The sequence below is a fragment of the Sus scrofa genome, chromosome 17, assembly GCF_054392235.1.
Source record: "Sus scrofa isolate SSC_HxYL_T2T_F1_AM1 chromosome 17, Sscrofa_HxYL_maternal_Yorkshire_Landrace_v2.0, whole genome shotgun sequence".
Taxonomy (NCBI): Eukaryota; Metazoa; Chordata; class Mammalia; order Artiodactyla; family Suidae; genus Sus; species Sus scrofa.
Window position 1 is genome coordinate 2,226,497 of NC_139399.1, and position 72,089 is coordinate 2,298,585.

Genomic DNA, 72,089 nt, shown 5'->3' on the forward strand with positions numbered 1-72,089 from the left:
ATAGAATAGAATAGAATAGAAGAGAATAGAATAGAATAGAATAGAATAGAACAGAATAGAATAGAACAGAACAGAATAGAATAGAATGGAATAGAACAGAACAGAATAAAATAGAATAGAATAGAATAGAAAAGAACAGAAGAGAATAGAATAGAACAGAATAGAATAGAATAAAACAGAACAGAATAGAATAGAATAAAACAGAACAGAATAGAATAGAAAAGAACAGAACAGAATAGAACAAACAGAATAGAATAGAACAGAACAGAACAGAACAGAATATAATAGAATAGAATAGAACAGAAGAGAACAGAACAGAACAGAACAGAACAGAGTAAAATAGAATAGAATAGAACAAAACAGAACAGAACAGAATAGAATAGAATAGAACAGAAAAGAGAATAGAACAGAATAGAACAGAACAGAACAAAATAGAATAGAAGAGAATAGAATAGAACAGAACAGAAGAGAATAGAATAGAATAGAACAGAACAGAATAGAATAGAATAGAATAGAACAGAAAAAATAGAACAGAATAGAATAGAATAGAATAGAATAGAATAGAATAGATTAGAACAGAATAGAACAGAACAGAACAGAAGAGAATAGAATAGAATGGAACAGAACAGAATAGAATACAATAGAATAGAACAGAATAGAATAGAACAGAATAGAATAGAATAGAATAGAATAGAATAGAACAGAACAGAATACAATAGAATAGAATAGATTAGAATAGAATAGAATAGAACAGAATAGAATAGAATAAAACAGAACACAATAGAATAGAATAAACAAAACAGAATAGAATAGAATAGAACAGAACATAATAGAATAAAAAAGAATAGAATAGAACAGAGCAGAACAGAACAGAACAGAACAGAACAGAACAGAATAGAATAAAATAGAATAGAATAGAACAGAATAGAACAGAACAGAATAGAATAGAATAGAACAGGATAGAATAGAACAGAATATAACAGAGTAGAACACAATAGTAAAGAACAGAATAGAATAGAATACAATAGAACATTATAGATTTGAATAGAACAGAATAGAATAGAATTGAATAGAATAGAATAGAATAGAACAGAATAGAACAGAACAGAACAAAATAGAGTAGAATAGAATAGAATAGAATAGAATAGAATAGAACAGAACAGAACAGAACAGAACATAACAGAACATAACAGAACAGAACAGAATAGATTAGAATAGAATAGAATTGAATAGAATAGAATAGAATAGAATAGAATAGAACAGAACAGAATAGAATAGACTAGAATAAAATAGAACAGAACAGAAGAGAATAGAATAGAATAGAACAGAACAGAAGAGAATAGATTAGAATAGAACAGAACAGAATAGAATACAATAGAATAGAACAGAATAGAAAAGAACAGAATAGAATAGAATAGAATAGAATAGAACAGAACAGAACAGAAGAGAATAGAATAGAATAGAACAGAACAGAATAGAATAGAATAGAATAGAACAGAATAGAATAGAACAGAACAGAAGAGAATAGAATGGAATAGAACAGAACAGAATAAAATAGAATAGAATAGAATAGAATAGAAAAGTACAGAAGAGAATAGAATAGAGCAGAATAGAATAGAATAAAATGGAACAGAATAGAATAGAATAAAACAGAACAGAATAGAATAGAAAAGAACAGAACAGAATAGAACAAACAGAATAGAATAGAATAGAACAGAACAGAATAGAACAAAACAGAAGAGAAGAGAACAGAACAGAATAAAATAGAATAGAATAGAACAAAACAGAACAGAACAGAATAGAATAGAATAGAACAGACCAGAATAGAATAGAATAGAATAGAACAGAATAGAATAGAACAGAATAGAATATAATAGAATAGAATAGAACAGAATAGAACAGAACAGAACAAAATAGAGTAGAATAGAATAGAATAGAATAGAAAAGAACAGAAGAGAATAGAATAGAACAGAATAGAATAGAACAGAATAGAATAGAATAGAATAGAATAGAATAGATTAGAACAGAATAGAACAGAACAGAACAGAAGAGAATAGAATAGAATGGAACAGAACAGAATAGAATACAATAGAATAGAATAGAATAGAATAGAACAGAATAGAATAGAATAGAATAGAATAGAACAGAACAGAATACAATAGAATAGAATAGATTAGAATAGAATAGAATAGAACAGAACATAATAGAATAAAAAAGAATAGAATAGAACAGAGCAGAACAGAACAGAACAGAACAGAACAGAACAGAATAGAATAAAATAGAATAGAATAGAACAGAACAGAACAGAACAGAATAGAATAGAATAGAACAGGATAGAATAGAACAGAATATAACAGAGTAGAACACAATAGTAAAGAACAGAATAGAATAGAATACAATAGAACATTATAGATTTGAATAGAACAGAATAGAATAGAATAGAATAGAATAGAATAGAATAGAATAGAACAGAATAGAACAGAACAGAACAAAATAGAGTAGAATAGAATAGAATAGAATAGAATAGAATAGAATAGAATAGAATAGAATAGAACAGAATAGAACAGAACAGAACAAAATAGAGTAGAATAGAATAGAATAGAATAGAAGAGAATAGAATAGAATAGAATAGAATAGAATAGAATAGAATAGAACAGAACAGAACAGAACAGAACAGAACAGAACAGAACAGAATAGAACAGAATAGATTAGAATAGAATAGAATAGAATAGAATAGAATAGAATAGAATAGAATAGAATAGAACAGAACAGAATAGAATAGACTAGAATAAAATAGAACAGAACAGAAGAGAATAGAATAGAATAGAACAGAACAGAAGAGAATAGACTAGAATAGAACAGAACAGAATAGAATAGAATAGAATAGAACAGAATAGAATAGAACAGAATAGAATAGAATAGAATAGAATAGAATAGAACAGAATAGAACAGAAGAGAATAGAATAGAATAGAACAGAACAGAATAGAATAGAATAGAATAGAACAGAATAGAATAGAACAGAACAGAAGAGAATAGAATGGAATAGAACAGAACAGAATAAAATAGAATAGAATAGAATAGAATACAAAAGTACAGAAGAGAATAGAATAGAGCAGAATAGAATAGAATAAAATGGAACAGAATAGAATAGAATAAAACAGAACAGAATAGAACAGAACAGAACAAAATAGAGTAGAATAGAATAGAATAGAATAGAATAGAACAGAACAGAATAGAACAAAACAGAAGAGAAGAGAACAGAACAGAACAGAACAGAACTGAATAAAATAGAATAGAATAGAATAGAACAGAACAGAACAGAATAGAATAGAATAGAACAGACCAGAATAGAATAGAATAGAATAGAACAGAATAGAATAGAACAGAATAGAATAGAATAGAATAGAATAGAACAGAATAGAACAGAACAGAACAAAATAGAGTAGAATAGAATAGAATAGAAAAGAACAGAAGAGAATAGAATAGAACAGAATAGAATAGAATAAAACAGAACAGAATAGAATAGAATAAACAAAACAGAATAGAATAGAATAGAACAGAACAGAATAGAACAGAACAGAATAGAATAGTATAGAACAGAAAAGAATAGAGTAGAACAGAATTGAATAGAATAGAACAGAACAGAATAGAATAGAATAGAATAGAATAGAACAGGATAGAATTGAACAGAATACAACAGAGTAGAACAGAATAGAAAAGAACAGAATAGAATAGAATACAATAGAACAGTATAGATTAAAATAGAACAGAATAGAATAGAATAGAATAGAATAGAATAGAACAGAATAGAACAGAACAGAACAAAATAGAGTAGAATAGAAAAGAATAGAATAGAATAGAATAGAACAGAACAGAATAGAATAGAAAAGAACAGAACAGAATAGAATAGAATAGAATAAAGTAGAGTAGAATGGAATAGAGCAGAATAGAATAGAATGAAACAGAACAGAATAGAATAGAATGAAACAAAAGGAATAGAATAGAATAGAACAGAACAGAATAGAACAGAACAGGATAGAATAGAAAAGAACAGAACAGAATAGAACAAACAGAATAGAATAGAATACAACAGAACAGATAGAACAAAACATAATAGAACAGAACAGAACAGAATAGAATAAAATAGAATAGAATAGAACAGAGCAGAACAGAACAGAACAGAACAGAACAGAACAGAATAGAATAAAATAGAATAGAATAGAACAGAACAGAACAGAACAGAATAAAATAGAATAGAACAGGATAGAATAGAACAGAATATAACAGAGTAGAACAGAATAGAATAGAATACAATAGAACATTATAGATTTGAATAGAACAGAATAGAGTAGAATAGAATAGAATAGAATAGAACAGAATAGAACATAACAGAACAAAATAGAGTAGAACAGAATAGAATAGAATAGAATAGAATAGCATAGAATAGAATAGAACAGAACAGAACAGAACAGAACAGAACAGAACAGAATAGAACAGAATAGATTAGAATAGAATAGAACAGAACAGAATAGAATAGAATAGAATAGAATAGAGTAGAATAGAATAGAACAGAATAGAATAGAATAAAACAGAAGAGAATAATATAGAATAGAATAGAACAGAATAGAATAGAACAGAATAGAATAGAATAGAACAGAATAGATCAGAACAGAACAAAATAGAATAGAATTGAATAGAACAGAACAGAAGGAATAGTATAGAATAGAATACAACAGAATAGAACAGAATAGAAAAGAACAGAATAGAATAGAATAGAATAGAATAGAATAGAATAGAACAGAACAGAATGTAACGGAATAGAATACAATAGAATAGAATAGAATAGAACAGAAGAGAATAGATTAGAATAGAATAGAACAGAATAGAACAGAACAGAATAGAATAGAACAGAACAGAACAGAACAGAACAGAACAGAATAGAATAGAATAGAACTGAGCAGAATAGAATAGAACAGAACAGAATAGAAATTAATGGAATAGAACCAAACAGAATAAAATAGAATAGAATAGAATAGAATAGAATAGAATAGAATAGAATAGAATAGAATAGAACAGAATAGAATAGAATAGAATAAAATAGAATAGAATAGAATAGAACAGAACAGAATACGATAGAATAGAATAGAACAAAATAGAATAGAATACAACAGAAGAGAATAGAATAGAACAGAACAGAACCGAATAGAATAGAATAGAATAGAATAGAATAGAACAGAATAGTATAGAAGAGAATAGAATAGAATAGAATGGAATAGAATAAAACAGAACAGAATAGAGCAGAATAGAATAGAATAGAACAGAATAGAACAGAATAGAATAGAATAAAACAGAACAGAATAGAATAGAATAAACAAAACAGAATAGAATAGAATAGAACAGAACAGAATAGAACAGAACAGAATAGAATAGTATAGAACAGAAAAGAATAGAGTAGAACAGAATTGAATAGAATAGAACAGAACAGAATAGAACAGAATAGAATAGAATAGAACAGAACAGAATAGAACAAAACAGAATAGAAGAGAACAGAAAAGAACAGAACAGAACAGAACAGAATAAAAGAGAATAGAATAGAACAGAACAGAACAGAACAGAATAGAATAGAATAGAACAGAAGAGGACAGAATAGAAGAGAATAGAATAGAACACAATAGATAGAACAGAATAGAATATAATAGAATAGAATAGAACAGAATAGAACATAACAGAACAAAATAGAGTAGAATAGAATAGAATATAATAGAATAGAATAGAATAGAATAGAATAGAATAGAACAGAACAGAACAGAAGAGAATAGAATAGAATAGAACAGAACAGAACAGAATAGAAAAGAATAGAACAGAATAGAATAGAACTGAATAGAATAGAATAGAATAGAATAGAATAGAATAGAATAGAATAGAATAGAATAGAATAGAACAGAAGAGAATAGAATAAAATAGAATAGAATAGAATAGAATAGAATAGAATAGAATAGAATAGAACAGAATAGAATAGAACAGAACAGAATAGAATAGAATGGAATAGAACAGAACAGAATAAAATAGAATAGAATAGAATAGAATAGAAAAGAACAGAAGAGAATAGAATAGAACAGAATAGAATAGAATAAAACAGAACAGAATAGAATAGAAAAGAACAGAACAGAATAGAACAAACAGAATAGAATAGAACAGAACAGAACAGAACAGAATATAATAGAATAGAATAGAACAGAACAGAACAGAACAGAACAGAGTAAAATAGAATAGAATAAAACAGAACAGAACAGAACAGAATAGAATAGAATAGAACAGAACAGAAGAGAATAGAACAGAATAGAACAGAACAGAACAAAATAGAATAGAATAGAATAGAATAGAATAGAATAGAACAGAACAGAAGAGATTAGAATAGAATAGAACAGAACAGAATAGAATAGAATAGAATAGAACAGAATAGAATAGAACAGAATAGAATAGAATAGAATAGAATAGAACAGAACAGAATAGAATAGAATAGAATAGATTAGAACAGAATATAACAGAACAGAACAGAAGAGAATAGAATAGAATGGAACAGAACAGAATAGAATACAATAGAATAGAACAGAATAGAATAGAACAGAATAGAATAGAATAGAACAGAACAGAATACAATAGAATAGAATAGATTAGAATAGAATAGAATAGAACAGAATAGAATAGAATAAAACAGAACACAATAGAATAGAATAAACAAAACAGAATAGAATAGAATAGAACAGAACATAATAGAATAAAAAAGAATAGAATAGAACAGAGCAGAACAGAACAGAACAGAACAGAACAGAATAGAATAAAATAGAATAGAATAGAACAGAACAGAACAGAACAGAATAGAATAGAATAGAACAGGATAGAATAGAACAGAATATAACAGAGTAGAACACAATAGTAAAGAACAGAATAGAATAGAATACAATAGAACATTATAGATTTGAATAGAACAGAATAGAATAGAATAGAATAGAATAGAATAGAATAGAATAGAATAGAATAGAATAGAACAGAATAGAACAGAACAGAACAAAATAGTGTAGAATAGAATAGAATAGAATAGAATAGAATAGAACAGAACAGAACAGAACAGAACAGAACAGAATAGAATAGAATAGAACAGACCAGAATAGAATAGAATAGAATAGAACAGAATAGAATAGAATAGAATAGAATAGAATAGAATAGAACAGAATAGAACAGAACAGAACAAAATAGAGTAGAATAGAAAAGAATAGAATAGAATAGAATAGAACAGAACAGAATAGAACAGAACAGAATAGAATAGAAAAGAACAGAACAGAATAGAATAGAATAGAATAAAGTAGAGTAGAATGGAATAGAGCAGAATAGAATAGAATGAAACAGAACAGAATAGAATAGAATGAAAAAAAAGAGAATGGAATAGAATAGAACAGAACAGAATAGAGTAGAACAGAATTGAATAGAATAGAACAGAACAGAATAGAATAGAATAGAATAGAACAGTATAGAATAGAATAGAACAGAATAGAATAGAATAGAACAGAACAGAACATAATAGAATAGAATAGAATAGAACAGATCAGAATAAAATAGAATAGAATAGAACAGAATAGAATAGATGGGAATAGAATAGAACAGAATAGAACAGAACAGAACAAAATAGAGTAGAATAGAATAGAATAAAATAGAACAGAACAGAACAGAATAGAACAGAATAGAATAGAATAGAATAGAATAGAATAGAATAGAATAGAATAGAATAGAATAGAAAAGAACAGAATAGAATAGAATAGAACAGAATAGAATAGAATAGAACAGAATATAATTGAATAGAGCAGAACAGAACAGAATAGAATAGAATAGAACCGAATAGAATAGAATAGAATAGAATAGAATAGAATAGAACAGAATATAATAGAATAAAACAGATCAGAAGAGAATAGAATGAAACAAATCAGAATAGAATAGAATAGAACAGAAGAGAATAGAACAGAACGGAATAGAATAGAATAGAACAGAACAGAATGGAGTAGAACAGAATTGAATAGAATAGAACAGAACTAAATAGAATAGAATAGAATAGAATAGAAAAGAATAGAATAGAACAGAATACAACAGAGTAGAACAGAATAGAAAACCACAGAATAGAATAGAATATATAGAACAGTATAGAATAGAATAGAACAGAATAGAATAGAATAGAACAGAACAGAACATAATAGAATTGAATAGAATAGAACAGAACAGAATAGAAAAGTATAGAATAGAACAGAATAGAATAAAACAGAATAGAGTAGAAGAGAATAGAATAGAATAAAATAGAATAGAATAGAATGGAACAGAACAGAATAGAATAGAATAGAATAGAATAGAATAGAACAGAACAGAACAGAACAGAACAGAACAGAACAGAACAGAATAGAACAGAATAGATTAGAATAGAATAGAATAGAATAGAATAGAATAGAATAGAATAGAATAGAACAGAACAGAATAGAATAGACTAGAATAAAATAGAACAGAACAGAAGAGAATAGAATAGAATAGAACAGAACAGAAGAGAATAGACTAGAATAGAACAGAACAGAATAGAATAGAATAGAATAGAACAGAATAGAATAGAACAGAATAGAATAGAATAGAATAGAATAGAATAGAATAGAATAGAACAGAACAGAACAGAAGAGAATAGAATAGAATAGAACAGAAGAGAATAGAATATAATAGAATAGAACAGAATAGAATAGAACAGAACAGAAGAGAATAGAATGGAATAGAACAGAACAGAATAAAATAGAATAGAATAGAATAGAAAAGTACAGAAGAGAATAGAATAGAGCAGAATAGAATAGAATAAAATGGAACAGAATAGAATAGAATAAAACAGAACAGAATAGAATAGAAAAGAACAGAACAGAATAGAACAAACAGAATAGAATAGAATAGAACAGAACAGAATAGAACAAAACAGAAGAGAAGAGAACAGAACAGAACAGAACAGAACAGAATGAAATAGAATAGAATAGAACAGAACAGAATAGAATAGAATAGAACAGACCAGAATAGAATAGAATAGAATAGAACAGAATAGAATAGAATAGAATAGAATAGAATAGAATAGAATAGAACAGAATAGAACAGAACAGAACAAAATAGAGTAGAATAGAAAAGAATAGAATAGAATAGAATAGAACAGAACAGAATAGAATAGAAAAGAACAGAACAGAATAGAATAGAATAGAATAAAGTAGAGTAGAATGGAATAGAGCAGAATAGAATAGAATGAAACAGAACAGAATAGAATAGAATGAAACAAAAGAGAATAGAATAGAATAGAACAGAACAGAATAGAGTAGAACAGAATTGAATAGAATAGAACAGAACAGAATAGAATAGAATAGAATAGAACAGTATAGAATAGAATAGAACAGAATAGAATAGAATAGAACAGAACAGAACATAATAGAATAGAATAGAATAGAACAGATCAGAATAAAATAGAATAGAATAGAACAGAATAGAAGAGATGGGAATAGAATAGAACAGAATAGAACAGAACAGAACAAAATAGAGTAGAATAGAATAGAATAAAATAGAACAGAACAGAACAGAATAGAACAGAATAGAATAGAATAGAATAGAATAGAATAGAATAGAATAGAATAGAATAGAATAGAATAGAATAGAATAGAAAAGAACAGAATAGAATAGAAGAGAATAGAACAGAATAGAATAGAATAGAACAGAATATAATTGAATAGAGCAGAACAGAACAGAATAGAATAGAATAGAACCGAATAGAATAGAATAGAATAGAATAGAATAGAATAGAATAGAATAGAATAGAACAGAATATAATAGAATAAAACAGATCAGAAGAGAATAGAATGAAACAAATCAGAATAGAATAGAATAGAACAGATGAGAATAGAACAGAACGGAAGAGAATAGAATAGAACAGAACAGAATAGAGTAGAACAGAATTGAATAGAATAGAACAGAACTAAATAGAATAGAATAGAATAGAATAGAACAGAATAGAATAGAACAGAATACAACAGAGTAGAACAGAATAGAAAACCACAGAATAGAATAGAATATATAGAACAGTATAGAATAGAATAGAACAGAATAGAATAGAATAGAACAGAACAGAACATAATAGAATTGAATAGAATAGAACAGAACAGAATAGAAAAGTATAGAATAGAACAGAATAGAATAAAACAGAATAGAGTAGAAGAGAATAGAATAGAATAAAATAGAATAGAATAGAACAGAACAGAATAGAATAGAATAGAATAGAATAGAATAGAATAGAATAGAAAAGAAAAGAACAGAAGAGAATAGAATAGAACAGAATAGAGTAGAATAAAACAGAACAGAATAGAATAGAATAAAACAGAACAGAATAGAATAGAAAATAACAGAACAGAATAGAAAAAACAGAATAGAATAGAATAGAACAGAACAGAACAGAAGAGAATAGAATAGAATAGAACAGAACAGAACAGAATAGAAAAGAATAGAACAGAATAGAATAGAACAGAATAGAATAGAATAGAATAGAATAGAATAGAATAGAATAGAATAGAATAGAATAGAACAGAAGAGAATAGAATAAAATAGAATAGAATAGAATAGAATAGAATAGAATAGAATAGAATAGAACAGAATAGAATAGAACAGAACAGAATAGAATAGAATGGAATAGAACAGAACAGAATAAAATAGAATAGAATAGAGTAGAATAGAAAAGAACAGAAGAGAATAGAATAGAACAGAATAGAATAGAATAAAACAGAACAGAATAGAATAGAATAAAACAGAACAGAATAGAATAGAAAAGAACAGAACAGAATAGAACAAACAGAATAGAATAGAACAGAACAGAACAGAACAGAATATAATAGAATAGAATAGAACAGAACAGAACAGAACAGAACAGAGTAAAATAGAATAGAATAAAACAGAACAGAACAGAACAGAATAGAATAGAATAGAACAGAACAGAAGAGAATAGAACAGAATAGAACAGAACAGAACAAAATAGAATAGAATAGAATAGAATAGAATAGAATAGAATAGAACAGAACAGAAGAGAATAGAATAGAATAGAACAGAACAGAATAGAATAGAATAGAATAGAACAGAATAGAATAGAACAGAATAGAATAGAATAGAATAGAATAGAACAGAACAGAATAGAATAGAATAGAATAGATTAGAACAGAATATAACAGAACAGAACAGAAGAGAATAGAATAGAATGGAACAGAACAGAATAGAATACAATAGAATAGAACAGAATAGAATAGAACAGAATAGAATAGAATAGAACAGAACAGAATACAATAGAATAGAATAGATTAGAATAGAATAGAATAGAACAGAATAGAATAGAATAAAACAGAACACAATAGAATAGAATAAACAAAACAGAATAGAATAGAATAGAACAGAACATAATAGAATAAAAAAGAATAGAATAGAACAGAGCAGAACAGAACAGAACAGAACAGAACAGAATAGAATAAAATAGAATAGAATAGAACAGAACAGAACAGAACAGAATAGAATAGAATAGAACAGGATAGAATAGAACAGAATATAACAGAGTAGAACACAATAGTAAAGAACAGAATAGAATAGAATACAATAGAACATTATAGATTTGAATAGAACAGAATAGAATAGAATAGAATAGAATAGAATAGAATAGAATAGAATAGAATAGAATAGAACAGAATAGAACAGAACAGAACAAAATAGTGTAGAATAGAATAGAATAGAATAGAATAGAATAGAACAGAACAGAACAGAACAGAACAGAACAGAATAGAATAGAATAGAACAGACCAGAATAGAATAGAATAGAATAGAACAGAATAGAATAGAATAGAATAGAATAGAATAGAATAGAATAGAACAGAATAGAACAGAACAGAACAAAATAGAGTAGAATAGAAAAGAATAGAATAGAATAGAATAGAACAGAACAGAATAGAACAGAACAGAATAGAATAGAAAAGAACAGAACAGAATAGAATAGAATAGAATAAAGTAGAGTAGAATGGAATAGAACAGAATAGAATAGAATGAAACAGAACAGAATAGAATAGAATGAAAAAAAAGAGAATGGAATAGAATAGAACAGAACAGAATAGAGTAGAACAGAATTGAATAGAATAGAACAGAACAGAATAGAATAGAATAGAATAGAACAGTATAGAATAGAATAGAACAGAATAGAATAGAATAGAACAGAACAGAACATAATAGAATAGAATAGAATAGAACAGATCAGAATAAAATAGAATAGAATAGAACAGAATAGAATAGATGGGAATAGAATAGAACAGAATAGAACAGAACAGAACAAAATAGAGTAGAATAGAATAGAATAAAATAGAACAGAACAGAACAGAATAGAACAGAATAGAATAGAATAGAATAGAATAGAATAGAATAGAATAGAATAGAATAGAATAGAATAGAAAAGAACAGAATAGAATAGAATAGAACAGAATAGAATAGAATAGAACAGAATATAATTGAATAGAGCAGAACAGAACAGAATAGAATAGAATAGAACCGAATAGAATAGAATAGAATAGAATAGAATAGAATAGAATAGAACAGAATATAATAGAATAAAACAGATCAGAAGAGAATAGAATGAAACAAATCAGAATAGAATAGAATAGAACAGAAGAGAATAGAACAGAACGGAATAGAATAGAATAGAACAGAACAGAATGGAGTAGAACAGAATTGAATAGAATAGAACAGAACTAAATAGAATAGAATAGAATAGAATAGAAAAGAATAGAATAGAACAGAATACAACAGAGTAGAACAGAATAGAAAACCACAGAATAGAATAGAATATATAGAACAGTATAGAATAGAATAGAACAGAATAGAATAGAATAGAACAGAACAGAACATAATAGAATTGAATAGAATAGAACAGAACAGAATAGAAAAGTATAGAATAGAACAGAATAGAATAAAACAGAATAGAGTAGAAGAGAATAGAATAGAATAAAATAGAATAGAATAGAATAGAACAGAACAGAATAGAATAGAATAGAATAGAATAGAATAGAACAGAACAGAACAGAATAGAACAGAACAGTACAGAACAGAATAGAACAGAATAGATTAGAATAGAATAGAATAGAATAGAATAGAATAGAATAGAATAGAACAGAACAGAATAGAATAGACTAGAATAAAATAGAACAGAACAGAAGAGAATAGAATAGAATAGAACAGAACAGAAGAGAATAGACTAGAATAGAACAGAACAGAATAGAATAGAATAGAATAGAACAGAATAGAATAGAACAGAATAGAATAGAATAGAATAGAATAGAATAGAATAGAATAGAACAGAACAGAACAGAAGAGAATAGAATAGAATAGAACAGAAGAGAATAGAATATAATAGAATAGAACAGAATAGAATAGAACAGAACAGAAGAGAATAGAATGGAATAGAACAGAACAGAATAAAATAGAATAGAATAGAATAGAAAAGTACAGAAGAGAATAGAATAGAGCAGAATAGAATAGAATAAAATGGAACAGAATAGAATAGAATAAAACAGAACAGAATAGAATAGAAAAGAACAGAACAGAATAGAACAAACAGAATAGAATAGAATAGAACAGAACAGAATAGAACAAAACAGAAGAGAAGAGAACAGAACAGAACAGAACAGAACAGAATGAAATAGAATAGAATAGAACAGAACAGAATAGAATAGAATAGAACAGACCAGAATAGAATAGAATAGAATAGAACAGAATAGAATAGAATAGAATAGAATAGAATAGAATAGAATAGAATAGAATAGAATAGAACAGAATAGAACAGAACAGAACAAAATAGAGTAGAATAGAAAAGAATAGAATAGAATAGAATAGAACAGAACAGAATAGAACAGAACAGAATAGAATAGAAAAGAACAGAACAGAATAGAATAGAATAGAATAAAGTAGAGTAGAATGGAATAGAGCAGAATAGAATAGAATGAAACAGAACAGAATAGAATAGAATGAAACAAAAGAGAATAGAATAGAATAGAACAGAACAGAATAGAGTAGAACAGAATTGAATAGAATAGAACAGAACAGAATAGAATAGAATAGAATAGAACAGTATAGAATAGAATAGAACAGAATAGAATAGAATAGAACAGAACAGAACATAATAGAATAGAATAGAATAGAACAGATCAGAATAAAATAGAATAGAATAGAACAGAATAGAATAGATGGGAATAGAATAGAACAGAATAGAACAGAACAGAACAAAATAGAGTAGAATAGAATAGAATAAAATAGAACAGAACAGAACAGAATAGAACAGAATAGAATAGAATAGAATAGAATAGAATAGAATAGAATAGAATAGAATAGAATAGAATAGAATAGAAAAGAACAGAATAGAATAGAAGAGAATAGAACAGAATAGAATAGAATAGAACAGAATATAATTGAATAGAGCAGAACAGAACAGAATAGAATAGAATAGAACCGAATAGAATAGAATAGAATAGAATAGAATAGAATAGAATAGAACAGAATATAATAGAATAAAACAGATCAGAAGAGAATAGAATGAAACAAATCAGAATAGAATAGAATAGAACAGATGAGAATAGAACAGAACGGAAGAGAATAGAATAGAACAGAACAGAATAGAGTAGAACAGAATTGAATAGAATAGAACAGAACTAAATAGAATAGAATAGAACAGAATAGAATAGAACAGAATACAACAGAGTAGAACAGAATAGAAAACCACAGAATAGAATAGAATATATAGAACAGTATAGAATAGAATAGAACAGAATAGAATAGAATAGAACAGAACAGAACATAATAGAATTGAATAGAATAGAACAGAACAGAATAGAAAAGTATAGAATAGAACAGAATAGAATAAAACAGAATAGAGTAGAAGAGAATAGAATAGAATAAAATAGAATAGAATAGAATAGAACAGAACAGAATAGAATAGAATAGAATAGAATAGAATAGAAAAGAACAGAAGAGAATAGAATAGAACAGAATAGAGTAGAATAAAACAGAACAGAATAGAATAGAATAAAACAGAACAGAATAGAATAGAAAATAACAGAACAGAATAGAAAAAACAGAATAGAATAGAATAGAACAGAATAGAATAGAAAAGAACAGAACAGAATAGAATAGAATAGAATAAAGTAGAGTAGAATGGAATAGAGCAGAATAGAATAGAATGAAACAGAACAGAATAGAATAGAATGAAACAAAAGAGAATAGAATAGAATAGAACAGAACAGAATAGAGTAGAACAGAATTGAATAGAATAGAACAGAACAGAATAGAATAGAATAGAATAGAACAGTATAGAATAGAATAGAACAGAATAGAATAGAATAGAACAGAACAGAACATAATAGAATAGAATAGAATAGAACAGATCAGAATAAAATAGAATAGAATAGAACAGAATAGAATAGATGGGAATAGAATAGAACAGAATAGAACAGAATAGAACAAAATAGAGTAGAATAGAATAGAATAAAATAGAACAGAACAGAACAGAATAGAACAGAATAGAATAGAATAGAATAGAATAGAATAGAATAGAATAGAATAGAATAGAATAGAATAGAATAGAAAAGAACAGAATAGAATAGAAGAGAATAGAACAGAATAGAATAGAATAGAACAGAATATAATTGAATAGAGCAGAACAGAACAGAATAGAATAGAATAGAACCGAATAGAATAGAATAGAATAGAATAGAATAGAATAGAATAGAACAGAATATAATAGAATAAAACAGATCAGAAGAGAATAGAATGAAACAAATCAGAATAGAATAGAATAGAACAGATGAGAATAGAACAGAACGGAAGAGAATAGAATAGAACAGAACAGAATAGAGTAGAACAGAATTGAATAGAATAGAACAGAACTAAATAGAATAGAATAGAACAGAATAGAATAGAACAGAATACAACAGAGTAGAACAGAATAGAAAACCACAGAATAGAATAGAATATATAGAACAGTATAGAATAGAATAGAACAGAATAGAATAGAATAGAACAGAACAGAACATAATAGAATTGAATAGAATAGAACAGAACAGAATAGAAAAGTATAGAATAGAACAGAATAGAATAAAACAGAATAGAGTAGAAGAGAATAGAATAGAATAAAATAGAATAGAATAGAATAGAACAGAACAGAATAGAATAGAATAGAATAGAATAGAATAGAAAAGAACAGAAGAGAATAGAATAGAACAGAATAGAGTAGAATAAAACAGAACAGAATAGAATAGAATAAAACAGAACAGAATAGAATAGAAAATAACAGAACAGAATAGAAAAAACAGAATAGAATAGAATAGAACAGAACAGAACAGAAGAGAATAGAATAGAATAGAACAGAACAGAACAGAATAGAAAAGAATAGAACAGAATAGAATAGAACAGAATAGAATAGAATAGAATAGAATAGAATAGAATAGAATAGAACAGAAGAGAATAGAATAAAATAGAATAGAATAGAATAGAATAGAATAGAATAGAATAGAATAGAACAGAATAGAATAGAACAGAACAGAATAGAATAGAATGGAATAGAACAGAACAGAATAAAATAGAATAGAATAGAATAGAATAGAAAAGAACAGAAGAGAATAGAATAGAACAGAATAGAATAGAATAAAACAGAACAGAATAGAATAGAATAAAACAGAACAGAATAGAATAGAAAAGAACAGAACAGAATAGAACAAACAGAATAGAATAGAACAGAACAGAACAGAACAGAATATAATAGAATAGAATAGAACAGAACAGAACAGAACAGAACAGAGTAAAACAGAATAGAATAAAACAGAACAGAACAGAACAGAATAGAATAGAATAGAACAGAACAGAAGAGAATAGAACAGAATAGAACAGAACAGAACAAAATAGAATAGAATAGAATAGAATAGAATAGAATAGAACAGAACAGAAGAGAATAGAATAGAATAGAACAGAACAGAATAGAATAGAATAGAATAGAACAGAATAGAATAGAACAGAATAGAATAGAATAGAATAGAATAGAACAGAACAGAATAGAATAGAATAGAATAGATTAGAACAGAATATAACAGAACAGAACAGAAGAGAATAGAATAGAATGGAACAGAACAGAATAGAATACAATAGAATAGAACAGAATAGAATAGAACAGAATAGAATAGAATAGAACAGAACAGAATACAATAGAATAGAATAGATTAGAATAGAATAGAATAGAACAGAATAGAATAGAATAAAACAGAACACAATAGAATAGAATAAACAAAACAGAATAGAATAGAATAGAACAGAACATAATAGAATAAAAAAGAATAGAATAGAACAGAGCAGAACAGAACAGAACAGAACAGAACAGAATAGAATAAAATAGAATAGAATAGAACAGAACAGAACAGAACAGAATAGAATAGAATAGAACAGGATAGAATAGAACAGAATATAACAGAGTAGAACACAATAGTAAAGAACAGAATAGAATAGAATACAATAGAACATTATAGATTTGAATAGAACAGAATAGAATAGAATAGAATAGAATAGAATAGAACAGAACAGAACAGAACAGAACAGAACAGAACAGAACAGAACAGAACAGAACAGAATAGAACAGAATAGATTAGAATAGAATAGAATAGAATAGAATAGAATAGAATAGAACAGAACAGAATAGAATAGACTAGAATAAAATAGAACAGAACAGAAGAGAATAGAATAGAATAGAACAGAACAGAAGAGAATAGACTAGAATAGAACAGAACAGAATAGAATAGAATAGAATAGAACAGAATAGAATAGAACAGAATAGAATAGAATAGAATAGAATAGAATGGAACAGAACAGAACAGAAGAGAATAGAATAGAATAGAACAGAAGAGAATAGAATATAATAGAATAGAACAGAATAGAATAGAACAGAACAGAAGAGAATAGAATGGAATAGAACAGAACAGAATAAAATAGAATAGAATAGAATAGAAAAGTACAGAAGAGTATAGAATAGAGCAGAATAGAATAGAATAAAATGGAACAGAATAGAATAGAATAAAACAGAACAGAATAGAATAGAAAAGAACAGAACAGAATAGAACAAACAGAATAGAATAGAATAGAACAGAACAGAATAGAATAGAATAGAATAGAACAGAATAGAATAGAACAGAATAGAATAGAATAGAATAGAATAGAACAGAACAGAATAGAATAGAATAGAATAGATTAGAACAGAATATAACAGAACAGAACAGAAGAGAATAGAATAGAATGGAACAGAACAGAATAGAATACAATAGAATAGAACAGAATAGAATAGAACAGAATAGAATAGAATAGAACAGAACAGAATACAATAGAATAGAATAGATTAGAATAGAATAGAATAGAACAGAATAGAATAGAATAAAACAGAACACAATAGAATAGAATAAACAAAACAGAATAGAATAGAATAGAACAGAACATAATAGAATAAAAAAGAATAGAATAGAACAGAGCAGAACAGAACAGAACAGAACAGAACAGAATAGAATAAAATAGAATAGAATAGAACAGAACAGAACAGAACAGAATAGAATAGAATAGAACAGGATAGAATAGAACAGAATATAACAGAGTAGAACACAATAGTAAAGAACAGAATAGAATAGAATACAATAGAACATTATAGATTTGAATAGAACAGAATAGAATAGAATAGAATAGAATAGAATAGAACAGAACAGAACAGAACAGAACAGAACAGAACAGAACAGAACAGAACAGAATAGAACAGAATAGATTAGAATAGAATAGAATAGAATAGAATAGAATAGAATAGAACAGAACAGAATAGAATAGACTAGAATAAAATAGAACAGAACAGAAGAGAATAGAATAGAATAGAACAGAACAGAAGAGAATAGACTAGAATAGAACAGAACAGAATAGAATAGAATAGAATAGAACAGAATAGAATAGAACAGAATAGAATAGAATAGAATAGAATAGAATGGAACAGAACAGAACAGAAGAGAATAGAATAGAATAGAACAGAAGAGAATAGAATATAATAGAATAGAACAGAATAGAATAGAACAGAACAGAAGAGAATAGAATGGAATAGAACAGAACAGAATAAAATAGAATAGAATAGAATAGAAAAGTACAGAAGAGTATAGAATAGAGCAGAATAGAATAGAATAAAATGGAACAGAATAGAATAGAATAAAACAGAACAGAATAGAATAGAAAAGAACAGAACAGAATAGAACAAACAGAATAGAATAGAATAGAACAGAACAGAATAGAACAGAACAGAAGAGAAGAGAACAGAACAGAACAGAACAGAACAGAATAAAATAGAATAGAATAGAACAGAACAGAACAGAACAGAATAGAATAGAATAGAACAGACCAGAATAGAATAGAATAGAATAGAACAGAATAGAATAGAATAGAATAGAATAGAATAGAATAGAATAGAATAGAATAGAATAGAATAGAATAGAACAGAATAGAACAGAACAGAACAAAATAGAGTAGAATAGAAAAGAATAGAATAGAATAGAATAGAATAGAACAGAACAGAATAGAACAGAACAGAATAGAATAGAAAAGAACAGAACAGAATAGAATAGAATAGAATAGAGTAGAATGGAATAGAGCAGAATAGAATAGAATGAAACAGAACAGAATAGAATAGAATGAAACAAAAGAGAATAGGATAGAATAGAACAGAACAGAATAGAGTAGAACAGAATTGAATAGAATAGAACAGAACAGAATAGAATAGAATAGAATAGAACAGCATAGAATAGAATAGAACAGAATAGAATAGAATAGAACAGAACAGAACATAATAGAATAGAATAGAATAGAACAGATCAGAATAAAATAGAATAGAATAGAACAGAATAGAATAGATGGGAATAGAATAGAACAGAATAGAACAGAACAGAACAAAATATAGTAGAATAGAATAGAATAAAATAGAACAGAACAGAACAGAATAGAACAGAATAGAATAGAATAGAATAGAATAGAATAGAATAGAATAGAATAGAATAGAATAGAATAGAATAGAAAAGAACAGAATAGAATAGAAGAGAATAGAACAGAATAGAATAGAATAGGACAGAATATAATTGAATAGAGCAGAACAGAACAGAATAGAATAGAATAGAACCGAATAGAATAGAATAGAATAGAATAGAATAGAATAGAATAGAATAGAATAGAATAGAATAGAATAGAACAGAATATAATAGAATAAAACAGATCAGAAGAGAATAGAATGAAACAAATCAGAATAGAATAGAATAGAACAGAAGAGAATAGAACAGAACGGAATAGAATAGAATAGAACAGAACAGAATAGAGTAGAACAGAATTGAATAGAATAGAACAGAACTAAATAGAATAGAATAGAATAGAATAGAACAGAATAGAATAGAACAGAATACAACAGAGTAGAACAGAATAGAAAACCACAGAATAGAATAGAATATATAGAACAGTATAGAATAGAATAGAACAGAATAGAATAGAATAGAACAGAACAGAACATAATAGAATTGAATAGAATAGAACAGAACAGAATAGAAAAGTATAGAATAGAACAGAATAGAATAAAACAGAATAGAGTAGAAGAGAATAGAATAGAATAAAATAGAATAGAATAGAATAGAACAGAACAGAATAGAATAGAATAGAATAGAATAGAATAGAAAAGAAAAGAACAGAAGAGAATAGAATAGAACAGAATAGAGTAGAATAAAACAGAACAGAATAGAATAGAATAAAACAGAACAGAATAGAATAGAAAATAACAGAACAGAATAGAAAAAACAGAATAGAATAGAATAGAACAGAACAGAATAGAACAAAACAGAATAGAAGAGAACAGAAAAGAACAGAACAGAACAGAACAGAATAAAAGAGAATAGAATAGAACAGAACAGAACAGAACAGAATAGAATAGAATAGAACAGAAGAGGACAGAATAGAAGAGAATAGAATAGAACACAATAGAATAGAACAGAATAGAATACAATAGAATAGAATAGAACAGAATAGAACATAACAGAACAAAATAGAGTAGAATAGAATAGAATATAATAGAATAGAATAGAATAGAATAGAATAGAATAGAACAGAACAGAACAGAAGAGAATAGAATAGAATAGAACAGAACAGAACAGAATAGAAAAGAATAGAACAGAATAGAATAGAACAGAATAGAATAGAATAGAATAGAATAGAATAGAATAGAACAGAAGAGAATAGAATAGAATAGAATAGAATAGAATAGAATAGAATAGAATAGAATAGAACAGAATAGAATAGAACAGAACAGAATAGAATAGAATGGAATAGAACAGAACAGAATAAAATAGAATAGAATAGAATAGAATAGAGAAGAACAGAAGAGAATAGAATAGAACAGAATAGAATAGAATAAAACAGAACAGAATAGAATAGAATAAAACAGAACAGAATAGAATAGAAAAGAACAGAACAGAATAGAATAGAATAGAATAAAGTAGAGTAGAATGGAATAGAGCAGAATAGAATAGAATGAAACAGAACAGAATAGAATAGAATGAAACAAAAGAGAATAGAATAGAATAGAACAGAACAGAATAGAGTAGAACAGAATTGAATAGAATAGAACAGAACAGAATAGAATAGAATAGAATAGAACAGTATAGAATAGAATAGAACAGAATAGAATAGAATAGAACAGAACAGAACATAATAGAATAGAATAGAATAGAACAGATCAGAATAAAATAGAATAGAATAGAACAGAATAGAATAGATGGGAATAGAATAGAACAGAATAGAACAGAACAGAACAAAATAGAGTAGAATAGAATAGAATAGAATAGAATAGAACAGAACAGAACAGAATAGAACAGAATAGAATAGAATAGAATAGAATAGAATAGAATAGAATAGAATAGAACAGAATAGAATAGAACAGAACAGAATAGAATAGAATGGAATAGAACAGAACAGAATAAAATAGAATAGAATAGAATAGAATAGAAAAGAACAGAAGAGAATAGAATAGAACAGAATAGAATAGAATAAAACAGAACAGAATAGAATAGAATAAAACAGAACAGAATAGAATAGAAAAGAACAGAACAGAATAGAACAAACAGAATAGAATAGAACAGAACAGAACAGAACAGAATATAATAGAATAGAATAGAACAGAACAGAACAGAACAGAACAGAGTAAAATAGAATAGAATAAAACAGAACAGAACAGAACAGAATAGAATAGAATAGAACAGAACAGAAGAGAATAGAACAGAATAGAACAGAACAGAACAAAATAGAATAGAATAGAATAGAATAGAATAGAACAGAACAGAATAGAATAGAATAGAATAGAACAGAATAGAATAGAACAGAATAGAATAGAATAGAATAGAATAGAACAGAACAGAATAGAATAGAATAGAATAGATTAGAACAGAATATAACAGAACAGAACAGAAGAGAATAGAATAGAATGGAACAGAACAGAATAGAATACAATAGAATAGAACAGAATAGAATAGAACAGAATAGAATAGAATAGAACAGAACAGAATACAATAGAATAGAATAGATTAGAATAGAATAGAATAGAACAGAATAGAATAGAATAAAACAGAACACAATAGAATAGAATAAACAAAACAGAATAGAATAGAATAGAACAGAACATAATAGAATAAAAAAGAATAGAATAGAACAGAGCAGAACAGAACAGAACAGAACAGAACAGAATAGAATAAAATAGAATAGAATAGAACAGAACAGAACAGAACAGAATAGAATAGAATAGAACAGGATAGAATAGAACAGAATATAACAGAGTAGAACACAATAGTAAAGAACAGAATAGAATAGAATACAATAGAACATTATAGATTTGAATAGAACAGAATAGAATAGAATAGAATAGAATAGAACAGAATAGAACATAACAGAACAAAATAGAGTAGAATAGAATAGAATATAATAAAATAGAATAGAATAGAATAGAATAGAATAGAACAGAACAGAACAGAAGAGAATAGAATAGAATAGAACAGAACAGAACAGAATAGAAAAGAATAGAACAGAATAGAATAGAACAGAATAGAATAGAATAGAACAGAAGAGAATAGAATAGAATAGAATAGAATAGAATAGAATAGAATAGAATAGAATAGAATAGAATAGAACAGAATAGAATAGAACAGAACAGAATAGAATAGAATGGAATAGAACAGAACAGAATAAAATAGAATAGAATAGAATAGAATAGAAAAGAACAGAAGAGAATAGAATAGAACAGAATAGAATAGAATAAAACAGAACAGAATAGAATAGAATAAAACAGAACAGAATAGAATAGAAAAGAACAGAAAAGAATAGAACAAACAGAATAGAATAGAACAGAACAGAACAGAACAGAACAGAATATAATAAAATAGAATAGAACAGAAAAGAACAGAACAGAACAGAGTAAAATAGAATAGAATAAAACAGAACAGAACAGAACAGAATAGAATAGAATAGAACAGAACAGAAGAGAATAGAACAGAATAGAACAGAACAGAACAAAATAGAATAGAATAGAATAGAATAGAATAGAATAGAATAGAATAGAATAGAATAGAATAGAATAGAATAGAACAGAACAGAATAGAATAGAATAGAATAGATTAGAACAGAATATAAAAGAACAGAACAAGAGAATAGAATAGAATGGAACAGAACAGAATAGAATACAATAGAATAGAACAGAATAGAATAGAACAGAATAGAATAGAATAGAACAGAACAGAATACAATAGAATAGAATAGATTAGAATAGAATAGAATAGAACAGAATAGAATAGAATAAAACAGAACACAATAGAATAGAATAAACAAAACAGAATAGAATAGAATAGAACAGAACATAATAGAATAAAAAAGAATAGAATAGAACAGAGCAGAACAGAACAGAACAGAACAGAACAGAATAGAATAAAATAGAATAGAATAGAACAGAACAGAACAGAACAGAACAGAGTAAAATAGAATAGAATAAAACAGAACAGAACAGAACAGAATAGAATAGAATAGAACAGAACAGAAGAGAATAGAACAGAATAGAACAGAACAGAACAAAATAGAATAGAATAGAATAGAATAGAATAGAACAGAACAGAAGAGAATAGAATAGAATAGAACAGAACAGAATAGAATAGAATAGAATAGAATAGAACAGAATAGAATAGAACAGAATAGAATAGAATAGAATAGAATAGAACAGAATAGAATAGAATAGAATAGAATAGAACAGAACATAATAGAATAGAATAGAATAGATTAGAACAGAATATAACAGAACAGAACAAGAGAATAGAATAGAATGGAACAGAACAGAATAGAATACAATAGAATAGAACAGAATAGAATAGAACAGAATAGAATAGAATAGAACAGAACAGAATACAATACAATAGAACAGAGCAGAACAGAACAGAACAGAACAGAACAGAATAGAATAAAATAGAATAGAATAGAACAGAACAGAACAGAACAGAATAGAATAGAATAGAACAGGATAGAATAGAACAGAATATAACAGAGTAGAACACAATAGTAAAGAACAGAATAGAATAGAATACAATAGAACATTATAGATTTGAATAGAACAGAATAGAATAGAATAGAATAGAATAGAACAGAATAGAACATAACAGAACAAAATAGAGTAGAATAGAATAGAACAGAACAGAATAGAATAGAATGGAATAGAACAGAACAGAATAAAATAGAATAGAATAGAATAGAATAGAAAAGAACAGAAGAGAATAGAATAGAACAGAATAGAATAGAATAAAACAGAACAGAATAGAATAGAATAAAACAGAACAGAATAGAATAGAAAAGAACAGAACAGAATAGAACAAACAGAATAGAATAGAACAGAACAGAACAGAACAGAATATAATAGAATAGAATAGAACAGAACAGAACAGAACAGAACAGAGTAAAATAGAATAGAATAAAACAGAACAGAACAGAACAGAATAGAATAGAATAGAACAGAACAGAAGAGAATAGAACAGAATAGAACAGAACAGAACAAAATAGAATAGAATAGAATAGAATAGAATAGAATAGAATAGAATAGAATAGAATAGAATAGAATAGAACAGAATAGAATAGAATAGAATAGAACAGAATAGAATAGAACAGAATAGAATAGAATAGAATAGAATAGAACAGAACAGAATAGAATAGAATAGAATAGATTAGAACAGAATATAACAGAACAGAACAAGAGAATAGAATAGAATGGAACAGAACAGAATAGAATACAATAGAATAGAACAGAATAGAATAGAACAGAATAGAATAGAATAGAACAGAACAGAATACAATAGAATAGAATAGATTAGAATAGAATAGAATAGAACAGAATAGAATAGAATAAAACAGAACACAATAGAATAGAATAAACAAAACAGAATAGAATAGAATAGAACAGAACATAATAGAATAAAAAAGAATAGAATAGAACAGAGCAGAACAGAACAGAACAGAACAGAACAGAATAGAATAAAATAGAATAGAATAGAACAGAACAGAACAGAACAGAATAGAATAGAATAGAACAGGATAGAATAGAACAGAATATAACAGAGTAGAACACAATAGTAAAGAACAGAATAGAATAGAATACAATAGAACATTATAGATTTGAATAGAACAGAATAGAATAGAATAGAATAGAATAGAATAGAATAGAATAGAATAGAATAGAACAGAATAGAACAGAACAGAACAAAATAGTGTAGAATAGAATAGAATAGAATAGAATAGAATAGAATAAAACAGAACAGAACAGAACAGAACAGAACAGAACAGAACAGAACAGAATAGAACAGAATAGATTAGAATAGAATAGAATAGAATAGAATAGAATAGAATAGAACAGAACAGAATAGAATAGACTAGAATAAAATAGAACAGAACAGAAGAGAATAGAATAGAATAGAACAGAACAGAAGAGAATAGACTAGAATAGAACAGAACAGAATAGAATAGAATAGAATAGAACAGAATAGAATAGAACAGAACAGAATAGAATAGAATAGAATAGAATAGAATAGAATAGAACAGAACAGAACAGAAGACAATAGAATAGAATAGAACAGAAGAGAATAGAATATAATAGAATAGAACAGAATAGAATAGAACAGAACAGAAGAGAATAGAATGGAATAGAACAGAACAGAATAAAATAGAATAGAATAGAATAGAAAAGTACAGAAGAGAATAGAATAGAGCAGAATAGAATAGAATAAAATGGAACATAATAGAATAGAATAAAACAGAACAGAATAGAATAGAAAAGAACAGAACAGAATAGAACAAACAGAATAGAATAGAATAGAACAGAACAGAATAGAACAAAACAGAAGAGAAGAGAACAGAACAGAACAGAACAGAACAGAATAAAATAGAATAGAATAGAACAGAACAGAACAGAACAGAATAGAATAGAATAGAACAGACCAGAATAGAATAGAATAGAATAGAACAGAATAGAATAGAATAGAATAGAATAGAATAGAATAGAATAGAATAGTATAGAACAGAATAGAACAGAACAGAACAAAATAGAGTAGAATAGAAAAGAATAGAATAGAATAGAATAGAACAGAACAGAATAGAACAGAACAGAATAGAATAGAAAAGAACAGAACAGAATAGAATAGAATAGAATAAAGTAGAGTAGAATGGAATAGAGCAGAATAGAATAGAATGAAACAGAACAGAATAGAATAGAATGAAACAAAAGAGAATAGAATAGAATAGAACAGAACAGAATAGAGTAGAACAGAATTGAATAGAATAGAACAGAACAGAATAGAATAGAATAGAATAGAACAGTATAGAATAGAATAGAACAGAATAGAATAGAATAGAACAGAACAGAACATAATAAAATAGAATAGAATAGAACAGATCAGAATAAAATAGAATAGAATAGAACAGAATAGAATAGATGGGAATAGAATAGAACAGAATAGAACAGAACAGAACAAAATAGAGTAGAATAGAATAGAATAAAATAGAACAGAACAGAACAGAATAGAATAGAATAGAATAGAATAGAATAGAATAGAATAGAATAGAATAGAATAGAAGAGAAAAGAACAGAATAGAATAGAAGAGAATAGAACAGAATAGAATAGAATAGAACAGAATATAATTGAATAGAGCAGAACAGAACAGAATAGAATAGAATAGAACCGAATAGAATAGAATAGAACAGAATATAATAGAATAAAACAGATCAGAAGAGAATAGAATGAAACAAATCAGAATAGAATAGAATAGAACAGAAGAGAATAGAACAGAACGGAATAGAATAGAATAGAACAGAACAGAATAGAGTAGAACAGATTTGAATAGAATAGAACAGAACTAAATAGAATAGAATAGAATAGAATAGAACAGAATAGAATAGAACAGAATACAACAGAGTAGAACAGAATAGAAAACCACAGAATAGAATAGAATATATAGAACAGTATAGAATAGAATAGAACAGAATAGAATAGAATAGAACAGAACAGAACATAATAGAATTGAATAGAATAGAACAGAACAGAATAGAAAAGTATAGAATAGAACAGAATAGAATAAAACAGAATAGAGTAGAAGAGAATAGAATAGAATAAAATAGAATAGAATAGAATAGAACAGAACAGAATAGAATAGAATAGAATAGAATAGAATAGAATAGAATAGAATAGAAAAGAAAAGAACAGAAGAGAATAGAATAGAACAGAATAGAGTAGAATAAAACAGAACAGAATAGAATAGAATAAAACAGAACAGAATAGAATAGAAAATAACAGAACAGAATAGAAAAAATAGAATAGAATAGAATAGAACAGAACAGAATAGAACAAAACAGAATAGAAGAGAACAGAAAAGAACAGAACAGAACAGAACAGAATAAAAGAGAATAGAATAGAACAGAACAGAACAGAACAGAACAGAATAGAATAGAATAGAACAGAAGAGGACAGAATACAAGAGAATAGAATAGAACACAATAGAATAGAACAGAATAGAATATAATAGAATAGAATAGAACAGAATAGAACATAACAGAACAAAATAGAGTAGAATAGAATAGAATATAATAGAATAGAATAGAATAGAATAGAACAGAACAGAACAGAAGAGAATAGAAGAGAATAGAACAGAACAGAACAGAATAGAAAAGAATAGAACAGAATAGAATAGAACAGAATAGAATAGAACAGAATAGAATAGAATAGAATAGAATAGAATAGAACAGAACAGAACAGAAGAGAATAGAATAGAATAGAACAGAACAGAATAGAATATAATAGAATAGAACAGAATAGAATAGAACAGAACAGAAGAGAATAGAATGGTATAGAACAGAACAGAATAAAATAGAATAGAATAGAATAGAAAAGTACAGAAGAGAATAGAATAGAGCAGAATAGAATAGAATAAAATGGAACAGAATAGAATAGAATATAACAGGACAGAATAGAATAGAAAAGAACAGAACAGAATAGAACAAACAGAATAGAATAGAATAGAACAGAACAGAATAGAACAAAACAGAAGAGAAGAGAACAGAACAGAACAGAACAGAACAGAATAAAATAGAATAGAATAGAACAGAACAGAACAGAACAGAATAGAATAGAATAGAACAGACCAGAATAGAATAGAATAGAATAGAACAGAATAGAATAGAACAGAATAGAATATAATAGAATGGAATAGAACAGAATAGAACAGAACAGAACAAAATAGAGTAGAATAGAATAGAATAGAAAAAAACAGAAGAGAATAGAATAGAACAGAATAGAATAGAATAAAACAGAACAGAATAGAATAGAATAAACAAAACAGAATAGAATAGAATAGAACAGAACAGAATAGAACAGAACAGAATAGTATAGTATAGAACAGAAAAGAATAGAGTAGAACAGAATTGAATAGAATAGAACAGAACAGAATAGAATAGAATAGAATAGAATAGAACAGGATAGAATAGAACAGAATACAACAGAGTAGAACAGAATAGAAAAGAACAGAATAGAATAGAATACAATAGAACAGTATAGATTAGAATAGAACAGAATAGAATAGAATAGAATAGAATAGAATAGAATAGAACAGAATAGAACAGAACAGAACAAAATAGAGTAGAATAGAAAAGAATAGAATAGAATAGAATAGAACAGAACAGAATAGAACAGAACAGAATAGAATAGAAAAGAACAGAACAGAATAGAATAGAATAGAATAAAGTAGAGTAGAATGGAATAGAGCAGAATAGAATAGAATGAAACAGAACAGAATAGAATAGAATGAAACAAAAGAGAATAGAATAGAATAGAACAGAACAGAATAGAGTAGAACAGAATTGAATAGAATAGAACAGAACAGAATAGAATAGAATAGAATAGAACAGTATAGAATAGAATAGAACAGAATAGAATAGAATAGAACAGAACAGAACATAATAGAATAGAATAGAATAGAACAGATCAGAATAAAATAGAATAGAATAGAACAGAATAGAATAGATGGGAATAGAATAGAACAGAATAGAACAGAACAGAACAAAATAGAGTAGAATAGAATAGAATAGAATAGAACAGAACAGAACAGAACAGAACAGAACAGAACAGAATAGAATAGAATAGAATAGAATAGAATAGAATAGAATAGAATAGAATAGAATAGAAAAGAACAGAACAGAATAGAACAAACAGAATAGAATAGAATAGAACTGAACAGAATAGATCAAAACAGAATCGAAGAGAACAGAACAGAACAGCACAGAACAGAACAGAATAAAATAGAACAGAATAGAACGGAACAGAACAGAACGGAATAGAATAGAATAGAACAGAACAGAATAGAATAGAATAAAATAGAACAGAATAGAATAGAACAGAATAGAATAGAATAGAATAGAATAGAACAGAAAAGAACAGAACAGAACAAAATAGAATAGAATAGAATAGAACAGAACAGAAGAGAATAGAATAGAATAGAATACAACAGAATAGAACAGAATAGAAAAGAACAGAATAGAATAGAATAGAATAGAACAGAACAGAATGTAACGGAATAGAATACAATAGAATAGAATAGAATAGAACAGAAGAGAATAGATTAGAATAGAATAGAACAGAATAGAACAGAACAGAATAGAATAGAATAGAACAGAATAGAATAGAACAGAACAGAATAGAATAGAATGGAATAGAACAGAACAGAATAAAATAGAATAGAATAGAATAGAATAGAAAAGAACAGAAGAGAATAGAACAGAATAGAATAGAATAAAACAGAACAGAATAGAATAGAATAAAACAGAACAGAATAGAATAGAAAAGAACAGAACAGAATAGAACAAACAGAATAGAATAGAACAGAACAGAACAGAACAGAATATAATAGAATAGAATAGAACAGAACAGAACAGAACAGAACAGAGTAAAATAGAATAGAATAAAACAGAACAGAACAGAACAGAATAGAATAGAATAGAACAGAACAGAAGAGAATAGAACAGAATAGAACAGAACAGAACAAAATAGAATAGAATAGAATAGAATAGAATAGAATAGAACAGAACAGAAGAGAATAGAATAGAATAGAACAGAACAGAATAGAATAGAATAGAATAGAACAGAATAGAATAGAACAGAATAGAATAGAATAGAATAGAATAGAACAGAACAGAATAGAATAGAATAGAATAGATTAGAACAGAATATAACAGAACAGAACAGAAGAGAATAGAATAGAATGGAACAGAACAGAATAGAATACAATAGAATAGAACAGAATAGAATAGAACAGAATAGAATAGAATAGAACAGAACAGAATACAATAGAATAGAATAGATTAGAATAGAATAGAATAGAACAGAATAGAATAGAATAAAACAGAACACAATAGAATAGAATAAACAAAACAGAATAGAATACAATAGAACAGAACATAATAGAATAAAAAAGAATAGAATAGAACAGAGCAGAACAGAACAGAACAGAACAGAACAGAATAGAATAAAATAGAATAGAATAGAACAGAACAGAACAGAACAGAATAGAATAGAATAGAACAGGATAGAATAGAACAGAATATAACAGAGTAGAACACAATAGTAAAGAACAGAATAGAATAGAATACAATAGAACATTATAGATTTGAATAGAACAGAATAGAATAGAATAGAATAGAATAGAATAGAACAGAATAGAACAGAACAGAACAAAATAGTGTAGAATAGAATAGAATAGAATAGAATAGAACAGAACAGAACAGAACAGAACAGAACAGAACAGAACAGAATAGAACAGAATAGATTAGAATAGAATAGAATAGAATAGAATAGAATAGAACAGAACAGAATAGAATAGACTAGAATAAAATAGAACAGAACAGAAGAGAATAGAATAGAATAGAACAGAACAGAAGAGAATAGACTAGAATAGAACAGAACAGAATAGAATAGAATAGAATAGAACAGAATAGAATAGAACAGAATAGAATAGAATAGAATAGAATAGAATAGAATAGAATAGAATAGAACAGAACAGAACAGAAGAGAATAGAATAGAATAGAACAGAACAGAATAGAATATAATAGAATAGAACAGAATAGAATAGAACAGAACAGAAGAGAATAGAATGGAATAGAACAGAACAGAATAAAATAGAATAGAATAGAATAGAAAAGTACAGAAGAGAATAGAATAGAGCAGAATAGAATAGAATAAAATGGAACAGAATAGAATAGAATAAAACAGAACAGAATAGAATAGAAAAGAACAGAACAGAATAGAACAAACAGAATAGAATAGAATAGAACAGAACAGAATAGAACAAAACAGAAGAGAAGAGAACAGAACAGAACAGAACAGAACGGAATAAAATAGAATAGAATAGAACAGAACAGAACAGAACAGAATAGAATAGAATAGAACAGACCAGAATAGAATAGAATAGAATAGAACAGAATAGAATTGAACAGAATAGAATATAATAGAATAGAATAGAACAGAATAGAACAGAACAGAACAAAATAGAGTAGAATAGAATAGAATAGAAAAGAACAGAAGAGAATAGAATAGAACAGAATAGAATAGAATAAAACAGAACAGAATAGAATAGAATAAACAAAACAGAATAGAATAGAATAGAACAGAACAGAATAGAACAGAACAGAATATTATAGTATAGAACAGAAAAGAATAGAGTAGAACAGAATTGAATAGAATAGAACAGAACAGAATAGAATAGAATAGAATAGAATAGAACAGGATAGAATAGAACAGAATACAACAGAGTAGAACAGAATAGAAAAGAACAGAATAGAATAGAATACAATAGAACAGTATAGATTAGAATAGAACAGAATAGAATAGAATAGAATAGAATAGAATAGAATAGAATAGAACAGAATAGAACAGAACAGAACAAAATAGAGTAGAATAGAAAAGAATAGAATAGAATAGAATAGAACAGAACAGAATAGAACAGAACAGAATAGAATAGAAAAGAACAGAACAGAATAGAATAGAATAGAATAAAGTAGAGTAGAATGGAATAGAGCAGAATAGAATAGAATGAAACAGAACAGAATAGAATAGAATGAAACAAAAGAGAATAGAATAGAATAGAACAGAACAGAATAGAGTAGAACAGAATTGAATAGAATAGAACAGAACAGAATAGAATAGAATAGAATAGAACAGTATAGAATAGAACAGAACAGAATAGAATAGAATAGAACAGAACAGAACATAATAGAATAGAATAGAATAGAACAGATCAGAATAAAATAGAATAGAATAGAACAGAATAGAATAGATGGGAATAGAATAGAACAGAATAGAACAGAACAGAACAAAATAGAGTAGAATAGAATAGAATAGAATAGAACAGAACAGAACAGAACAGAACAGAACAGAACAGAACAGAATAGAATAGAATAGAATAGAATAGAATAGAATAGAATAGAATAGAATAGAAAAGAACAGAACAGAATAGAACAAACAGAATAGAATAGAATAGAACTGAACAGAATAGATCAAAACAGAATAGAAGAGAACAGAACAGAACAGCACAGAACAGAACAGAATAAAATAGAACAGAATAGAACGGAACAGAACAGAACGGAATAGAATAGAATAGAACAGAACAGAATAGAATAGAATAAAATAGAACAGAATAGAATAGAACAGAATAGAATAGAATAGAATAGAATAGAATAGAACAGAAAAGAACAGAACAGAACAAAATAGAATAGAATAGAATAGAACAGAACAGAAGCGAATAGAATAGAATAGAATACAACAGAATAGAACAGAATAGAAAAGAACAGAATAGAATAGAATAGAATAGAACAGAACAGAATGTAACGGAATAGAATACAATAGAATAGAATAGAATAGAACAGAAGAGAATAGATTAGAATAGAATAGAACAGAATAGAACAGAACAGAATAGAATAGAACAGAACAGAATAGTAATGAATGGAGTAGAACCAAACAGAATAAAATAGAATAGAATAGAATAGAATAGAATAGAATAGAATAGAATAGAATAGAATAGAATAGAATAGAATAGAACAGAACAGAGTAGAACAGAATAGAATAGAATAGAACAGAATAGAATAGAACAGAACAGAATTGAACAGAATGGAATAGAGTAAAATAGAATAGAATACAACAGAAGAGAATAGAATAGAACAGAACAGAACCGAATAGAATAGAATAGAATAGAACAGAATAGAACAGAACAAAACAATTCAGAATAGAATAGAATACAACAGAACAGAACAGAATTGAAAAAATATAACAGAATAGAACAGAATAGAATGGAAGAGAATAAAATAGAAAGAATAGATTGGAATAGAATAGAAAAAAACAGAACAAAATAGAATAGAACAGAATAGAATAGAATAAAACAGAACAGAATAGAATAGAATAATACAAAACAGAATAGAATAGAATAGAACAGAACAGAATAGAACAGAACAGAATAGAGTAGAACAGAATTGAATAGAATAGAACAGAACAGAATAGAATAGAATAGAATAGAATAGAACAGAATAGAATAGAACAGAATACAACACATTAGAACAGAATAGAAAGAACAGAATAGAATAGAATGTAATAGAAGGGTATAGAATAGAATAGAACAGAATGGAATAGAACAGAACAGAACATAATAGAATAGACTAGAATAGAATAGAACAGATCAGAATAAAATAGAATAGATAGAACAGAATAGAATAGATGGGAATAGAATAGAACAGAATAGAACAGAACAGAATAGAACAGAATAGAATAGAATAGAACAGAATAGAATAGAACAGAACAGAATAGAACAGAATAGAATAGAATAGAACAGAATAGAATAGAACAGAACAGAATAGAACAGAATGGAATAGAACAGAACAGAAAAATAGAATAGAATATAAATGAATAGAATAGAATAGAATAGAATAGAAGAGAATAGAATAGAACAGAATAGAATAGAATAGAATAAAATAGAATAGAATAGAATAGAACAGAACAGAATACGATAGAATAGAATAGAACAAAATAGAATAGAATACAACAGAGGAGAATAGAATAGAACAGAACAGAACCGAATAGAATAGAATAGAATAGAACAGACTAGAACAGAACAAAACAAATCTGAATAGAATAGAATACAACAGAACAGAACAGAATTGAAAAAATATAACAGAATAGAACAGACTAGAATGGAAGAGAATAAAATAGAAAGAATAGATTGGAATAGAATAGAAAAGAACAGAACAGAATAGAATAGAACAGAATAGAATAGAATAAAACAGAACAGAATAGAATAGAATAAAACAAAACAGAATAGAATAGAATAGAACAGAACAGAATAGAACAGAACAGAATAGAATAGAATAGAACAGAACAGAATAGAGTAGAACAGAATTGAATAGAATAGAACAGAACAGAATAGAACAGAACAAAATAGAATAGTATAGAACAGAAAAGAATAGAGTAGAACAGAATTGAATAGAATAGAACAGAACAGAATAGAATAGAATAGAATAGAATAGAATAGAACAGGATAGAATAGAACAGAATACAACAGAGTAGAACAGAATAGAAAAGAACAAAATAGAATAGAATACAATAGAACAGTATAGATTAGAATAGAACAGAATAGAATAGAATAGAATAGAACAGAATAGAACAGAACAGAACAAAATAGAGTAGAATAGAAAAGAATAGAATAGAATAGAATAGAACAGAACAGAATAGAACAGAACAGAATAGAATAGAAAAGAACAGAACAGAATAGAATAGAATAGAATAAAGTAGAGTAGAATGGAATAGAGCAGAATAGAATAGAATGAAACAGAACAGAATAGAATAGAATGAAACAAAAGAGAATAGAATAGAATTGAACAGAACAGAATAGAGTAGAACAGAATTGAATAGAATAGAACAGAACAGAATAGAATAGAATAGAATAGAACAGTATAGAATAGAATAGAACAGAATAGAATAGAATAGAATAGAACAGACCAGAATAGAATAGAATAGAATAGAACAGAATAGAATAGAACAGAATAGAATATAATAGAATAGAATAGAACAGAATAGAACAGAACAGAACAAAATAGAGTAGAATAGAATAGAATAGAAAAGAACAGAAGAGAATAGAATAGAACAGAATAGAATAGAATAAAACAGAACAGAATAGAATAGAATAAACAAAACAGAATAGAATAGAATAGAACAGAACAGAGTAGTGCAGAACAGAATAGAATAGTATAGAACAGAAAAGAATAGAGTAGAACAGAATTGAATAGAATAGAACAGAACAGAACAGAACAGAATAGAATAGAATAGAACAGACCAGAATAGAATAGAATAGAATAGAACAGAATAGAATAGAACAGAATAGAATACAATAGAATAGAATAGAACAGAATAGAATAGAATAAAACAGAACAGAATAGAATAGAAAAAACAAAACGGAATAGAATAGAATAGAACAGAACAGAATAGAACAGAACAGAATAGAATAGTATAGAACAGGAAAGAATAGAGTAGAACAGAATTGAATAGAATAGAACAGAACAGAATAGAATAGAATAGAATAGAATAGAACAGGATAGAATAGAACAGAATACAACAGAGTAGAACAGAATAGAAAAGAACAGAATAGAATAGAATACAATAGAACAGTATAGATTAGAATAGAACAGAATAGAATAGAATAGAATAGAATAGAATAGAATAGAACAGAATAGAACAGAACAGAACAAAATAGAGTAGAATAGAAAAGAATAGAATAGAATAGAATAGAACAGAACAGAATAGAACAGAACAGAATAGAATAGAAAAGAACAGAACAGAATAGAATAGAATAGAATAAAGTAGAGTAGAATGGAATAGAGTAGAATAGAATAGAATGAAACAGAACATAATAGAATAGAATGAAACAAAAGAGAATAGAATAGAATAGAACAGAACAGAATAGAGTAGAACAGAATTGAATAGAATAGAACAGAACAGAATAGAATAGAATAGAATAGAACAGTATAGAATAGAATAGAACAGAATAGAATAGAATAGAAGAGAACAGAACATAATAGAATAGAATAGAATAGAACAGATCAGAATAAAGTAGAATAGAATAGAACAGAATAGAATAGATGGGAATAGAATAGAACAGAATAGAACAGAACAGAACAAAATAGAGTAGAATAGAATAGAATAGAATAGAACAGAACAGAACAGAATAGAACAGAACAGAATAGAATAGAACAGAATAGAATATAATAGACTAGAATAGAACAGAATAGAACAGAACAGAACAAAATAGAGTAGAATAGAATAGAATAGAAAAGAACAGAAGAGAATAGAATAGAACAGAATAGAATAGAATAAAACAGAACAGAATAGAATAGAATAAACAAAACAGAATAGAATAGAATAGAACAGAACAGAATAGAATAGAATAGTATAGAACAGAAAAGAATAGAGTAGAACAGAATTGAATAGAATAGAACAGAACAGAATAGAATAGAATAGAATAGAATAGAACAGGATAGAACAGAATAGAATAGAATAGTATAGAACAGAAAAGAATAGAGTAGAACAGAATAGAATAGAATAGAACAGAACATAATAGAATAAAAAAGAATAGAATAGAACAGAGCAGAACAGAACAGAACAGAACAGAACAGAATAGAATAAAATAGAATAGAATAGAACAGAACAGAATAGAACAGAATAGAATAGAATAGAACAGGATAGAATAGAACAGAATATAACAGAGTAGAACACAATAGTAAAGGTCAGAATAGAATAGAATACAATAGAACATTATAGATTTGAATAGAACAGAATAGAATAGAATAGAATAGAATAGAATAGAACAGAATAGAACAGAACAGAACAAAATAGAGTAGAATAGAATAGAATAGAATAGAATAGAATAGAATAGAATAGAACAGAACAGAACAGAACAGAACAGAACAGAACAGAACAGAATAGAACAGAATAGATTAGAATAGAATAGAATAGAATAGAATAGAATAGAATAGAATAGAATAGAATAGAACAGAACAGAATAAAATAGAATAGAATAGAACAGAATAGAATAGATGGGAATAGAATAGAACAGAATAGAACAGAACAGAACAAAATAGAGTAGAATAGAATAGAATAGAATAGAACAGAACAGAACAGAATAGAACAGAACAGAACAGAATAGAATAGAATAGAATAGAATAGAATAGAACAGAACAGAACAGAAGAGAATAGAACAGAATAGAATAGAATAGAACAGAATATAATTGAATAGAGCAGAACAGAACAGAATAGAATAGAATAGAACCGAATAGAGTAGAATAGAATAGAATAGAATAGAATAGAACAGAATAGAATAGAATAAAACAGAACAGAAGAGAATAGAATGAAACAAATCAGAATAGATTAGAATAGAACAGAAGAGAATAGAACAGAACGCAATAGAATAGAATAGAACAGAACAGAATAGAGTAGAACAGAATTGAATAGAATAGAACAGAAAAGAATAGAATAGAATAGAATAGAATAGAACAGAATAGAATAGAACAGAATACAACAGAGTAGAACAGAATAGAAAACAACAGAATAGAATAGAATATATAGAACAGTATAGAATAGAATAGAACAGAATAGAATAGAATAAAACAGAACAGAACATAATAGAATTGAATAGAATAGAACAGAACAGAATAGAAAAGTATAGAATAGAACAGAATAGAATAAAACAGAATAGAGTAGAAGAGAATAGAATAGAATAAAATAGAATAGAATAGAATAGAACAGAACAGAATAGAATAGAATAGAATAGAATAGAATAGAAAAGAAAAGAACAGAAGAGAATAGAATAGAACAGAATAGAGTAGAATAAAACAGAACAGAATAGAATAGAATAAAACAGAACAGAATAGATTAGAAAATAACAGAACAGAATAGAAAAAACAGAATAGAATAGAATAGAACAGAACAGAATAGAACAAAAGAGAATAGAAGAGAACAGAAAAGAACAGAACAGAACAGAACAGAATAAAAGAGAATAGAATAGAACAGAACAGAACAGAACAGAATAGAATAGAATAGAACAGAAGAGGACAGAATAGAAGAGAATAGAATAGAACACAATAGAATAGAACAGAATAGAATATAATAGAATAGAATAGAACAGAATAGAACATAACAGAACAAAATTGAGTAGAATAGAATAGAATATAATAGAATAGAATAGAATAGAACAGAACAGAACAGAAGAGAATAGAATAGAACAGAACAGAACAGAATAGAAAAGAATAGAACAGAATAGAATAGAACAGAATAGAATAGAATAGAATAGAATAGAATACAATAGAATAGAATAGAATAGAATAGAACAGAACAGAAGAGAATAGAAAAGAATAGAATAGAATAGAATAGAATAGAATAGAATAGAAGAGAATAGAATAGAACAGAAAAGAATAGAATAGAATGGAATAGAACAGAACAGAATAAAATAAAATAGAATAGAATAGAATAGAAAAGAACAGAAGAGAATAGAATAGAACAGAATAGAATAGAATAAAACAGAACAGAATAGAACAGAATAAAACAGAACCGAATAGAATAGAAAAGAACAGAACAGAATAGAACAAACAGAATAGAATAGAACAGAACAGAACAGAACAGAATATAATAGAATAGAATAGAACAGAACAGAATAGAATAGAATAGAACAGAACAGAAGAGAATAGAACTGAATAGAACATAACAGAACAAAATAGAATAGAATAGAATAGAATAGAATAGAATAGAATAGAATAGAATAGAATAGAATAGAATAGAACAGAACAGAAGAGAATAGAATAGAATAGAACAGAACAGAATAGAACAGAATAGAATAGAATAGAACAGAACAGAAGAGAATAGAACAGAATAGAACATAACAGAACAAAATAGAATAGAATAGAATAGAATAGAATAGAATAGAATAGAATAGAACAGAACAGAAGAGAATAGAATAGAATAGAACAGAACAGAATAGAATAGAATAGAATAGAACAGAATAGAATAGAACAGAATAGAATAGAATAGAATAGAATAGAACAGAACAGAATAGAATAGAATAGAATAGATTAGAACAGAATAGAACAGAACAGAACAGAAGAGAATAGAATAGAATGGAACAGAACAGAATAGAATACAATAGAAGAATAGAATAGAATAGAACAGAATAGAATAGAATAGAATAGAACACAATAGAATAGAATAAACAAAACAGAATAGAATAGAATAGAACAGAACATAATAGAATAAAAAAGAATAGAATAGAACAGAGCAGAACAGAACAGAACAGAACAGAACAGAATAGAATAAAATAGAATAGAATAGAACAGAACAGAACAGAACAGAATAGAATAGAATAGAACAGGATAGAATAGAACAGAATATAACAGAGTAGAACACAATAGTAAAGAACAGAATAGAATAGAATACAATAGAACATTATAGATTTGAATAGAACAGAATAGAATAAAATAGAATAGAATAGAATAGAACAGAACAGAGTAGAACAGAATAGAATAGAATAGAACAGAATAGAATAGAACAGAACAGAATTGAACAGAATGGAATAGAACAAAATAGAATAGAATAAAACAGAAGAGAATAGAATAGAACAGAACAGAACCGAATAGAATAGAATAGAATAGAACAGAATAGAACAGAACAAAACAAATTAGAATAGAATAGAATACAACAGAACAGAACAGAATTGAAAAAATATAACAGAATAGAACAGAATAGAGTGGAAGAGAATAAAATAGAAAGAATAGATTGGAATAGAATAGAAAAAAACAGAACAGAATAGAATAGAACAGAATAGAATAGAATAAAACAGAACATAATAGAATAGAATAATACAAAACAGAATAGAATAGAATAGAACAGAACAGAATAGAACAGAACAGAATAGAGTAGAACAGAATTGAATAGAATAGAACAGAACAGAATAGAATAGAATAGAATAGAATAGAATAGAATAGAATAGAATAGAATAGAACAGAATAGAATAGAACAGAATACAACACATTAGAACAGAATAGAAAAGAACAGAATAGAATAGAATGTAATAGAACAGTATAGAATAGAATAGAACAGAATGGAATAGAACAGAACAGAACATAATAGAATAGAATAGAATAGAATAGAACAGATCAGAATAAAATAGAATAGATAGAACAGAATAGAATAGATGGGAATAGAATAGAACAGAATAGAACAGAACAGAATAGAACAGAATAGAATAGAATAGAACAGAATAGAATAGAACAGAACAGAATAGAACAGAATAGAATAGAATAGAACAGAATAGAATAGAACAGAACAGAATAGAACAGAATGGAATAGAACAGAACAGAAAAATAGAATAGAATATAAATGAATAGAATAGAATAGAATAGAATAGAAGAGAATAGAATAGAACAGAATAGAATAGAATAGAATAAAATAGAATAGAATAGAATAGAACAGAACAGAATACGATAGAATAGAATAGAACAAAATAGAATAGAATACAACAGAGGAGAATAGAATAGAACAGAACAGAACCGAATAGAATAGAATAGAATAGAACAGACTAGAACAGAACAAACAAATCTGAATAGAATAGAATACAACAGAACAGAACAGAATTGAAAAAATATAACAGAATAGAACAGAATAGAATGGAAGAGAATAAAATAGAAAGAATAGATTGGAATAGAATAGAAAAGAACAGAACAGAATAGAATAGAACAGAATAGAATAGAATAAAACAGAACAGAATAGAATAGAATAAAACAAAACAGAATAGAATAGAATAGAACAGAACAGAATAGAACAGAACAGAATAGAATAGAATAGAACAGAACATAATAGAGTAGAACAGAATTGAATAGAATAGAACAGAACAGAATAGAACAGAACAAAATAGAATAGTATAGAACAGAAAAGAATAGAGTAGAACAGAATTGAATAGAATAGAACAGAACAGAATAGAATAGAATAGAATAGAATAGAATAGAATAGAATAGAATAGAACAGGATAGAATAGAACAGAATACAACAGAGTAGAACAGAATAGAAAAGAACAGAATAGAATAGAATACAATAGAACAGTATAGATTAGAATAGAACAGAATAGAATAGAATAGAACAGAATAGAATAGAATAGAATAGAATAGAACAGAATAGAATAGAATAAAACAGAACAGAATAGAATAGTATAAACAAAACAGAATAGAATAGAATAGAACAGAACAGAATAGAACAGAATAGAATAGAATAGTATAGAACAGAAAAGAATAGAGTAGAACAGAATTGAATAGAATAGAACAGAACAGAATAGAATAGAATAGAATAGAATAGAATAGAACAGGATAGAATAAAACAGAATACAACAGAGTAGAACAGAATAGAAAAGAACAGAATAGAATAGAATACAATAGAACAGTATAGATTAGAATAGAACAGAATAGAATAGAATAGAACAGAATAGAATAGAATAGAACAGGATAGAATAGAACAGAATATAACAGAGTAGAACACAATAGTAAAGAACAGAATAGAATAGAATACAATAGAACATTATAGATTTGAATAGAACAGAATAGAATAGAATAGAATAGAATAGAATAGAATAGAATAGAACAGAATAGAACAGAACAGAACAAAATAGAGTAGAATAGAATAGAATAGAATAGAATAGAATAGAATAGAATAGAACAGAACAGAACAGAACAGAACAGAACAGAACAGAACAGAATAGAACAGAATAGATTAGATTAGAATAGAATAGAATAGAATAGAATAGAATAGAATAGAATAGAATAGAATAGAATAGAACAGAACAGAATAAAATAGAATAGAATAGAGCAGAATAGAATAGATGGGAATAGAATAGAACAGAATAGAACAGAACAGAACAAAATAGAGTAGAATAGAATAGAATAGAATAGAACAGAACAGAACAGAATAGAACAGAATAGAATAGAATAGAATAGAATAGAATAGAATAGAATAGAATAGAATAGAAAAGAACAGAATAGAATAGAAGAGAATAGAACAGAATAGAATAGAATAGAACAGAATATAATTGAATAGAGCAGAACAGAACAGAATAGAATAGAATAGAACCGAATAGAATAGAATAGAATAGAATAGAATAGAATAGAATAGAATAGAATAGAATAGAACAGAATAAAATAGAATAAAACAGATCAGAAGAGAATAGAATGAAACAAATCAGAATAGAATAGAATAGAACAGAAGAGAATAGAACAGAATAGAATAGAATAGAACAGAATATAATTGAATAGAGCAGAACAGAACAGAATAGAATAGAATAGAACCGAATAGAGTAGAATAGAATAGAATAGAATAGAATAGAACAGAATAGAATAGAATAAAACAGAACAGAAGAGAATAGAATGAAACAAATCAGAATAGATTAGAATAGAACAGAAGAGAATAGAACAGAACACAATAGAATAGAATAGAACAGAACAGAATAGAGTAGAACAGAATTGAATAGAATAGAACAGAAAAGAATAGAATAGAATAGAATAGAATAGAACAGAATAGAATAGAACAGAATACAACAGAGTAGAACAGAATAGAAAACAACAGAATAGAATAGAATATATAGAACAGTATAGAATAGAATAGAACAGAATAGAATAAAATAAAACAGAACAGAATATAATAGAATTGAATAGAATAGAACAGAACAGAATAGAAAAGTATAGAATAGAACAGAATAGAATAAAACAGAATAGAGTAGAAGAGAATAGAATAGAATAAAATAGAATAGAATAGAATAGAACAGAACAGAATAGAATAGAATAGAATAGAATAGAATAGAATAGAATAGAAAAGAAAAGAACAGAAGAGAATAGAATAGAACAGAATAGAGTAGAATAAAACAGAACAGAATAGAATAGAATAAAACAGAACAGAATAGATTAGAAAATAACAGAACAGAATAGAAAAAACAGAATAGAATAGAATAGAACAGAACAGAATAGAACAAAAGAGAATAGAAGAGAACAGAAAAGAACAGAACAGAACAGAACAGAATAAAAGAGAATAGAATAGAACAGAACAGAACAGAACAGAATAGAATAGAATAGAACAGAAGAGGACAGAATAGAAGAGAATAGAATAGAACACAATAGAATAGAACAGAATAGAATATAATAGAATAGAATAGAACAGAATAGAACATAACAGAACAAAATTGAGTAGAATAGAATAGAATATAATAGAATAGAATAGAATAGAACAGAACAGAACAGAAGAGAATAGAATAGAACAGTACAGAACAGAATAGAATAGAATAGAACAGAATAGAATAGAACAGAATAGAATAGAATAGAATAGAATAGAATAGAATAGAATAGAATAGAATAGAATAGAACAGAACAGAAGAGAATAGAAAAGAAAAGAATAGAATAGAATAGAATAGAATAGAATAGAATAGAATAGAATAGAATAGAATAGAATAGAAGAGAATAGAATAGAACAGAAAAGAATAGAATAGAATGGAATAGAACAGAACAGAATAAAATAAAATAGAATAGAATAGAATAGAAAAGAACAGAAGAGAATAGAATAGAACAGAATAGAATAGAATAAAACAGAACAGAATAGAATAGAATAAAACAGAACCGAATAGAATAGAAAAGAACAGAACAGAATAGAACAAACAGAATAGAATAGAACAGAACAGAACAGAACAGATATAATAGAATAGAATAGAACAGAACAGAACAGAACAGAACAGAACAGAGTAAAATAGAATAGAATAGAACAGAACAGAACAGAACAGAATAGAATAGAATAGAACAGAACAGAAGAGAATAGAACAGAATAGAACATAACAGAACAAAATAGAATAGATAGAATAGAATAGAATAGAATAGAATAGAATAGAACAGAACAGAAGAGAATAGAATAGAATAGAACAGAACAGAATAGAATAGAATAGAATAGAACAGAATAGAATAGAACAGAATAGAATAGAATAGAATAGAATAGAACAGAACAGAATAGCATAGAATAGAATAGATTAGAACAGAATAGAACAGAACAGAACAGAAGAGAATAGAATAGAATGGAACAGAACAGAATAGAATACAATAGAATAGAATAGAATAGAATAGAACAGAATAGAATAGAATAAAACAGAACACAATAGAATAGAATAAACAAAACAGAATAGAATAGAATAGAACAGAACATAATAGAATAAAAAAGAATAGAATAGAACAGAGCAGAACAGAACAGAACAGAACAGAACAGAATAGAATAAAATAGAATAGAATAGAACAGAACAGAACAGAACAGAATAGAATAGAATAGAACAGGATAGAATAGAACAGAATATAACAGAGTAGAACACAATAATAAAGAACAGAATAGAATAGAATACAATAGAACATTATAGATTTGAATAGAACAGAATAGAATAAAATAGAATAGAATAGAATAGAACAGAACAGAGTAGAACAGAATAGAATAGAATAGAACAGAATAGAATAGAACAGAACAGAATTGAACAGAATGGAATAGAACAAAATAGAATAGAATACAACAGAAGAGAATAGAATAGAACAGAACAGAACCGAATAGAATAGAATAGAATAGAACAGAATAGAACAGAACAAAACAATTCAGAATAGAATAGAATACAACAGAACAGAACAGAATTGAAAAAATATAACAGAATAGAACAGAATAGAGTGGAAGAGAATAAAATAGAAAGAATAGATTGGAATAGAATAGAAAAAAACAGAACAGAATAGAATAGAACAGAATAGAATAGAATAAAACAGAACAGAATAGAATAGAATAATACAAAACAGAATAGAATAGAATAGAATAGAACAGAATAGAACAGAACAGAATAGAGTAGAACAGAATTGAATAGAATAGAACCGAACAGAATAGAATAGAATAGAATAGAATAGAATAGAATAGAACAGAATAGAATAGAACAGAGTACAACACATTAGAACAGAATAGAAAAGAACAGAATAGAATAGAATGTAATAGAACAGTATAGAATAGAATAGAACAGAATGGAATAGAACAGAACAGAACATAATAGAATAGAATAGAATAGAATAGAATAGAACAGATCAGAATAAAATAGAATAGATAGAACAGAATAGAATAGATGGGAATAGAATAGAACAGAATAGAACAGAACAGAATAGAACAGAATAGAATAGAATAGAACAGAATAGAATAGAACAGAACAGAATAGAACAGAATAGAATAGAATAGAACAGAATAGAATAGAACAGAACAGAATAGAACAGAATGGAATAGAACAGAACAGAAAAATAGAATAGAATATAAATGAATAGAATAGAATAGAATAGAATAGAAGAGAATAGAATAGAACAGAATAGAATAGAATAGAATAAAATAGAATAGAATAGAATAGAACAGAACAGAATACGATAGAATAGAATAGAACAAAATAGAATAGAATACAACAGAGGAGAATAGAATAGAACAGAACAGAACCGAATAGAATAGAATAGAATAGAACAGACTAGAACAGAACAAAACAAATCTGAATAGAATAGAATACAACAGAACAGAACAGAATTGAAAAAATATAACAGAATAGAACAGAATAGAATGGAAGAGAATAAAATAGAAAGAATAGATTGGAATAGAATAGAAAAGAACAGAACAGAATAGAATAGAACAGAATAGAATAGAATAAAACAGAACAGAATAGAATAGAATAAAACAAAACAGAATAGAATAGAATAGAACAGAACAGAATAGAACAGAACAGAATAGAATAGAATAGAACAGAACAGAATAGAGTAGAACAGAATTGAATAGAATAGAACAGAACAGAATAGAACAGAACAAAATAGAATAGTATAGAACAGAAAAGAATAGAGTAGAACAGAATTGAATAGAATAGAACAGAACAGAATAGAATAGAATAGAATAGAATAGAATAGAATAGAATAGAATAGAATAGAATAGAACAGGATAGAATAGAACAGAATACAACAGAGTAGAACAGAATAGAAAAGAACAAAATAGAATAGAATACAATAGAACAGTATAGATTAGAATAGAACAGAATAGAATAGAATAGAATAGAATAGAATAGAACAGAATAGAACAGAACAGAACAAAATAGAGTAGAATAGAAAAGAATAGAATAGAATAGAATAGAACAGAACAGAATAGAATAGAAAAGAACAGAACAGAATAGAATAGAATAGAATAAAGTAGAGTAGAATGGAATAGAGCAGAATAGAATAGAATGAAACAGAACAGAATAGAATAGAATGAAACAAAAGAGAATAGAATAGAATAGAACAGAACAGAATAGAGTAGAACAGAATTGAATAGAATAGAACAGAACAGAATAGAATAGAATAGAATAGAACAGTATAGAATAGAATAGAACAGAATAGAATAGAATAGAATAGAACAGACCAGAATAGAATAGAATAGAATAGAACAGAATAGAATAGAACAGAATAGAATATAATAGAATAGAATAGAACAGAATAGAACAGAACAGAACAAAATAGAGTAGAATAGAATAGAATAGAAAAGAACAGAAGAGAATAGAATAGAACAGAATAGAATAGAATAAAACAGAACAGAATAGAATAGAATAAACAAAACAGAATAGAATAGAATAGAACAGAACAGAATAGTGCAGAACAGAATAGAATAGTATAGAACAGAAAAGAATAGAGTAGAACAGAATTGAATAGAATAGAACAGAACAGAACAGAACAGAATAGAATAGAATAGAACAGAATAGAATAGAACAGAATAGAATACAATAGAATAGAATAGAACAGAATAGAATAGAATAAAACAGAACAGAATAGAATAGAAAAAACAAAACAGAATAGAATAGAATAGAACAGAACAGAATAGAACAGAACAGAATAGAATAGTATAGAACAGAAAAGAATAGAGTAGAACAGAATTGAATAGAATAGAACAGAACAGAATAGAATAGAATAGAATACAATAGAACAGGATAGAATAGAACAGAATACAACAGAGTAGAACAGAATAGAAAAGAACAGAATAGAATAGAATACAATAGAACAGTATAGATTAGAATAGAACAGAATAGAATAGAATAGAATAGAACAGAATAGAACAGAACAGAACAAAATAGAGTAGAATAGAAAAGAATAGAATAGAATAGAATAGAACAGAACAGAATAGAACAGAACAGAATAGAATAGAAAAGAACAGAACAGAATAGAATAGAATAGAATAAAGTAGAGTAGAATGGAATAGAGTAGAATAGAATAGAATGAAACAGAACATAATAGAATAGAATGAAACAAAAGAGAATAGAATAGAATAGAACAGAACAGAATAGAGTAGAACAGAATTGAATAGAATAGAACAGAACAGAATAGAATAGAATAGAATAGAACAGTATAGAATAGAATAGAACAGAATAGAATAGAATAGAAGAGAACAGAACATAATAGAAGAATAGAATAGAACAGATCAGAATAAAATAGAATAGAATAGAACAGAATAGAATAGATGGGAATAGAATAGAACAGAATAGAACAGAACAGAACAAAATAGAGTAGAATAGAATAGAACAGAACAGAACAGAATAGAACAGAACAGAATAGAATAGAACAGAATAGAATATAATAGACTAGAATAGAACAGAATAGAACAGAACAGAACAAAATAGAGTAGAATAGAATAGAATAGAAAAGAACAGAAGAGAATAGAATAGAACAGATTGGAATAGAATAAAACAGAACAGAATAGAATAGAATAAACAAAACAGAATAGAATAGAATAGAACAGAACAGAATAGAATAGAATAGAATAGAACAGAATAGAACAGAACAGAACAAAATAGTGTAGAATAGAAAAGAATAGAATAGAATAGAATAGAACAGAACAGAATAGAACAGAACAGAATAGAATAGAAAAGAACAGAACAGAATAGAATAGAATAGAATAAAGTAGAGTAGAATGGAATAGAGCAGAATAGAATAGAATGAAACAGAACAGAATAGAATAGAATGAAACAAAAGAGAATAGAATAGAATAGAACAGAACAGAATAGAGTAGAACAGAATTGAATAGAATAGAACAGAACAGAATAGAACAGAATAGAATAGAATAGTATAGAACAGAAAAGAATAGAGTAGAACAGAATAGAATAGAATAGAACAGAACATAATAGAATAAAAAAGAATAGAATAGAACAGAGCAGAACAGAACAGAACAGAACAGAACAGAATAGAATAAAATAGAATAGAATAGAACAGAACAGAACAGAATAGAATAGAATAGAACAGGATAGAATAGAACAGAATATAACAGAGTAGAACACAATAGTAAAGAACAGAATAGAATAGAATACAATAGAACATTATAGATTTGAATAGAACAGAATAGAATAGAATAGAATAGAATAGAATAGAATAGAACAGAATAGAACAGAACAGAACAAAATAGAGTAGAATAGAATAGAATAGAATAGAATAGAATAGAATAGAACAGAACAGAACAGAACAGAACAGAACAGAACAGAACAGAACAGAATAGAACAGAATAGATTAGAATAGAATAGAATAGAATAGAATAGAATAGAATAGAATAGAACAGAACAGAATAAAATAGAATAGAATAGAACAGAATAGAATAGATGGGAATAGAATAGAACAGAATAGAACAGAACAGAACAAAATAGAGTAGAATAGAATAGAATAGAATAGAACAGAACAGAACAGAATAGAACAGAACAGAACAGAATAGAATAGAATAGAATAGAATAGAACAGAACAGAACAGAAGAGAATAGAACAGAATAGAATAGAATAGAACAGAATATAATTGAATAGAGCAGAACAGAACAGAATAGAATAGAATAGAACCGAATAGAGTAGAATAGAATAGAATAGAATAGAATAGAACAGAATAGAATAGAATAAAACAGAACAGAAGAGAATAGAATGAAACAAATCAGAATAGAATAGAATAGAACAGAAGAGAATAGAACAGAACACAATAGAATAGAATAGAACAGAACAGAATAGAGTAGAACAGAATTGAATAGAATAGAACAGAAAAGAATAGAATAGAATAGAATAGAATAGAACAGAATACAATAGAGTAGAACAGAATAGAAAACAACAGAATAGAATAGAATATATAGAACAGTATAGAATAGAATAGAACAGAATAGAATAGAATAGAACAGAACAGAACATAATAGAATTGAATTGAATAGAACAGAACAGAATAGAAAAGTATAGAATAGAACAGAATAGAATAAAACAGAATAGAGTAGAAGAGAATAGAATAGAATAAAATAGAATAGAATAGAATAGAACAGAACAGAATAGAATAGAATAGAATAGAATAGAATAGAATAGAATAGAAAAGAACAGAAGAGAATAGAATAGAACAGAATAGAGTAGAATAAAACAGAACAGAATAGAATAGAATAAAACAGAACCGAATAGATTAGAAAATAACAGAACAGAATAGAAAAAACAGAATAGAATAGAATAGAACAGAACAGAATAGAACAAAAGAGAATAGAAGAGAACAGAAAAGAACAGAACAGAACAGAACAGAATAAAAGAGAATAGAATAGAACAGAACAGAACAGAACAGAATAGAATAGAATAGAATAGAACAGAAGAGGACAGAATAGAAGAGAATAGAATAGAACACAATAGAATAGAACAGAATAGAATATAATAGAATAGAATAGAACAGAATAGAACATAACAGAACAAAATTGAGTAGAATAGAATAGAATATAATAGAATAGAATAGAATAGAACAGAACAGAACAGAAGAGAATAGAATAGAACAGAACAGAACATAATAGAAAAGAATAGAACAGAATAGAATAGAACAGAATAGAATAGAATAGAATAGAATAGAATAGAATAGAATAGAATAGAACAGAACAGAAGAGAATAGAAAAGAATAGAATAGAATAGAATAGAATAGAATAGAATAGAAGAGAATAGAATAGAACAGAAAAGAATAGAATAGAATGGAATAGAACAGAACAGAATAAAATAAAATAGAATAGAATAGAATAGAAAAGAACAGAAGAGAATAGAATAGAACAGAATAGAATAGAATAAAACAGAACAGAATAGAATAGAATAAAACAGAACAGAATAGAATAGAAAAGAAAAGAACAGAATAGAACAAACAGAATAGAATAGAACAGAACAGAACAGAACAGAATATAATAGAATAGAATAGAACAGAACAGAACAGAACAGAACAGAACAGAGTAAAATAGAATAGAATAGAACAGAACAGAACAGAACAGAATAGAATAGAATAGAACAGAACAGAAGAGAATAGAACAGAATAGAACATAACAGAACAAAATAGAATAGAATAGAATAGAATAGAATAGAATAGAATAGAATAGAATAGAATAGAATAGAATAGAATAGAACAGAACAGAAGAGAATAGAATAGAATAGAACAGAACAGAATAGAATAGAATAGAATAGAACAGAATAGAATAGAACAGAATAGAATAGAATAGAATAGAATAGAACAGAACAGAATAGAATAGAATAGAATAGATTAGAACAGAATAGAACAGAACAGAACAGAAGAGAATAGAATAGAATGGAACAGAACAGAATAGAATACAATAGAATAGAATAGAATAGAATAGAACAGAATATAATAGAATAGAATAGAATAGAACAGAACAGAATACAATAGAATAGAATAGATTAGAATAGAATAGAATAGAACAGAATAGAATAGAATAAAACAGAACACAATAGAATAGAATAAACAAAACAGAATAGAATAGAATAGAACAGAACATAATAGACTAAAAAAGAATAGAATAGAACAGAGCAGAACATAACAGAACAGAACAGAACAGAATAGAATAAAATAGAATAGAATAGAACAGAACAGAACAGAACAGAACAGAATAGAATAGAATAGAACAGGATAGAATAGAACAGAATATAACAGAGTAGAACACAATAGTAAAGAACAGAATAGAATAGAATACAATAGAACATTATAGATTTGAATAGAACAGAATAGAATAGAATAGAATAGAATAGAATAGAATAGAATAGAATAGAATAGAATAGAACAGAATAGAACAGAACAGAACAAAATAGAGTAGAATAGAATAGAATAGAATAGAATAGAATAGAATAGAACAGAACAGAACAGAACAGAACAGAACAGAACAGAACAGAACAGAATAGAACAGAATAGATTAGAATAGAATAGAATAGAATAGAATAGAATAGAATAGAATAGAATAGAATAGAACAGAACAGAATAGAATAGACTAGAATAAAATAGAACAGAACAGAAGAGAATAGAATAGAATAGAACAGAACAGAAGAGAATAGACTAGAATAGAACAGAACAGAATAGAATAGAATAGAATAGAACAGAATAGAACAGAACAGAACAAAATAGAGTAGAATAGAAAAGAATAGAATAGAATAGAATAGAACAGAACAGAATAGAACAGAACAGAATAGAATAGAAAAGAACAGAACAGAATAGAATAGAATAGAATAAAGTAGAGTAGAATGGAATAGAGCAGAATAGAATAGAATGAAACAGAACAGAATAGAATAGAATGAAACAAAAGAGAATAGAATAGAATAGAACAGAACAGAATAGAGTAGAACAGAATTGAATAGAATAGAACAGAACAGAATAGAATAGAATAGAATAGAATAGAACAGTATAGAATAGAATAGAACAGAATAGAATAGAATAGAACAGAACAGAACATAATAGAATAGAATAGAATAGAACAGATCAGAATAAAATAGAATAGAATAGAACAGAATAGAATAGATGGGAATAGAATAGAACAGAATAGAACAGAACAGAACAAAATAGAGTAGAATAGAATAGAATAGAATAGAACAGAACAGAACAGAATAGAACAGAATAGAATAGAATAGAATAGAATAGAATAGAATAGAATAGAATAGAATAGAAAAGAACAGAATAGAATAGAAGAGAATAGAACAGAATAGAATAGAATAGAACAGAATATAATTGAATAGAGCAGAACAGAACAGAATAGAATAGAATAGAACCGAATAGAATAGAATAGAATAGAATAGAATAGAATAGAATAGAACAGAATAAAATAGAATAAAACAGATCAGAAGAGAATAGAATGAAACAAATCAGAATAGAATAGAATAGAACAGAAGAGAATAGAACAGAACGGAATAGAATAGAATAGAACAGAACAGAATAGAGTAGAACAGAATTGAATAGAATAGAACAGAACTAAATAGAATAGAATAGAATAGAATAGAACAGAATAGAATAGAACAGAATACAACAGAGTAGAACAGAATAGAAAACAACAGAATAGAATAGAATATATAGAACAGTATAGAATAGAATAGAACAGAATAGAATAGAATAGAACAGAACAGAACATAATAGAATTGAATAGAATAGAACAGAACAGAATAGAAAAGTATAGAATAGAACAGAATAGAATAAAACAGAATAGAGTAGAAGAGAATAGAATAGAATAAAATAGGATAGAATAGAATAGAACAGAACAGAATAGAATAGAATAGAATAGAATAGAATAGAATAGAATAGAATAGAATAGAAAAGAAAAGAACAGAAGAGAATAGAATAGAACAGAATAGAGTAGAATAAAACAGAACAGAATAGAATAGAATAAAACAGAACAGAATAGAATAGAAAATAACAGAACAGAATAGAAAAAACAGAAGAGAATAGAATAGAACAGAACAGAATAGAACAAAACAGAATAGAAGAGAACAGAAAAGAACAGAACAGAACAGAACAGAATAAAAGAGAATAGAATAGAACAGAACAGAACAGAACAGAATAGAATAGAATAGAACAGAAGAGGACAGAATAGAAGAGAATAGAATAGAACACAATAGAATAGAACAGAATAGAATATAATAGAATAGAATAGAACAGAATAGAACATAACAGAACAAAATAGAGTAGAATAGAATAGAATATAATAGAAAAGAATAGATTAGAATAGAATAGAATAGAACAGAACAGAACAGCAGAGAATAGAATAGAATAGAACAGAACAGAACAGAATAGAAAAGAATAGAACAGAATAGAACAGAACAGAACAGAAGAGAATAGAATAGAATAGAACAGAACAGAACAGAATAGAAAAGAATAGAATAGAATAGAATAGAATAGAATAGAATAGAATAGAATAGAATAGAATAGAATAGAATAGAATAGAACAGAAGAGAATAGAATAGAATAGAATAGAATAGAATAGAATAGAATAGAATAGAATAGAACAGAATAGAATAGAACAGAACAGAATAGAATAGAATGGAATAGAACAGAACAGAATAAAATAGAATAGAATAGAATAGAATAGAGAAGAACAGAAGAGAATAGAATAGAACAGAATAGAATAGAATAAAACAGAACAGAATAGAATAGAATAAAACAGAACAGAATAGAATAGAAAAGAACAGAACAGAATAGAACAAACAGAATAGAATAGAACAGAACAGAACAGAACAGAATATAATAGAATAGAATAGAACAGAACAGAACAGAACAGAACAGAGTAAAATAGAATAGAATAGAACAGAACAGAACAGAACAGAATAGAATAGAATAGAACAGGATAGAATAGAACAGAATATAACAGAGTAGAACACAATAGTAAAGAACAGAATAGAATAGAATACAATAGAACATTATAGATTTGAATAGAACAGAATAGAATAGAATAGAATAGAATAGAATAGAATAGAATAGAATAGAATAGAACAGAATAGAACAGAACAGAACAAAATAGAGTAGAATAGAATAGAATAGAATAGAATAGAATAGAATAGAACAGAACAGAACAGAACTAAACAGAACAGAACAGAACAGAATAGAACAGAATAGATTAGAATAGAATAGAAGAGAATAGAAAAGAATAGAATAGAATAGAATAGAATAGAACAGAACAGAATAGAATAGACTAGAATAAAATAGAACAGAACAGAAGAGAATAGAATAGAATAGAACAGAACAGAAGAGAATAGACTAGAATAGAACAGAACAGAATAGAATAGAATAGAATTGAACAGAATAGAACAGAACAGAACAAAATAGAGTAGAATAGAAAAGAATAGAATAGAATAGAATACAACAGAACAGAATAGAACAGAACAGAATAGAATAGAAAAGAACAGAACAGAATAGAATAGAATAGAATAAAGTAGAGTAGAATGGAATAGAGCAGAATAGAATAGAATGAAACAGAACAGAATAGAATAGAATGAAACAAAAGAGAATAGAATAGAATAGAACAGAACAGAATAGAGTAGAACAGAATTGAATAGAATAGAACAGAACAGAATAGAATAGAATAGAATAGAATAGAACAGTATAGAATAGAATAGAACAGAATAGAATAGAATAGAACAGAACAGAACATAATAGAATAGAATAGAATAGAACAGATCAGAATAATATAGAATAGAATAGAACAGAATAGAATAGATGGGAATAGAATAGAACAGAATAGAACAGAACAGAACAAAATAGAGTAGAATAGAATAGAATAGAATAGAACAGAACAGAACAGAACAGAACAGAACAGAATAGAATAGAATAGAATAGAATAGAATAGAATAGAATAGAAAAGAACAGAATAGAATAGAAGAGAATAGAACAGAATAGAATAGAATAGAACAGAATATAATTGAATAGAGCAGAACAGAACAGAATAGAATAGAATAGAACCGAATAGAATAGAATAGAATAGAATAGAATAGAACAGAATAAAATAGAATAAAACAGATCAGAAGAGAATAGAATGAAACAAATCAGAATAGAATAGAATAGAACAGAAGAGAATAGAACAGAACGGAATAGAATAGAATAGAACAGAACAGAATAGAGTAGAACAGAATTGAATAGAATAGAACAGAACTAAATAGAATAGAATAGAATAGAATAGAACAGAATAGAATAGAACAGAATACAACAGTGTAGAACAGAATAGAAAACAACAGAATAGAATAGAATATATAGAACAGTATAGAATAGAATAGAACAGAATAGAATAGAATAGAACAGAACAGAACATAATAGAATTGAATAGAATAGAACAGAACAGAATAGAAAAGTATAGAATAGAATAAAATAGAATAGAATAGAATAGAACAGAACAGAATAGAATAGAATAGAATAGAATAGAATAGAATAGAATAGAATAGAATAGAAAAGAACAGAAGAGAATAGAATAGAACAGAATAGAGTAGAATAAAACAGAACAGAATAGAATAGAATAAAACAGAACAGAATAGAATAGAAAATAACAGAACAGAATAGAAAAAACAGAAGAGAATAGAATAGAACAGAACAGAATAGAACAAAACAGAATAGAAGAGAACAGAAAAGAACAGAACAGAACAGAACAGAATAAAAGAGAATAGAATAGAACAGAACAGAACAGAACAGAATAGAATAGAATAGAACAGAAGAGGACAGAATAGAAGAGAATAGAATAGAACACAATAGAATAGAACAGAATAGAATATAATAGAATAGAATAGAACAGAATAGAACATAACAGAACAAAATAGAGTAGAATAGAATAGAATAGAATAGAATAGAATAGAATAGAATAGAATAGAACAGAACAGAACAGCAGAGAATAGAATAGAATAGAACAGAACAGAACAGAATAGAAAAGAATAGAACAGAATAGAACAGAACAGAACAGAAGAGAATAGAATAGAATAGAACAGAACAGAACAGAATAGAAAAGAATAGAACAGAATAGAATAGAACAGAATAGAATAGAATAGAATAGAATAGAATAGAATAGAATAGAATAGAATAGAATAGAACAGAAGAGAATAGAAGAGAATAGAATAGAATAGAATAGAATAGAATAGAATAGAATAGAATAGAATAGAATAGAATAGAACAGAATAGAATAGAACAGAACAGAATAGAATAGAATGGAATAGAACAGAACAGAATAAAATAGAATAGAATAGAATAGAATAGAGAAGAACAGAAGAGAATAGAATAGAACAGAATAGAATAGAATAAAACAGAACAGAATAGAATAGAATAAAACAGAACAGAATAGAATAGAAAAGAACAGAACAGAATAGAACAAACAGAATAGAATAGAACAGAACAGAACAGAACAGAATATAATAGAATAGAATAGAATAGAACAGAACAGAACAGAACAGAGTAAAATAGAATAGAATAGAACAGAACAGAACAGAACAGAATAGAATAGAATAGAACAGAACAGAAGAGAATAGAACAGAATAGAACAGAACAGAACAAAATAGAATAGAATAGAATAGAATAGAATAGAATAGAATAGAATAGAATAGAATAGAATAGAATAGAATAGAATAGAACAGAGCAGAAGAGAATAGAATAGAATAGTACAGAACAGAATAGAATAGAATAGAATAGAACAGAATAGAATAGAACAGAATAGAATAGAATAGAATAGAATAGAATAGAACAGAACAGAATAGAATAGAATAGAATAGATTAGAACAGAATAGAACAGAACAGAACAGAAGAGAATAGAATAGAATGGAACCGAACAGAATAGAATACAATAGAATAGAACAGAATAGAATAGAACAGAATAGAATAGAATAGAACAGAACAGAATACAATAGAATAGAATAGATTAGAAAAGAATAGAATAGAACAGAATAGAATAGAATAAAACAGAACACAATAGAATAGAATAAACAAAACAGAATAGAATAGAATAGAACAGAACATAATAGAATAAAAAAGAATAGAATAGTTCAGAGCAGAACAGAACAGAACAGAACGGAACAGAATAGAATAAAATAGAATAGAATAGAACAGAACAGAACAGAACAGAATAGAATAGAATAGAACAGGATAGAATAGAACAGAATATAACAGAGTAGAACACAATAGTAAAGAACAGAATAGAATAGAATACAATAGAACATTATAGATTTGAATAGAACAGAATAGAATAGAATAGAATAGAATAGAATAGAATAGAATAGAACAGAATAGAACAGAACAGAACAAAATATTGTAGAATAGAATAGAATAGAATAGAATAGAATAGAATAGAATAGAATAGAATAGAACAGAACAGAACAGAACAGAACAGAACAGAACAGAACAGAATGGAACAGAATAGATTAGAATAGAATAGAATAGAATAGAATAGAATAGAACAGAACAGAATAGAATAAACTAGAATAAAATAGAAGAGAACAGAAGAGAATAGAATAGAATAGAACAGAACAGAAGAGAATAGACTAGAATAGAACAGAACAGAATAGAATAGAATAGAATAGAACAGAATAGAATAGAACAGAATAGAATAGAATAGAATAGAATAGAATAGAATAGAATAGAACAGAACAGAACAGAACAGAATAGAATAGAATAGAACAGAACAGAATAGAATAGAATAGAATAGAACAGAATAGAATAGAACAGAACAGAAGAGAATAGAATGGAATAGAACAGAACAGAATAAAATAGAATAGATTAGAATAGAAAAGTACAGAAGAGAATAGAATAGAGCAGAATAGAATAGAATAAAATGGAACAGAATAGAATAGAATAAAACAGAAAAGAATAGAATAGAAAAGAACAGAACAGAATAGAACAAACAGAATAGAATAGAATAGAACAGAACAGAATAGAACAAAACAGAAGAGAAGAGAACAGAACAGAACAGAAGAGAACAGAATAAAATAGAATAGAATAGAACAGAACAGAACACAACAGAATAGAATAGAATAGAACAGACCAGAATAGAATAGAATAGAATAGAACAGAATAGAATAGAACAGAATAGAATATAATAGAATAGAATAGAACAGAATAGAACAGAACAGAACAAAATAGAGTAGAATAGAATAGAATAGAAAAGAACAGAAGAGAATAGAATAGAACAGAATAGAATAGAATAAAACAGAACAGAATAGAATAGAATAAACAAAACAGAATAGAATAGAATAGAACAGAACAGAATAGAACAGAACAGAATAGAATAGTATAGAACAGAAAAGAATAGAGTAGAACAGAATTGAATAGAATAGAACAGAACAGAATAGAATAGAATAGAATAGAATAGAATAGAACAGGATAGAATAGAACAGAATACAACAGAGTAGAACAGAATAGAAAAGAACAGAATAGAATAGAATACAATAGAACAGTATAGATTAGAATAGAACAGAATAGAATAGAATAGAATAGAATAGAATAGAATAGAACAGAATAGAACAGAACAGAACAAAATAGAGTAGAATAGAAAAGAATAGAATAGAATAGAATAGAACAGAACAGAATAGAACAGAACAGAATAGAATAGAAAAGAACAGAACAGAATAGAATAGAATAGAATAAAGTAGAGTAGAATGGAATAGAGCAGAATAGAATAGAATGAAACAGAACAGAATAGAGTAGAATGAAACAAAAGAGAATAGAATAGAATAGAACAGACCAGAATAGAGTAGAACAGAATTGAATAGAATAGAACAGAACAGAATAGAATAGAATAGAATAGAACAGTATAGAATAGAATAGAACAGAATAGAATAGAATAGAAGAGAACAGAACATAATAGAATAGAATAGAATAGAACAGATCAGAATAAAATAGAATAGAATAGAACAGAATAGAATAGATGGGAACAGAATAGAACAGAATAGAACAGAACAGAACAAAATAGAGTAGAATAGAATAGAATAGAATAGAACAGAACAGAACAGAATAGAACAGAATAGAATATAATAGAATAGAATAGAATAGAATAGAACAGAATAGAACAGAATAAAACAGAGCAGAAGAGAATAGAATGAAACAAATCAGAATAGAATAGAATAGAACAGAAGAGAATAGAACAGAACAGAATAGAATAGAATAGAACAGAACAGAATAGAGTAGAACAGAATTGAATAGAATAGAACAGAACAGAATAGAATAGAATAGAATAGAATAGAATAGAATAGAATAGAATAGAATAGAATAGAACAGAACAGAATAGAGTAGAACAGAATTGAATAGAATAGAACAGAACAGAATAGAATAGAAAAGAATAGAATAGAATAGAATAGAATAGAATAGAATAGAATAGAATAGAATAGAATAGAATAGAACAGAACAGAAGAGAATAGAAAAGAATAGAATAGAATAGAATAGAATAGAATAGAATAGAATAGAAGAGAATAGAATAGAACAGAAAAGAATAGAATAGAATGGAATAGAACAGAACAGAATAAAATAAAATAGAATAGAATAGAATAGGAAAGAACAGAAGAGAATAGAATAGAACAGAATAGAATAGAATAAAACAGAACAGAATAGAATAGAATAAAACAGAACAGAATAGAATAGAAAAGAACAGAACAGAATAGAACAAACAGAATAGAATAGAACAGAACAGAACAGAACAGAATATAATAGAATAGAATAGAACAGAACAGAACAGAACAGAACAGAACAGTGTAAAATAGAATAGAATAGAACAGAACAGAACAGAACAGAATAGAATAGAATAGAACAGAACAGAAGAGAATAGAACAGAATAGAACATAACAGAACAAAATAGAATAGAATAGAATAGAATAGAATAGAATAGAATAGAATAGAATAGAATAGAATAGAATAGAACAGAACAGAAGAGAATAGAATAGAATAGTACAGAACAGAATAGAATAGAATAGAATAGAACAGAATAGAATAGAACAGAACAGAATAGAATAGAATGGAATAGAACAGAACAGAATACAATAGAATAGAATAGATTAGAATAGAATAGAATAGAACAGAATAGAATAGAATAAAACAGAACACAATAGAATAGAATAAACAAAACAGAATAGAATAGAATAGAACAGAACATAATAGAATAAAAAAGAATAGAATAGAACAGAGCAGAACATAACAGAACAGAACAGAACAGAGTAGAATAAAATAGAATAGAATAGAACAGAACAGAACAGAACAGAATAGAACAGAATAGAACAGGATAGAATAGAACAGAATATAACAGAGTAGAACACAATAGTAAAGAACAGAATAGAATAGAATACAATAGAACATTATAGATTTGAATAGAACAGAATAGAATAGAATAGAATAGAATAGAATAGAATAGAATAGAATAGAACAGAATAGAACAGAACAGAACAAAATAGAGTAGAATAGAATAGAATAGAATAGAATAGAATAGAATAGAACAGAACAGAACAGAACAGAACAGAACAGAACAGAACAGAACAGAACAGAATAGAACAGAATAGATTAGAATAGAATAGAATAGAATAGAATAGAATAGAATAGAATAGAATAGAACAGAACAGAATAGAATAGACTAGAATAAAATAGAACAGAACAGAAGAGAATAGAATAGAATAGAACAGAACAGAAGAGAATAGACTAGAATAGAACAGAACAGAATAGAATAGAATAGAATAGAACAGAATAGAACAGAACAGAACAAAATAGAGTAGAATAGAAAAGAATAGAATAGAATAGAATAGAACAGAACAGAATAGAACAGAACAGAATAGAATAGAAAAGAACAGAACAGAATAGAATAGAATAGAATAAAGTAGAGTAGAATGGAATAGAGCAGAATAGAATAGAATGAAACAGAACAGAATAGAATAGAATGAAACAAAAGAGAATAGAATAGAATAGAACAGAACAGAATAGAGTAGAACAGAATTGAATAGAATAGAACAGAACAGAATAGAATAGAATAGAATAGAATAGAACAGTATAGAATAGAATAGAACAGAATAGAATAGAATAGAACAGAACAGAACATAATAGAATAGAATAGAATAGAACAGATCAGAATAAAATAGAATAGAATAGAACAGAATAGAATAGATGGGAATAGAATAGAACAGAATAGAACAGAACAGAACAAAATAGAGTAGAATAGAATAGAATAGAATAGAACAGAACAGAACAGAACAGAATAGAACAGAACAGAATAGAATAGAATAGAATAGAATAGAATAGAATAGAATAGAAAAGAACAGAATAGAATAGAAGAGAATAGAACAGAATAGAATAGAATAGAACAGAATATAATTGAATAGAGCAGAACAGAACAGAATAGAATAGAATAGAACCGAATAGAATAGAATAGAATAGAATAGAATAGAATAGAATAGAACAGAATAAAATAGAATAAAACAGATCAGAAGAGAATAGAATGAAACAAATCAGAATAGAATAGAATAGAACAGAAGAGAATAGAACAGAACGGAATAGAATATAATAGAACAGAACAGAAGAGAGTAGAACAGAATTGAATAGAATAGAACAGAACTAAATAGAATAGAATAGAATAGAATAGAACAGAATAGAATAGAACAGAATACAACAGAGTAGAACAGAATAGAAAACAACAGAATAGAATAGAATATATAGAACAGTATAGAATAGAATAGAACAGAATAGAATAGAATAGAACCGAACAGAACATAATAGAATTGAATAGAATAGAACAGAACAGAATAGAAAAGTATAGAATAGAACAGAATAGAATAAAACAGAATAGAGTAGAAGAGAATAGAATAGAATAAAATAGAATAGAATAGAATAGAACAGAACAGAATAGAATAGAATAGAATAGAATAGAATAGAAAAGAAAAGAACAGAAGAGAATAGAATAGAACAGAATAGAGTAGAATAAAACAGAACAGAATAGAATAGAATAAAACAGAAAGGAATAGAATAGAAAATAACAGAACAGAATAGAAAAAACAGAAGAGAATAGAATAGAACAGAACAGAATAGAACAAAACAGAATAGAAGAGAACAGAAAAGAACAGAACAGAACAGAACAGAATAAAAGAGAATAGAATAGAACAGAACAGAACAGAACAGAATAGAATAGAATAGAACAGAAGAGGACAGAATAGAAGAGAATAGAATAGAACACAATAGAATAGAACAGAATAGAATATAATAGAATAGAATAGAACAGAATAGAACATAACAGAACAAAATAGAGTAGAATAGAATAGAATATAATAGAATAGAATAGAATAGAATAGAATAGAACAGAACAGAACAGCAGAGAATAGAATAGAATAGAACAGAACAGAACAGAATAGAAAAGAATAGAACAGAATAGAACAGAACAGAACAGAAGAGAATAGAATAGAATAGAACAGAACAGAACAGAATAGAAAAGAATAGAACAGAATAGAATAGAACAGAATAGAATAGAATAGAATAGAATAGAATAGAATAGAATAGAATAGAATAGAATAGAACAGAAGAGAATAGAATAGAATAGAATAGAATAGTATAGAATAGAATAGAATAGAATAGAATAGAATAGAACAGAATAGAATAGAACAGAACAGAATAGAATAGAATGGAATAGAACAGAACAGAATAAAATAGAATAGAATAGAATAGAATAGAGAAGAACAGAAGAGAATAGAATAGAACAGAATAGAATAGAATAAAACAGAACAGAATAGAATAGAATAAAACAGAACAGAATAGAATAGAACAGAACAGAACAGAACAGAATATAATAGAATAGAATAGAACAGAACAGAACAGAACAGAACAGAGTAAAATAGAATAGAATAGAACAGAACAGAACAGAACAGAATAGAATAGAATAGAACAGAACAGAAGAGAATAGAACAGAATAGAACAGAACAGAACAAAATAGAATAGAATAGAATAGAATAGAATAGAATAGAATAGAATAGAATAGAATAGAATAGAATAGAACAGAACAGAAGAGAATAGAATAGAATAGAACAGAACAGAATAGAATAGAATAGAACAGAATAGAATAGAACAGAATAGAATAGAATAGAATAGAATAGAACAGAACAGAAGAGAATAGAATAGAATAGATTAGAACAGAATAGAACAGAACAGAACAGAAGAGAATAGAATAGAATGGAACAGAACAGAATAGAATACAATAGAATAGAACAGAATAGAATAGAACAGAATAGAATAGAATAGAACAGAACAGAATACAATAGAATAGAATAGATTAGAATAGAATAGAATAGAACAGAATAGAATAGAATAAAACAGAACACAATAGAATAGAATAAACAAAACAGAATAGAATAGAATAGAACAGAACATAATAGAATAAAAAAGAATAGAATAGTTCAGAGCAGAACAGAACAGAACAGAACAGAACAGAATAGAATAAAATAGAATAGAATAGAACAGAACAGAACAGAACACAATAGATTAGAATAGAAAAGGATAGAATAGAACAGAATATAACAGAGTAGAACACAATAGTAAAGAACAGAATAGAATAGAATACAATAGAACATTATAGATTTGAATAGAAGAATAGAATAGAATAGAATAGAATAGAATAGAACAGAATAGAACAGAACAGAACAAAATAGTGTAGAATAGAATAGAATAGAATAGAATAGAATAGAATAGAATAGAATAGAATAGAATAGAATAGAATAGAACAGAACAGAACAGAACAGAACAGAACAGAACAGAACAGAACAGAATAGAACAGAATAGATTAGAATAGAATAGAATAGAATAGAATAGAATAGAACAGAACAGAATAGAATAGACTAGAATAAAATAGAAGAGAACAGAAGAGAATAGAATAGAATAGAACAGAACAGAAGAGAATAGACTAGAATAGAACAGAACAGAATAGAATAGAATAGAATAGAACAGAATAGAATAGAACAGAATAGAATAGAATAGAATAGAATAGAATAGAATAGAATAGAACAGAACAGAACAGAACAGAATAGAAGAGAATAGAACAGAACAGAATAGAATAGAATAGAATAGAATAGAATAGAATAGAACAGAACAGAAGAGAATAGAATGGAATAGAACAGAACAGAATAAAATAGAATAGATTAGAATAGAAAAGTACAGAAGAGAATAGAATAGAGCAGAATAGAATAGAATAAAATGGAACAGAATAGAATAGAATAAAACAGAACAGAATAGAATAGAAAAGAACAGAACAGAATAGAACAAACAGAATAGAATAGAATAGAACAGAACAGAATAGAACAAAACAGAAGAGAAGAGAACAGAACAGAACAGAACAGAACAGAATAAAATAGAATAGAATAGAACAGAACAGAACACAACAGAATAGAATAGAATAGAACAGACCAGAATAGAATAGAATAGAATAGAACAGAATAGAATAGAACAGAATAGAATATAATAGAATAGAATATAACAGAATAGAACAGAACAGAACAAAATAGAGTAGAATAGAATAGAATAGAAAAGAACAGAAGAGAATAGAATAGAACAGAATAGAATAGAATAAAACAGAACAGAATAGAATAGAATAAACAAAACAGAATAGAATAGAATAGAACAGAACAGAATAGAACAGAACAGAATAGAATAGTATAGAACAGAAAAGAATAGAGTAGAACAGAATTGAATAGAATAGAACAGAACAGAATAGAATAGAATAGAATAGAATAGAACAGGATAGAATAGAACAGAATACAACAGAGTAGAACAGAATAGAAAAGAACAGAATAGAATAGAATACAATAGAACAGTATAGATTAGAATAGAACAGAATAGAATAGAATAGAATAGAATAGAATAGAATAGAATAGAATAGAACAGAATAGAACAGAACAGAACAAAATAGAGTAGAATAGAAAAGAATAGAATAGAATAGAATAGAACAGAACAGAATAGAACAGAACAGAATAGAATAGAAAAGAACAGAACAGAATAGAATAGAATAGAATAAAGTAGAGTAGAATGGAATAGAGCAGAATAGAATAGAATGAAACGGAACAGAATAGAGTAGAATGAAACAAAAGAGAATAGAATAGAATAGAACAGAACAGAATAGAGTAGAACAGAATTGAATAGAATAGAACAGAACAGAATAGAATAGAATAGAATAGAACAGTATAGAATAGAATAGAACAGAATAGAATAGAATAGAAGAGAACAGAACATAATAGAATAGAATAGAATAGAACAGATCAGAATAAAATAGAATAGAATAGAACAGAATAGAATAGATGGGAACAGAATAGAACAGAATAGAACAGAACAGAACAAAATAGAGTAGAATAGAATAGAATAGAATAGAACAGAACAGAACAGAATAGAACAGAATAGAATAGAATAGAATAGAATAGAATAGAATAGAATAGAATAGAATAGAATAGAATAGAATAGAATAGAATAGAACAGAATAGAACAGAATAAAACAGATCAGAAGAGAATAGAATGAAACAAATCAGAATAGAATAGAATAGAACAGAAGAGAATAGAACAGAACAGAATAGAATAGAATAGAATAGAACAGAATAGAATAGAACAGAATAAAACAGAGTAGAACAGAATAGAAAACAACATAATAGAATAGAATATATAGAACAGTATAGAATAGAATAGAACAGAATAGAATAGAATAGAACAGAACAGAACATAATAGAATTGAATAGAATAGAACAGAACAGAATAGAAAAGTATAGAATAGAACAGAATAGAATAAAACAGAATAGAGTAGAATAGAATAGAATAGAATAAAATAGAATAGAATAGAATAGAACAGAACAGAATAGAATAGAATAGAATAGAATAGAATAGAAAAGAAAAGAACAGAAGAGAATAGAATAGAACAGAATAGAGTAGAATAAAACAGAACAGAATAGAATAGAATAAAACAGAACAGAATAGAATAGAAAATAACAGAACAGAATAGAAAAAACAGAATAGAATAGAATAGAATAGAACAGAATAGAACAAAACAGAATAGAAGAGAACAGAAAAGAACAGAACAGAACAGAACAGAATAAAAGAGAATAGAATACAACAGAACAGAAGAGAACAGAATAGAATAGAATAGAACAGAAGAGATCAGAATAGAAGAGAATAGAATAGAACACAATAGAATAGAACAGAATAGAATATAATAGAATAGAATAGAACAGAATAGAACATAACAGAACAAAATAGAGGAGAATAGAATAGAATACAATAGAATAGAATAGAATAGAATAGAATAGAATAGAATAGAACAGAACAGAACAGAAGAGAATAGAATAGAATAGAACAGAACAGAACAGAATAGAAAAGAATAGAACAGAATAGAATAGAACAGAATAGAATAGAATAGAATAGAATAGAATAGAATAGAATAGAATAGAACAGAACAGAAGAGAATAGAATAGAATAGAATAGAATAGAATAGAATAGAATAGAATAGAATAGAACAGAATAGAATAGAACAGAACAGAATAGAATAGAATGGAATAGAACAGAACAGAATAAAATAGAATAGAATAGAATAGAATAGAAAAGAACAGAAGAGAATAGAATAGAACAGAATAGAATAGAATAAAACAGAACAGAATAGAATAGAATAAAACAGAACAGAATAGAATAGAAAAGAACAGAACAGAATAGAACAAACAGAATAGAATAGAACAGAACAGAACAGAACAGAACAGAACAGAACAGAACAGAGTAAAATAGAATAGAATAGAACAGAACAGAACAGAACAGAACAGAATAGAATAGAATAGAACAGAACAGAATAGAATAGAATAGAACAGAACAGAAGAGAATAGAACAGAATAGAACAGAATAGAACAAAATAGAATAGAATTGAATAGAATAGAATAGAATAGTATAGAATAGAATAGAACAGAACAGAAGAGAATAGAATAGAATAGAACAGAACAGAATAGAATAGAATAGAATAGAACAGAATAGAATAGAACAGAATAGAATAGAATAGAATAGAACAGAACAGAATAGAATAGAATAGAATAGATTAGAACAGAATAGAACAGAACAGAACAGAAAAGAATAGAATAGAATAGAACAGAATAGAATAGAATAGAATAGAATAGAACAGAACAGAATACAATAGAATAGAATAGATTAGAATAGAATAGAATAGAACAGAATAGAATAGAATAAAACAGAACACAATAGAATAGAATAAACAAAACAGAATAGAATAGAATAGAACAGAACATAATAGAATAAAAAAGAATAGAATAGAAGAGAGCAGAACAGAACAGAACAGAACAGAACAGAATAGAATAAAATAGAATAGAATAGAACAGAACAGAACAGAACAGAATAGAATAGAATAGAACAGGATAGAATAGAACAGAATATAACAGAGTAGAACACAATAGTAAAGAACAGAATAGAATAGAATACAATAGAACATTATAGATTTGAATAGAACAGAATAGAATAGAATAGAATAGAATAGAATAGAATAGAACAGAATAGAACAGAACAGAACAAAATAGAGTAGAATAGAATAGAATAGAATAGAATAGAATAGAATAGAATAGAATAGAATAGAACAGAACAGAACAGAACAGAACAGAACAGAACAGAACAGAATAGAACAGAATAGATTAGAATAGAATAGAATAGAATAGAATAGAATAGAATAGAATAGAATAGAATAGAATAGAATAGAATAGAACAGAACAGAATAGAATAGACTAGAATAAAATAGAACAGAACAGAAGAGAATAGAATAGAATAGAACAGAACAGAAGAGAATAGAATAGAATAGAATAGAACAGAACAGAATAGAATAGAATAGAATAGAACAGAATAGAATAGAACAGAATAGAATAGAATAGAATAGAATAGAATAGAATAGAATAGAACAGAACAGAACAGAAGAGAATAGAATAGAATAGAACAGAACAGAATAGAATAGAATAGAATAGAATAGAACAGAATAGAATAGAACAGAACAGAAGAGAATAGAATGGAATAGAACAGAACAGAATAAAATAGAATAGAATAGAATAGAACAGAACAGAATAGAATAGAATAGAATAGAATAGAATAGAAAAGAAAAGAACAGAAGAGAATAGAATAGAACAGAATAGAGTAGAATAAAACAGAACAGAATAGAATAGAATAAAACAGAACAGAATAGAATAGAAAATAACAGAACAGAATAGAAAAAACAGAATAGAATAGAATAGAATAGAACAGAATAGAACAAAACAGAATAGAAGAGAACAGAAAAGAACAGAACAGAACAGAACAGAATAAAAGAGAATAGAATACAACAGAACAGAAGAGAACAGAATAGAATAGAATAGAACAGAAGAGGACAGAATAGAAGAGAATAGAATAGAACACAATAGAATAGAACAGAATAGAATATAATAGTATACAATAGAACAGAATAGAACATAACAGAACAAAATAGAGTAGAATAGAATAGAATATAATAGAATAGAATAGAATAGAATAGAATAGAATAGAATAGAATAGAATAGAATAGAATAGAATAGAACAGAGCAGAACAGAAGAGAATAGAATAGAATAGAACAGAACAGAACAGAATAGAAAAGAATAGAACAGAATAGAATAGAACAGAATAGAATAGAATAGAATAGAATAGAATAGAATAGAATAGAATAGAATAGAATAGAATAGAATAGAATAGAACAGAACAGAAGAGAATAGAATAGAATAGAAGAGAAGAGAATAGAATAGAATAGAATAGAACAGAATAGAATAGAACAGAACAGAATAGAATAGAATGGAATAGAACAGAACAGAATAAAATAGAATAGAATAGAATAGAATAGAAAAGAACAGAAGAGAATAGAATAGAACAGAATAGAATAGAATAAAACAGAACAGAATAGAATAGAATAAAACAGAACAGAATAGAATAGAAAATAACAGAACAGAATAGAACAAACAGAATAGAATAGTACAGAACAGAACAGAACAGAACAGAACAGAGTAAAATAGAATAGAATAGAACAGAACAGAACAGTACAGAACAGAATAGAATAGAATAGAACAGAACAGAATAGAATAGAATAGAACAGAACAGAAGAGAATAAAACAGAATAGAACAGAACAGAACAAAATAGAATAGAATTGAATAGAATAGAATAGAATAGAATAGAATAGAACAGAACAGAAGAGAATAGAATAGAATAGAACAGAACAGAATAGAATAGAATAGAATAGAACAGAATAGAATAGAACAGAACAGAATAGAATAGAATAGAATAGAATAGAACAGAACAGAATAGAATAGAATAGAATAGATGAGAACAGAATAGAACAGAACAGAACAGAAGAGAATAGAATAGAATAGAACAGAATAGAATAGAATAGAATAGAACAGAACAGAATACAATAGAATAGAATAGATTAGAATAGAATAGAATAGAACAGAATAGAATAGAATAAAACAGAACACAATAGAACAGAATAAACAAAACAGAATTGAATAGAATAGAACAGAACAGAATAGAATAGAATAGAATAGAATAGAACAGGATAGAATAGAACAGAATACAACAGAGTAGAACAGAATAGAAAAGAACAGAATAGAATAGAATACAATAGAACAGTATAGATTAGAATAGAACAGAATAGAATAGAATAGAATAGAATAGAATAGAATAGAACAGAATAGAACAGAACAGAACAAAATAGAGTAGAATAGAAAAGAATAGAATAGAATAGAATAGAACAGAACAGAATAGAACAGAACAGAATAGAATAGAAAAGAACAGAACAGAATAGAATAGAATAGAATAAAGTAGAATAGAATGGAATAGAGCAGAATAGAATAGAATGAAACAGAACAGAATAGAGTAGAATGAAACAAAAGAGAATAGAATAGAATAGAACAGAACAGAATAGAGTAGAACAGAATTGAATAGAATAGAACAGAACAGAATAGAATAGAATAGAATAGAACAGTATAGAATAGAATAGAACAGAATAGAATAGAATAGAAGAGAACAGAACATAATAGAATAGAATAGAATAGAACAGATCAGAATAAAATAGAATAGAATAGAACAGAATAGAATAGATGGGAACAGAATAGAACAGAATAGAACAGAACAGAACAAAATAGAGTAGAATAGAATAGAATAGAATAGAACAGAACAGAACAGAATAGAACAGAATAGAATAGAATAGAATAGAATAGAATAGAATAGAATAGAATAGAACAGAATAGAACAGAATAAAACAGATCAGAAGAGAATAGAATGAAACAAATCAGAATAGAATAGAATAGAACAGAAGAGAATAGAACAGAACAGAATAGAATAGAATAGAATAGAACAGAATAGAATAGAACAGAATAAAACAGAGTAGAACAGAATAGAAAACAACATAATAGAATAGAATATATAGAACAGTATAGAATAGAATAGAACAGAATAGAATAGAATAGAACAGAACAGAACATAATAGAATTGAATAGAATAGAACAGAACAGAATAGAAAAGTATAGAATAGAACAGAATAGAATAAAACAGAATAGAGTAGAATAGAATAGAATAGAATAAAATAGAATAGAATAGAATAGAACAGAACAGAATAGAATAGAATAGAATAGAATAGAATAGAAAAGAAAAGAACAGAAGAGAATAGAATAGAACAGAATAGAGTAGAATAAAACAGAACAGAATAGAATAGAATAAAACAGAACAGAATAGAATAGAAAATAACAGAACAGAATAGAAAAAACAGAATAGAATAGAATAGAATAGAACAGAATAGAACAAAACAGAATAGAAGAGAACAGAAAAGAACAGAACAGAACAGAACAGAATAAAAGAGAATAGAATACAACAGAACAGAAGAGAACAGAATAGAATAGAATAGAACAGAAGAGATCAGAATAGAAGAGAATAGAATAGAACACAATAGAATAGAACAGAATAGAATATAATAGAATAGAATAGAACAGAATAGAACATAACAGAACAAAATAGAGGAGAATAGAATAGAATACAATAGAATAGAATAGAATAGAATAGAATAGAATAGAACAGAACAGAACAGAAGAGAATAGAATAGAATAGAACAGAACAGAACAGAATAGAAAAGAATAGAACAGAATAGAATAGAACAGAATAGAATAGAATAGAATAGAATAGAATAGAATAGAATAGAATAGAACAGAACAGAAGAGAATAGAATAGAATAGAAGAGAATAGAATAGAATAGAATAGAATAGAACAGAATAGAATAGAACAGAACAGAATAGAATAGAATGGAATAGAACAGAACAGAATAAAATAGAATAGAATAGAATAGAATAGAAAAGAACAGAAGAGAATAGAATAGAACAGAATAGAATAGAATAAAACAGAACAGAATAGAATAGAATAAAACAGAACAGAATAGAATAGAAAAGAACAGAACAGAATAGAACAAACAGAATAGAATAGAACAGAACA